This window comes from Erythrolamprus reginae, unplaced genomic scaffold (assembly GCF_031021105.1).
Source record: "Erythrolamprus reginae isolate rEryReg1 unplaced genomic scaffold, rEryReg1.hap1 H_1, whole genome shotgun sequence".
In the NCBI taxonomy this organism is placed as follows: domain Eukaryota; kingdom Metazoa; phylum Chordata; class Lepidosauria; order Squamata; family Dipsadidae; genus Erythrolamprus; species Erythrolamprus reginae.
Genome location: NW_027248462.1, coordinates 2,681,941 through 2,741,992, shown reverse-complemented (window position 1 = coordinate 2,741,992; position 60,052 = coordinate 2,681,941). Strand labels below are relative to the sequence as shown.

General features: G+C 37.3%; 4 protein-coding genes across 4 annotated transcripts in view; 2 read left to right on the top strand and 2 right to left on the bottom strand.

Moving 5' to 3' along the window:
- Nucleotides 1-4,861: 4,861 nt before the first annotated feature.
- LOC139155313 (vomeronasal type-2 receptor 26-like) lies at nucleotides 4,862-19,814 on the bottom strand. The gene is made up of 6 exons (XM_070730432.1): nucleotides 19,540-19,814; nucleotides 14,829-15,120; nucleotides 13,432-14,289; nucleotides 11,712-11,939; nucleotides 10,722-10,848; nucleotides 4,862-5,763 (listed from the first exon to the last, which is right to left on the bottom strand). The coding sequence occupies exons 1-6, from the start codon at nucleotides 19,812-19,814 to the stop codon at nucleotides 4,862-4,864; spliced, it is 2,682 nt and encodes an 893-aa protein (XP_070586533.1).
- A 6,197-nt stretch (nucleotides 19,815-26,011) lies between these two features.
- On the bottom strand, nucleotides 26,012-31,268 carry LOC139155255 (vomeronasal type-2 receptor 26-like). The gene is made up of 4 exons (XM_070730367.1): nucleotides 30,489-31,268; nucleotides 29,555-29,773; nucleotides 28,513-28,639; nucleotides 26,012-26,847 (listed from the first exon to the last, which is right to left on the bottom strand). The coding sequence occupies exons 1-4, from the start codon at nucleotides 31,266-31,268 to the stop codon at nucleotides 26,012-26,014; spliced, it is 1,962 nt and encodes a 653-aa protein (XP_070586468.1).
- A 14,253-nt stretch (nucleotides 31,269-45,521) lies between these two features.
- LOC139155312 (vomeronasal type-2 receptor 26-like) lies at nucleotides 45,522-57,517 on the top strand. Its single transcript, XM_070730431.1, has 6 exons — nucleotides 45,522-45,664; nucleotides 47,052-47,343; nucleotides 49,173-50,015; nucleotides 50,774-51,001; nucleotides 55,704-55,830; nucleotides 56,616-57,517. Exons 1-6 carry the CDS (start codon nucleotides 45,522-45,524, stop codon nucleotides 57,515-57,517), a joined length of 2,535 nt encoding a protein of 844 aa, XP_070586532.1.
- A 161-nt stretch (nucleotides 57,518-57,678) lies between these two features.
- LOC139155311 (vomeronasal type-2 receptor 26-like) overlaps nucleotides 57,679-60,052 on the top strand; it is a 15,454-nt gene continuing 13,080 nt past the window's right edge. The window contains exons 1-2 of the mRNA XM_070730430.1: nucleotides 57,679-57,741; nucleotides 59,819-59,943. Of these exons, the coding sequence (XP_070586531.1) occupies nucleotides 57,679-57,741; nucleotides 59,819-59,943 (188 nt within the window). The remainder of the gene's footprint in view (nucleotides 57,742-59,818; nucleotides 59,944-60,052) is intronic.

The following is a 60,052-nucleotide window of genomic DNA, read 5'->3' as shown; positions in this document are numbered from 1 at the left end:
TATATCTTTAAACTTTGATGTTGCAGCTCTTGAGGACTTGTTTAGGGGGAAGAATAGGGGGTATGTGGATTATACTGGGCCAATAATTGCACTTATTTGGGTCAGCCTCCCCCTACTAATGGACCCTAATAGCAGGACTTATCAAAACAGAAAGACCTCGTTTAGAACTTTATTACTCTTCTTATTTATAGAAGAGAGGCAGGAGTGGATAATATTTTATATTGTTGGCCTTGCTTTTTTAGCTATTTGTTAATTAATTTTATTGTTAATTTAATTTTAAATAAATAAATAAATAAGGTGATCATTCTCAGATTTTATAATTATAATTTATAATAATTTTTTAAAATAATTTATTAGATTTGTATGCCACTTCTCTCCGAGGACTTGGAGTGACTCACAAAAAAATAACACAGTATAACAAATCTAATATTAAAAAACATTTAAAAAAACCCAACATTAAAACCATGCATAAACTGTATATGCCTGGGGGTATCTTAGTTCCCCCATGCCTGGCAACATAGGTGGGGCATTGCATGGATTTTACATGGACTCCATAGTGTTGGTGCCCAGAGGCACTTTCTTGGGTGGTCAGAGAGGCTCCTGAGAAGTGGCTTGCCCCCTGGACAGTGTAAGAAATGTTGGAAAATGGTGTGAGCGAAGGATAGTCCATGCACAGCTGGGTATGCTTAGTGACAGGAGGAACCACTTTGCAATGGGGCTATTTTGTTCCTCCGTATCTTGCACCAGCTAGTCCGTTGCCTTTTTCACTATTGCAGCCCCATAACATGGGGTTTTTCCTACCCACAACCACCCAGATGCCACCCAGATGCCCTCCCTTCTCCCAAGCATTTATTTGCCTTCTTGTGTGAAGGGAAAAAAGCATTTGCAGGACTAAGAAAAAAAATCCATTCAATCAATCTCCAACTTTGAGAGATATTTTTCTTTCATGAGAATAGCATTGGACCTACCTTATACACCCCTTCTCATAGGATGGAGCTAGCCTCCAAGTATAGCACTTTAAAATATGTATGTATGTATTTGTTTATTTGTTTATTTGTTTATTTGTTTATTTGCTTATTGGCTTATTGGCTTATTGGCTTATTGGCTTATTGGCTTATTGGCTTATTGGCTTATTTGCTTATTTGTTCCAATACAAAATAAGACACAATGAGGTAATAGAGGACACCTTTGATGAAATAGAATTAGAGAAAGAATGGAAGAGAGCATATAGAATAAAATAAATCAATAAGAGAATAGAAGAAAGATATAGGGATAGAAGTGATAGATACAGGGATAGAAGAGAAGATATATGGGATATATCCAGTTTTGTCAGGAGATGAAAAATGCAATTAATGGCTTTTCATGCCAAACTCTGAAGCTGGCCTGCTCATTACTATCTTATCTGCTCCCAAATAACAATAAGAATTTTTATTTGTTGTCCTCTTGGAACACAGGTTACAGCTGGAAGGAGAGGAATGTTGTTGCTGAAGAGCATAGCTTCTGTGGCAGTCACCTCAGGCAGCAGTCAGTAATTCTCTCTTTGTCAGTTGTTATTGAAGGCCAGTCCGACAGGCGTGGGGCTGTTGAGCAAGAAATTACCACCTGGATCCAGCCAAGATAGAAATGTTTTTGATTTTTATGTTTATATATTGTTTTTAATTGTTGTATGCTGACCACAGTCTGGAAGGAGTTAGGCAGCTTATAAATAAATAAATAAATAAATAAGTGAGTGAGTGAGTGAGTGAGTGAGTGAGTGAGTGAGTGAGTGAGTGAATGAATGAATGAATGAATGAATGAATAAATAAATAAATAAATAAACAAGTAAACAAGTAAACAAGTAAACAAGTAAACAAGTAAACAAGTAAATAAGTAAATAAGTAAACAAACAAACAAATAAGAATGAATGAATGAATGAATGAATGAATGAGAACTTGTCCAAACCAGATGAACACTATCTCTGATCTGTTGGGTAGGGATATTGGCTTTATTCTTGTACTTTAAGCAGCCTGAATAAATATATTTGGGAAGGCATGCTGACATCTCTACTCTTTCATTAAAACAGGTTCAACTTATTTTTATCCACAATAATTATTTCCTTGCAAAATTTAAGTTTTTTAAATTTTATTTTTTCTGCTTTTAAATAACAAAAAAAAGGAACAAAGCATAAAATCATTTTTTAGTATTGAATTAAAATGATAAAATTGTATTATTGAATAATGAAAAGTTACATACATTATCAATAAAAAAGTATAACAAGTGCTTTAAAACAGTCAAAATTCCAACAGAAAAAAATAAAAGGAAAGAATAATATAACAGTAAACAGTTTCAATTCAATATACAGTATACCTAATGCAAATATTATGAAAGCAAGTCTCTCTCTGTGTTTGTGTGTATATCTATCATGTTTTTCCCTCTTCCATTGTATTTTGTATAATAAATGAGTCCCATATTTTAAAATAGTTGTCCATACAAAGCCTTCATACAGTATTTGGCCAATCTGATCATCAATGGCATACAAGTGTACAAATCTTTGAGCCATTGATTAAATGGGGCCATACATTTATTATGTTGGTCTTCATTAACATTGGGTTTTTCCCAGGAATCAAGGATGCCTGCACTGGTATAGTATATATGCAGATCAGTATTATGTTGCTACCGGTACGGATAAGGATGGTGCACCGGTAGCAAAAGTTACACTGCATGTGAAGCTTCTGTTCTTCTGCATGCACATCCCAGCATGTTTTTGCTTCTATGCACAGGAAGCAAAATTTCATGAGGGGATCAGTGCGTGAGAGAGATTCTGGCAATTTTTTGCTTCTGCGCATGCTTGTCTGTCTTCCCAAGCAGTGCCTATGGTCCAAATGAGTGGCCCTGATTTGCCTGCCTGGGTAAGTAAGCCTGAGAATTATGGCCTAACTAGTTGCCCCCTGTTCCCACCTGACTTCCCTACTCCATTCCACAAAACCTGCAACCCCATCATGCTTCCCGGCCTTCCCTATGGCCTCCCTAGCAGTCCTTATAGCTAGGTCTGCTTACCTGCACTCTCTACTTCCTTACACATGGCCCGTGGCCATGCTATGCTTCCTTTCCCTCCCCACAGCCTTCACAACTGTCCCTATGGACAGACCTGTTTGTCTGCCTTCCCTTCTCCCTTCCATGTGGCCTGCAGTCTGCCATGCTTGCCTATTTTCACCTCAGCCTTCTCAATAGTGAGGCCCACTTCCACATGACCCACAACTCTATGCTTGCCTGCCTTCTTTGCGGGGAAGGGAAGCAGCTGGTCTGTTGTTGCCTTTCATTGGAGTGCATGGACTGAGATGGCACTCCCCCTGCCATCCCTTCTCTTCCCATTTCTCTTCCCTGTCCTCGGAGAGGGGCATAATATAAACCTAATAGTAATAGTAATAGTAAAAATAATAATAATAATAATAACAACAACAACAACAACAACAACAATAATATTCTCTTTGTGGGCAGTGGGTGGGGTTCCCACCTCACCCAGATGCCCCCAATAAATTCCCCAAGCATTTCTTTGCCTACCATATTTCCAACTTCATCATTGTTCTTACCATTGTGTGCAGGGAAACAAAAGCTTGTATGGAGATTAAAAAAATGTTCAATCAATCAATTCCAACATTTTCCAAAAGAAAACAATCTTATGAAGTTGGAATTGATTGAGTGAAGAATTTTTAGACTCACACAAATTTTAATTTCCCTGCACATGATGGTGAGAAATGTGATGGAGTTGGACATTAGGTAGGCAAAGAAATTTGGGAGAAGCAAAGGCATCTGGGCAGTGGTGTTGGTGGGGAATCTCTGTGGCATGGCTTCATTTCCCACAATTCCCATGCTATCTGAGAGGCAAGTCACTTGTCTGTGCCGCTTCTGAAAGGTTTCTGCACTTCCTGCTGCTTCCTATGCTGCCTGGGAGGCAGGCTGCTAACTGCACTTACCAGAGCTTCCTGCTTACCTCTGAATGCTGGATGAATGCTTTCCATCTTGCCAATGGCTTTCTGACACTTCTTCTCCTTGTAGCACTGAGCTTTATTTAATCTATTTATTTATTTAATCTATTTTGTATGCCGCCCAACTCCTGAATGACTCTTGGTTGGTTTTAGAAAGCCAATGCTACTTCTCCAGCTGCTGAACTGGAGCACTTTTGAAATCCAAGAGTTCTGGACTTCAAAATACAAGGAGCTCAGTTCTACAAGGAGAAAAAGCACCAGGAACCCATCAGCAAGTATCGTAGGGCATTGCTGGAACTTCTAAACTGTGTGGTCTAGGTGGAAAATAATGACAGCACTGCATCCTGAAATGCTCTAATTGCCCCAATCCTGGCTAGTAAAACAGAATATAATGACCAGTAGTACAAGCAACTCTTATTTTCATATATTAATCTTGAACTAATATATAACATTGCCAGGTTATTGGTGGTGGCATACAGAATTAGACAAAGAATAATTAAGAGCCATAGAACTTATTTCAATAGAAATTCAGTATTCCCCACTAGTCATTTTTTATGTCAGATACTGTACTGTATCTTCCTCACATTTGTTAGGAACTCTATAATTAATCATTTTGGTTTAGTTTTAACTAATAGGAATGAAACCTTTTGGCATATTTTTCTATATATCATTCCTCATTACTTATTTTTTGATTATCTGTATATTCAAAAACTATTTTCCTTTCTTCTTTTTTCTGCTTATTAATGATCACAATAAAGTTATTTAAATTTAATAAAAACAAATTTCAGGAATAATCTAATGAAGTTTTTATTAAATTTCAATTCAAAAAGACTTAATGAAATGGAATGAGCTAAAGTACTTAAATAATTATGCATTACCGTGAAACACAGAAATACTTATTTTTCTTTCCTTATTAAATGTTCCTTATTATTCATCTCGGGTCTCAATAAAATGATGTAGCATTTGGGGGAAAATATACACCCCAGTAAACCAGCACTGGAAGATAAGATAGAGAAGATTTCCACAGCTACCATGTATTTCCCTTTGGTGCTCAGGTAGGTTGGAACAAATGTCAGCCAAACACTGCAAAACACCAACATGCTGAAAGTGATGAACTTAGCCTCATTGAAACTGCTGGGAAGCTTCCTGGCCTGGAAAGCAATATTAAAGCTGACACTAGCCAGGAAGCCCATGTAACTCAAGACAGAGTAAAACATGATCACAGAGCCTTCATTGCATTCCATTATGATTTCTCCCTTTAGTGAGTGCAGATCTGTATCTAGATAAGGTGGAGAGATACTCAACCAAACAATGCAAATTCCCAATTGGATGAACGAACCCAAAAATACAATAGAATTGGCCAATCTTTTCCCTACCCATTTTCTTATTCCAGAGCCTGGTTTAGTTGCCATAAATGCTAGAATCACAGTCATGGTTTTTGCCAATATAGATGAAAGGGCCACTGAGAAGATAATGCCAAACGTTGCTTGCCGTAGAAGACAGATAATCTTTTTAGGTCTTCCTATGAATAGGAAGGAGCAGAGGAAGCAGAGAAAAAGAGAGACGAGGAGAATACAGGTGAGGTTCCAATTATTGGCTTTGACAATTGGAGTCCCTTGATGCATCCAAAAGACTCCAAGAATAAAGATTGTAATCAAAGAGAAAGCAACAGCTAATGTTGTAAATAGGATCCCCAAAGGTTCATTGTAAGAGAGATAGGTGAACACTTTGGGAATACATTGATTTTGGATACTATTGGGATACTGATTTTCTGGACAGTTCATGCAGATATCCATATCTGATAAAAGACAAAAGAATATATTCTTTTAAATATATCAAACTTTTTGTCAATTTACAATATAAATAGCACAATTGATGTTGATAGCAACTACATATTTTAAAAATACAAAGCAAAAGAAAGTATATTCTGTCCTATTAGGTTTTTTAAAACTGAAGTGATAGTTATTAATAGACTCTTTATGTAGTTTATTACTATCTCAATTTGGACTAAAAACAGGTATAGCTTAAGAGACATACATAGTATGTTTATAGAAATAAATATTATAAATACTTTAATTTAATATGGAAATATAAGGAATGGATGGAAAAATTGGAGAATCCAGGACTAAAGAATGTAAGACTATGTTGTAATTATTGGAAATGGAACAAGAGTAAAGTTTCATTGAAACACATTTTTTTCTTAAAACCTATATACAGTGGTACCTTTACTTTAGAACTTAATTCATTCTGTTACCATGTTCTAAGTAGAAAAGTTTGTAAGTAGAAGCAATTTTTCCCATAGGAATCAATGTAAAAGCAAATAATGAATGCAAACCCATTAGGAAAGAAATAATAGCTCGGAATTTGGGTGGGAGGAGGAGGAGGAGGAAGAAGAAGAATAATAGGAGGAGGACAGTCGCTGCTGAAGGAAGAAGGTGAGGTGAGGGTAATCAAAAAAATCCAAAACATTAAGGCTTAAAAAAAAAGAGGGACTCTGAGGTGGCGAGGAGGAGCGTGCACCTCTCATACACCCAGCGTTAGGCTATCTCCCATGCACTGCGCCAAAGAGAGACATCCGGGGGGAATAGCAGGTAACTGGCCAGGCCTTCATGCTCTCAAAATTCCTGGGAATTTTTTCTGGGCTCAGGTTCTTAAGTAGAAAATGGTTCTTCAGAAAACGCAAAAAAACCTTGAACATCCGGTTCTTATCTAGAAAAATTCTTAAGTAGAGGCGTTCTTAGGTAGAGGTTCCACTGTATTAATTTTACTTTGAGATCAAATTTCATATTTTTAATTTCAGTTATCTGTTGGAACTACATTACTATTAAATGTTAGTTAAATTATGGAAATAGATTCCCCATTGTTTACTTTTTGTTTGGGACAGAGATATGTTATTCAAAATTGGAAGGATAATTATATAATTTATTAGACTTCTATGCCACATTGAGTCTTCGGAGAGGGGCGGCATACAAGTCTAATATATTATTATTAGTAGTATGTCAATACAACACAGCAAACAAGAGCACTAGGCTGGATTTCGTATTTCATCACCAGTCGGGCGGTCCCCAAGCACCTAAGACTGAGTGATGTAGCAGAGAATTACGTTTGCCGATCCCAGTAAAGCAGCCTTTTGCAATTGACAGATGGAGATTTTGTCAATTCTGATGGTTTTCAAATGTCTGCTGAGATCTTTTGGCACTGCCCCAGCATGCCAAGTACCACTGGGATAACTTTCACTGGATAATGCCAGAGTCGTTGCAGCTCGATTTTTAGATCTTCGTATTTCACTAACTTCTCTAGCTGCTTCTCCTCAATTCTGCTGTCCCCTGGGATTGCAATGTCGATGATCCATACTTTCTTTTGCTTCACAATCAGGATGTCTGGTGTGTTATGCTTCAGAATTCGGTCAGTCTGAAGTCAAAAGTCCCACAGTAGTTTTGCTTGCTCATTTTTGACCACTTTTTCGGGCTTATGATCCCACCAGTTCTTTGCCACTGGGAAATGGTAGTTCCAGCAAAGTTCCAGTGGATCATCTGTGCCATAGCATCATGTCTATGCTTGTAGTCAGTCTGTGTGATCTTTTTGCAGCAGCTGAGTATGGGACTGATTGTTTCATCTCTTTCTTTACAGAGTCTGCACTTTGGATCGTCTGTTGATTTTTCAATTCTGGCTTTGACAGCATTTGTTCTAATGGCCTGTTCTTGTGCCGCCAGTATCAGTCCTTTAAGTGTTCCATTTGTAAGCCATGACCAGGCCTTTTCTTTATCCACTTTGCCTTCAATCTTCTCCAAGAGCTGGCCATGGAATGCTTTGTTCCGCCAACTGTCCATATGACATTGAGTTACAGTTTTTCTATACTGGTCCTTAGTTTGCTTCATCTTGAGAAGCTTCCTATAGTTGACCTCCATCAATGCTGACTCTTTGCTCTCCTTCACATAGTCAGCTAATGCATGCTTCTCTTCTTCCACTGTCTGCTTCACTTGCAAAAGTCCTCTGCCACCTATTTTCCTTGGTAAATACAGCCTGTCAACATCACTGTGGGGGGTGTAGTGCATGTTGGTTTGTCATTAATTTTCTGGTTTTCCTGTCCAAGTTGTCCAGTTCTGCTTGAGTCCAGTTCACTATGCCAGCTGTGTATCTAATGACAGGTATGGCCCAAGTATTTATAGCCTTGATAGTGTTGCCACCATTCAGTTTGCTCTTCAAAATTTTTCTGGTCCTCTGGATGTACTCTTTGCTGATCACAGTTTTCACATGGCCATGATATTATTCAGTTGCATGATGCCCAAGTATCTGTACGCTTCTGGCTGGTGGCACTTGATGCTTTGAACATTTGGCATTTTCCCCTTTTTCAGTACCACTGTGCCACTGTGGCACATTTATCCAGGCCAAACTCCATGCTGATGTCATTGCTGAAGATTCACACAGTGTTGATTACTGACTGTATCTCACTTTCTGATTTTCCATACAACTTCAGGTCATCCATATACAACAGGTGTGAATTTTTTGGTGAATTCCTAGCAGTTTGATAGCCTAGGTTTGTTTTCTGTAGTGACAGTGGGATTATAGCAATGGTGAATAGCAATGGTGAATAGCAATGTAGTGACAGTGGGATTATAGCAGTGGTGAATAGCAATGGTGAATAGCAATGGGGACAAAGAGTCCCTCTGGAAGATACCCCTTCTGATGTTGATCAGTCCATAGCTTTCATTCCCAACAAAAAGCTCAGTCTTCCAATATTTCATTGCCTTTTCTATGAATTTCCTGATGTTTTCATTGACTCCAATGACTTCCAGGCATTTTATGATCCAGCTGTGTGGCAATGAGTCAAAGGCTTTCTTGTAGTCAATGCAGGTCATTATTATTATTATTATTATTATTATTATTATTATTATTATTATTATTATTATTAATGAATCTATGGCCCAGATTATTCAATTCATTTAAAATTAGATATTGCCTTTAAATATCTTTAAAATTAGTTTATGCCCTGCATTACTCTTACTACTATGAGGATCACCCATAAAGTAATGCACCACAGTTTTTTCTCAGCCTACAGTAATGGTAAAAATGCAAAACTTTAGATATACATTATTTGAATTGTCAGGAGTGCATGTGTAAATTTTGCATCTCTTCAGACAGATAGCATAGCTGCAGCAGTGTTTTGAAATGGCATCTGTAGGTAATGTACATTACAAGCAGTGTGTCATCATTGAATTTCTCACTGCAGAGAAAAAAGCTGTTGGGAACATTCCCAAACCTTTGCTTAGAGTTTATAAAGAATCTGCAATTGAAATAAATATGGTTAGTCGCTGGGCAGAGAGGGAGAGGCCATTAGAAGACGATTTGGCAGAGCTCCAAGATTTGCTGCATTCAGGGCAGCCAGATGCAGTTTGCTGATGTGCTCATTCATGAGGACTGACACATAATGACTTGGCAGATGATGATGAAGTTATCAATCAGCAAAATAAGCATGGATGCAATCATCCGTGCTCTTGATTACTCAAAAATGTGTGTATGATGGGTTCCACACTGTCTTACAAATCTTTCAGAAAAAAACATTTCTTCTAAGCTGCTGAAACATTTTGAAGCTGAGGGGGGCGTATTCTTGTCCAGGATTCTGACAGGTGATGAAACCAGGATTCACCATTTTGAACCCGAAACAAAATGGCAGTTAATGGAATGGCATCATCCTCAATCTCCACAGAAGAAAAAATTTAAAGCAAATGCTTCCGCCGATAAGGTCATGATCACTGTGTTTTATCATACTCATTGGCAAGATGCCAAGAGGTAGCACCATTAATTCTGAAGCTTATGTGAAGACATTAACCAAACTCAAGAAGCACTGCCAGTGACTTCGGCACCATAAAAAAACAGGTGAATGCTTGATTCAACATGATAATACTCGGCCTCACACAAGTTTGAAGACTTTGGAACACCTCACTAAACAGGATTGGACAGTGTTACCCCATCCACCCTACAGCCCTAGCTTCCTCAGACTTTCTTTGTTTGCGCCATTAAAGGATGCCATTTGCGGAAGACATTTTGAGGATGATGAAGAAGTGATTCTGACTTTGTGACCAGATCAAGGAGTGTTACTGACAGGGCATACAAACCCTGGAGGAAAGCCAGAGAATGGGATGGAGATTACATGGAAAAGTAGGGAATGTAGAAGAAAAATCATTCTTTCTTGTGTGTAAGTTTCATTGTGTTCAATAAATAATTGTTAAAGAAAAAAAAATGTGGTGCATTACTTTCTGGGCGATCCTAGTAGTTTTTCTCATTATTCCTATCACCCTTCTCCTCCCACTTATGACTATGTGACTGTAACTTGTTGCTTGTATTTATATTTATACAATTTATATTAATATCAATTCTTTCCTGATTGCTTATTTGACCCCTATGACAATCATTAAGTGTTGTACCTCATGATTCTTGACAAATGTATATTTTATTTTATGAACAATAAGAGCATGTACACCACAGACAAGTGTCAAATCACACTTGTCCAATAAAGAATTCTACTCTACTCTACTCTATTCTATTCACATAGAATATATGATCTTAAGTGACTTTGGTTCAAAATGTTATATGTACAGTGCATGAGAATCAGATAGATGCATGGGAGAGTAAGAAAAACTTTGTAAGAATAAGAATACTGATTATATCTTCCTGTTTCTGTACTTAAAAAACAAGACCCTTTGGCTGAAACTTTGCTGGTCAGTTAGCCATTGTCTTAACCTCTTTTTGTCCTACCTATTTTGTCAGAGATCTTCCCTTCTGGACAAGGTGCACAATCATAGCAGCAAAATTTCTCTCCTTCCTTCTTCTTCTTGCTTGAGCCTAGATCACAGTGGTCATTACACAGAGAAACAGGTACCACCTTATCAGAAATACATATGAGAGAATCAAGAAAAGAACACCTGCATTAATAGAATTTTATCAAACAACTCACACTTGCGATGAAGAAGAAAATGAAAATTGAAAATCTTCAATTAATGGGAAGGAATTGGCAAAAAATTTTTTTCCACAAAGTTAGATTTTCACAGGATCTGAAAGCTTTTTTAAATTATTCCTCATGCTGTTTCGGAAGATGAGAAAATGCCAACACAAATGTCAAGATTCTATTTTTGCCAGAATTTTTCAATAAGTAGCTTAAATAAGGCATTACAGATGTGTTGATTTATGACTAGTCATTTCAGTCATAAGTCAAGGTATATGTGATTTGATTTTACACCTGGTTTTATAATAATTGTAATTTGAATCACTATGGGTATGCAATAAATCACATGGTTCATATTTGATTTATATAGTCAATAAGCAAATCAATAGTGCTAAATGTACAGTGATGAACATGGAACTGTTGATCTCTGCAATTGGTTATAAAAGTGAATTGATTTGCCAAATGCCTGATCACATGGCTGTAGAGGAACTAGACATGGTAACTTGAGTGATAAATAACTTGTTCATTCTGTTTTAAACTGAAAAAATTAATAAATGATTGAGGCAATAACTATCTGTACCTAACTTCACAATATTTCTTTCCCAGGCAAAATTGTACGCAGTTCTCCTAAGACATGTCATGGACACACCAGTGTTCAAAAGTACATGTAGAAAATGCCATCACTATGGAAAGCTCCAAAACATCAAAACATCACATTCTTCAAGTATTTTCATGCATTTGACAATTGCTCTAAAGAAGGATTTACTTTTGTTATTATTTGATAATCTGCAACTTTTTCTCACCTGGTTAAAACTCCTATGCCATACTATTTCATTGTCATTAAGAGTTAATTCTCTGCCTGATGGAGCCCGAGGTTCTAATGTTCCAACTTTGACTCGTGAAAAGGAATTATTGGGCAAAATAACCCAGTTTACGACATAAAAATCTGTAATCAATTCTTTGTTTTCATCAAAACTAATAGTGTCGCCCATACTGTTGTTGAATACAATGCTTTCCAAGGTGGGATGAAACTATTTTATATGAAAAAGAAAGTAATTTAAATCACAACAGGAGAAAAAACTATCAAATTGGACATCGTGCTTTGAAAAATACAAATGAGGATTCAGGATGTCATTGATGATGTTTATATTTTTGCTTATGCATATGTTTGCATATGGCAAATTCATGTGCATACATTCAAATCAATGTTCATTCCTGATGACCGCATGAAGAAATTCCTGCAGGTTTCTCAAAAATACTTGATAATTTTCTAATTGCTTTCTTTCTAGGGCTGAGAGACAGCAATTGGTCCAAGATTCCTAGCTAACTTTGAACCTTAATGACTACACCATTTGAACCTTAATGACTAAAGACTCTTCATAGATTAGCCACATTTCACAAATACAGCCATTTCTTTCAACACATAGACATTGCATTCATTACAGATTTAGAGTGTAGGTTTAATCTACTATTGATTGGTACTAACATTTAACCCATTTTTCAAAACACTATATTATTATTTATTATTATCTTCAAGAAGGAGAAACATCCTAGACAAATTATTGTAAGTGTTATTTAGAAATAGTGCAAGAGAAGTGGAAAGTGTGCAGAGAAGAAAACAAACAAATATAAACAAATAATACAAGATAAGAAAATAATACAAGTCACGGTGCTGCAATGACTAGAGTGCAGTACTGAAGGCTGCTTCTGCTGATCACCAGCTACCAGTGATTTGGCAGATCAAATCTCAACAAGTTCAAGGTTGATTCATCCTTCCATCCTTCTGAGGTCGGTAAAAGGAGGACCCAGATTGTTGGGGAAAATATGATGACTCTGTAAATCACTTAGAAAGGGCTATAAAGCACTATGAATTGGTATGTAAGTTTAAGTGCTATTGCGATAAACAAATAAGAATTATTTGTAAGAATTATTAAGAGCATTAGGAAAATTCATTCACTGAGTTTGGCCTAGTTAGCTTACATTCAGATTGTTTGCTATGTAGAATCTGAATGCAGTATACATGGGGCACTCAAACAGAGCTGTCCAAATTCCATTACAAAGTGACAAGTCGTCATGATACAAAGGTATCATCTACTATTACTAATTCAACCTGACCTTTAGAAGACATGGCTTTTTTCTGTATTCTAAAATTCCAAATGAGCACATAACGTTAACAAATTCCTGTATGTCTTTCAAAGTAACTACAGATTTTTTGAAACTAATAAGGACTATGGGCCCAATGAATTTTTTGGAATAAATGGCCCAATGAATTTTTCAGAATAAATGATCAATTTTTTCAACAATGAAAAGCTTTTAAAATGGTGCTTGCATTTTTTTTACTAGAGAGTACAATAACTAACTAAAATGTTTTTCTTTCATAGAAGAAGACATGTTCCTTTCTATAGCATTCATTGGGGCCATAGTGCTATGAAACATCATTCCTATAGCATTGCTAGGGATTAGGGAAACATGATAGACCAACTACATACACAGCATTTCTCTATTTAAAATAAAATAAAGTACCTGCCATGGTTTTAAATTGTGAAATATTAATTGTTCTCTTTCTATTAAATGTTTATATCTGGATCTGAAATTGAGTAAAACATGCAAAGAATGAGACAAAATATAGACTGCATTATAAATGTTGTAACTGTTACCACTCATGTTCATATCAAATAATATATTTGGTAAATTCTCTAATTTTTCATCCCCGGTGCACCTTAATTTGTTATTTTCATTCACACTTGAAATTAATAATGGGCAGTCAAATGCCTGCTCCCAAAATTTATGAACAAAATTGTCTTCTTTTGCCCAGGATGGCCTTACAGTGTGAAGAAATTCTTGGAATCCAGAGGGTTCTTTTGAATGAATTGCAAATGATAGAGTTCCATGGAAACTTTGCATATCCCAAAGTCTCTGAAATGACAGTGAGTCATAATTCCAATGAGATGTAACAATCCACACTTTACCCAAAGGTGGCCATGAAGTCAAAGATGCTATAAGGATAATCATCCTCATATTTTGCATGGATGGTGGTGCTCCATAGATTAAACAAACTTTGACTTTATCTTCCATAAAAAGTTGGTCATATCTTAAGTCTATTGAAATCAAGTTTACATATTCCTCCAGATATGTCTTCTTTGGTGTTTTAAGTATGAAAGCATAACAAATATTGTTTTGGGAAAGCAATGGTCCAATTTTTTGAAAAAACATGTCTCCATGGTCATCATCCACAGCCATGATCCCAATCCAATTCCATCCAAAATGCTGAAGTAATTGAATAATACCAGTGTACTGATACATTTCATTTGGGACCATCTGGTATAAGAATGAAAATGTATTTTTGTAACCATGGATTGGTGTAAATGCTCCATAAGCCAGCTGAAAGTAATGTAACAAATAATCAGAACCATTAATAATCATATACCCGCAATATTACATCAGTTAAAAGGGTTTCCTATATGTTTCTGATCCAAATTTAACTGAATGTGAAAATATAGCACAAAATCAAAATCCAGGTATTTATGATCTGCAAATGTCTTCTTGCCTGATCACAGGAAGGGAGGCAAGCAGCATGTAGCCAAGACAGAATATTTTCTATATTGGTCCACCCCACTTTGAAACTCAATACCACACAAGTAGCAAGTAGAAAATATTATTTTTAATAGTGGCATCACCAGGTGAAGTTCAATGCCAATAGGTGTTTCGCAATCTGCAATATTTGGAAGAAATTGCAAAAAGTACCCAGTTTATAAATGCATTTCTCCCATTTATACATATAAATAAGAATTGAAAGTAAAATTGCATGTTCTTTTAGATACACTCCTGTGAAGTCAACTTTGACAAATATCCTAAGAATTTTTAAGAATCCAAGAATATAAAAAATGTGGGATTTACAGGGAGCCATTTCAAGGGCCTACCTGTGCAATTTTATAGTTGGCAAGAATATTGGCCATAATGGATGTGGTCCCCGTCAAACGACCCCCAATGGCAGCAATAAATCTTTTTGTTAAATCACAGGTGTAGTTGGGAATCAATTTCTGCTGGGTAGAAAGTAGGTTCAAAGTTGCCTTATAGCTTATCCTCTCAGTAAAGTAGTTGTTCATAATGTAGAAACCCAAAGTGACATTCGGTAAGAGTTGAGGGTTCCTATTGATCTCCTTGATAGCAAATACCAAAGCAAGGATGTACTGATATGACTTAGTTGAAGAACTGCAAAAACCAACCAAACAAACAAAAACACACAAAGAAAAACAACCCTGAAAAGCATCTATTTTGAGACTGTCAGAAAGTAGTGATTTCTGACAGTGTCAAAATGGGTGAACAGTGCAGTCAGGCAGTAGGGAAAGCGAATAGAATGCTTGGCTGCATAGCTAGAGATATAACAAGCAGGAAGAGGGAGATTGTGATCCCACAGTATAGAGCGCTTGTGAGACCACATTTGGAATACTGTGTTCAGTTCTGGAGACAAAAAGATATTGATAAAATTGAACGGGTCCAAAGATGGGCTACAAGAATGGTGGAAGGTCTTAAGCATAAAATCTATCAGGAAAGACTTAATGAACTCAATTTGTATAGTGTGGAGGACAGAAGGGAAAGGGAGGACATGATCGAAACTTTTAAATAGTTAAAGGGATAATAAGGTTCAGGAGAGAAGTGGTTTTTAATAGGAAAGTAAACACAAGAACAAGGGGGCACAATCTGAGGTTAGTTGGGGGAAAGATGAGAAGTAATGTGGGAAAATATTATTTTTCTGAAAGAGTAGTAGATGCTTGGAACAAAATTCCAGCAGACCTGGATGGTAAATCCACAGTAAATGAATTAAAACATGCCTGGAATAAACATATATCCATCCTAAGATAAAATATAGGAAATAGTATAAGGGCAGACTAGATGGATCATGAGGTATTTTTCTGCCACCAGTCTTCTATTTTTCTGTGTTTCTATCTTAAAGGTCTTCTAGTCTAACACCCCTGCTCAAACAGGAGATCCTATTCCATTCTGGAGATATGGCTGTCCACTGTCTTCTTGCAAAGCCTATAGTGATTGAGTATCTATAACAACTAGCATCAATCAATTAATTTTTCTCATTCACAAGCAATTTAACCGTAGTTCTAGGTTGCATCTTCCTTGGATAATTTTACATCTGTTACTTCTTATACTGTCTTAGGTGCTCTGGAAAATACTTTGACTCATCTCTTCTCTTTGACAGCCCCTCAAATATTGTTTTCATGTCTTCCTTACTCCTTAGATTATTTCCTTTTATTGTTCATGGTATGTTTTAACCTTCAGTTCCCTAATAATTTTTATTCCTCTGTTCTGTGCTGAATTCTGAATGTTTTAGGAGAATTGTATATTGATTTGGTGCAATGTGTGAAGCCATATGGACTTTTCTACTTAGTAGACAATTTCTTTTTAACAGAATTAACAGAAAATTCCTAATGACATTATAGTTATGATTTCTTAAAAAGAAATTGCTACTTTATAATCCTGTTACTTAACTCTTCCCCCAACCAATAATTTTCCCCAATTCCTTCTAGTCTGAAGAGGAAAATAAAATAGATATTTTTACATCGCTTCATTGGTAGCCATCGGAGAGGGCTCTTCTGTGAAGGAAGGACTACTGTGAAAGACAAAGGCTTGAGAGATTATTCCCCCAATGATAAAATCTCCAGGCTGAGCAAAGTGATGGTATATAGGAAGTAGGTCATCAGGTATGCTACAATTGATAGCATATGATTTGTACATAGTACAGAACAGGAACACAAGAGGTAGTATTCTTGTCAGACTCATCCTATTATTAACAATTTCTATCCTGACAAAGATACATGTTCCTTAAACAGAAAAATATATCTATATCACAAGACAACTCTATATGCAGTATAACAAATGATATTTTGAAGATACCTAAGACATTTCTATTATTAGGCTGACTTTTGGAACATTGAATTTAATATAATTGTTAATATTAAAGACAATACCTGTAATTTTCACAATTCAGTATTATGCACATTTCTCCTGAGAAATGAGCTAGACCTGTTTATTTAGGGACTATAATATGCTCAGATTTTTGATGTCATGAAAGTGTCATTACCCTTGTCAATTACCATTGATTCTCATGAATATATTTTTGCAAATATATTGTGAACATATATTTTCACAATAATATGATTACAAGCTGTTCAAATCATCATTCAATAATGAGATTTATCTATATTTTATTCTTAATATCAAATGTTGTTCCCCTTTAGGTATTGGGCCTGACAATATGTTTCTCTTAAGAAAGTTAAATTTTTAGGATCTACAAAGAAAAACTATATGTTGTTTTAATCTAATTATGTCAAAGCATGGATTGTCATAAACAGAGATTAGACATAACAAATTACAGTCAACAGAAATATCTATTATACATATACTGATACTGGAGTTGCTCTAGTTATGGAAATGGGAGGCAGACCTAAAAAAAATTCTGCAACTACTTGAATGTACATTCATAGTTCACAGAATATTCACAGGTCACAATTTAGAATTATCAATGGGGCTAAGTTCCTATTAAATTGGAAAGTCTTTTTTTTATTTGAAAAAAAAAACAAATTATGATTTGATTAGGAATTCATATAGACATGGATTAAAATATTAGATAAATAAGTCTTTATGTAAAGAATTTATATCAGAAAAGTTAAAAAAGACTAATGAAGTGTAAATACATGGCTTTTAAAAAAAATTCTGATGAACCAAGTAAATAAGTAGTAGTAGTAGAAAGTGTGATCCAGGGGATGAAATCTATTATTAATAGGAAACAATATTTAAGCTCAGGATTGAATTACAGAGTTATTTTGCAGAGATTGTTTGATTTCTTGAAAATATTTCATTAACCAACTAGGTAGCATAATTTCAACTTGAGCATCCTAGATCTAGGTACAAAACATGCTAGACAATTCCTGTAAGCCTCAAACTCAGACAAATTTCCAGTTCTGGTGTTAGCAGAGAGAGGAATGAGGAGCAAACCCCATGGAGGACGACAGTGAATAACAACTATTAAGATCATGATAAGGCTTTTTGTCCAAAATTCAAACTGTGCCAGGGGTTCCCCGTTTTTCCTGGGGAGTCTGAGCTGGTGCAGTGTCTCAAAGAACAGAACTACATGGCTGTGTCTGTAACAACTGTGGAGGTGAGGAGAAGGTGGAGACGGAAGATGGAGGCCACGTGGGGGGAGAGACTGTTGGAGTGAAGTGAGCTGAACTGCCAAGCTGCCCTTTGATTAGATTAATAAATGATAATTTGATTATTAAACACCAGCTGGTGAGAGTTGCTGGAAGGGGGATAAAACCTTCTTCAGATATATTAGTGATAGGAAGAAGAAAAGCTGCAGCACCACGAAGCTTAGTACCGGGAATAATACATGCATTAATGGGAATAAGGAGATCGCTGGCCATTTCAATAGCTTCTTCTGTTCAGTTTTCTCAAAAGACACCTTACAAAATAATACTATAGAGGGATATAGCATTGCTTCCAGCTGTATGGATTCAGCTCTAGTAATCTTAGAAGCCGATGTCTTAGAAGAACTTGAACGATTAAAGATAAATAAGGCAATGGGTCCAGATGGCATCCACCCTAGAGTTTTTAAAGAACTCAGATCTGTCATTCCTACCCCCCTGACTTATTTGTTTAACCAATCCCTGTTCCTGAGGATTGGAGAATGGCCAGTGTTGTGCCTATCCACAAGAAGGACAGTAGAGAAGAGACTGGTAACTACAGGCCAGTTAGCTTGACATCAGTTATAGTTAAAATGATGGAGCCTCTACTCAAAAAGAGGATAAATCAGCATCTAAAAAACAATAACTTATTGGACCCAAATCAGCATGGCTTTACTGAAGGCAAATCATGTCAGACTAATCTCATTGATTTCTTTGACTATGTCACAAAGGTGTTGGATCAAGGTGGTGCCGTGGATATTGCGTCTCTGGACTTCAGCAAAGCGTTTGATACGGTTCCACATAAAGAGCTGATAGATAAATTATTGAAGATTGGACTTAATCCCTGGATAGTTCAATGGATTTTCAGCTGGCTGAAGTGTAGACATCAGAGAGTTATTGTTAATGGCGAGTATTCTGAGCAGAGACAGGTTACAAGCGGTGTGCCACAGGGGTCTATTCTGGGTCCTATTCTTTTTAATATGTTGGTGAGTGACATAGGGGAAGGTTTGGTAGGGAAGGTTTGACTATTTGCCGATGACTCTAAAGTGTGCAATAGGGTTGATATTCCTGGAGGCATCTGTAATATGATAAATGCCACAAAGAAGCTGCATCACCAAATCAACACGGAGAGCAGTTGGTGGAGGTAATGTTGGTGAGAGGCAGCGAGAGTGAAAGTGAGCTATATGGCAATGAGGGAAACAGAGGTGAGTGCCATTGCCAGTGCTGGCAGGTGCAAATGATTAGTCTCTAGTTACCTGGGTCAGTCTTTTTATCTTTTTTGTGGATGGGAACTACATCAACTTGTTTCCAGTCTTCCGGTAGATCTCGCGTAGTCCAGGATTTTTGCTAGATTAGGAGAATTAGTTCCACGATGGTGTCTGCCAGTTCTTTTAGGACTCTGGGGTGTGGTCCATCTGGTCCTGGCGATTTGTACTAGTTGAGCTCCCACAAGTAGTCCCTTATTGTGTTTTTATTTATGTTGAGTTCGGTTCCGGGGCTGTTTATTGCAGTTGAGTTGCAGGTTGGTTGGTTGGTGGTTCCTTTTTGTGTGAAGACTGATGCAAAATAGGGGTTGGGGAGCTGTGCTTTATCTCTGTTGTCTGTGATTTCTTTACCATCTTCATTTTTTAGTGTAGTGATTGTTTCCTTGATTTTCTTCTTGTTGTTTATGCTCTGGAATAAGCCTTTTTTGTTGTCACTGACTTTCATTGCTAGGTATTGTTCATGTGGGGCCTTTGCTGTTCTAAGTTTTTGTTTGCAGATTCTTGCTGTTTGTTGAAATTCTGCCTTGGTTATTTGTCTTTCTTTCCATTTTTTGTATTTGGCTTATTTTTTCTTTTAGGTTGTCTGTGAGGTCTTTGTTTAGCTATGCTGGTTTCTTTTTAGTTTTCCTGTTTTTCTTTTTCATAGGGATTATATTGTGTTGGGCATATATGATTGTGTTTTTGAGGGCCTCCCAGGCTTCCTCTGTGGATTTACCCTTTAGAACTTCTTTACAGGGGATATTTTCCAGGTTGTCTTTAAGCTTTTTGAAGTCCGCTTTTCTGAAGTCTGGGACTGTAGTGGTGTTGGGTTCAGCAGTTAGTGATTGTATTATACTGAATTTTAGAAGGAAGTGGTCACTCTCATCCAACATCCCTTCTACTTCGATTCTCTCTATCATTTCTTCCATGTTTGTTAGTATTAGGTCTAGTATTGCAGTCCCTCTGGTTCCTGTTTCCACTTTTTGGCCTAGAAAGTTATCTGTAAGACTGGTGAGAAATCTATTAGACTTTCCACTTGGTGCTTGTTGTGGTTCAGCCTGGGACCCCTCCGGGAATGGCGGACTTGCTGTCGGCTTCCAGCTCAGAGGGAGAGGCTGAGGACCAGGAGGTGCAGACTGACGAGGAAGAGGAATCCCAGGCTGCAGACGAAGGACAGCCAGAGTTCCACCAGGGGGAGCTCTCCCCAGCAAGCAGCCTGGATTCCCTGGGGGAAGATGCTCACGACATCATAGATATGCGACAAAGGAGAGCTAATCAGAGACGAACTCAATTGGCTAGGTATTTCCAGCATTAGAGGTCACAGCTGGGTTTGGGTGTGGTGCTCTTGGGAAAGGATAAAAGGCGGCCCCACCCTTCCTGGCTTGTGGAGTTTTATCTTGGAGATTCGTGAGACCTGTCTGTGAACTTTGGTGGCTACAATCCTGGTTTGTGCTTTGGACTATTGAAACCTTGGGGGGGTGTGCCAGCAAGAAGCTTGTGGAATTGACTGGACATCAGGACCCTGTTGTAACGTATTATAGCCTGTTTGCTGTGAAGACAGGTTTTCCTTTGTGCTTATTTTTTCCTGCTATAAAATACTGTTGGATTTTACCAGAGTGTCTGGCTGTTTTTTCAGTGGGTGTGGAGGTCTGGGAAAACCCAGACAGAACAGTGCTTAGTTGGTTTTCCAGTTGATGTCGGGGTCATTAAAGTCCCCCATTATTATTGTGTTATGCTTATTGCATATTTCTGTTAGTTGGCATGTAAAGAAGTTGTCAATTGTATCAGTTTGGTTTGGTGGCTTGTAGTATACTCCTATTGTAGTGTTGCACTTTTTTTCTTTTATGTTAACCCATATGCTTTCTAGGGAGTTATCTTCTTTGGTTGGATACAGTTCTGTTACAGTGTAGTGGTCTTTTATGTATAGTGCAACTCCACCTCCTTTCTTGTTTGACCTATTTTTATTGAAGAGATTGTAACATACTCGACTTAATGTTTCTCTCAGGACAGTGAAATTATAATTTGAATTTAAAGGGCTTATACATCTCAACCTTGTCATGGTAAGATCATTTCATACTATGGCTTGATTTCATGGCTCCAATCCTCCACCACAAGGTGGCATTTTTCATTTAAAATATCCATACAATGTGAAGAAATGCTAGGAATCCAGCTGGTTCTTTTGAGCAATCTGTGTATGATAGAGAACCATGAAAATTCTGCCTATTCAAAAGTCTTGAAAGGGCAGTGATTCATAATTCCAGTGAGATAAATTAGGTCATATTTTACCCAAAGGTGGCTATGTGGTGAAAGATGCTAGAAGTACTAATGCATGAGGGCCAATACGATCTAATTGGTATTACAGAAACATGGTGGGACGAATCACATGACTGGAACACACAGATAAAGGGCTATAATCTCTTCAAGAAAAACAGGTCAAACAAGAAAGGAGATGGAGTTGCACTATACATAAAAGACCACTACACCACCACTGAGCTATATCAATCCAAAGAAGATAACCCCCTTGAAACAATATGGGTTAACATAAAAGAAAAAAAGGAAAACATTACAATTGGAGTTTACTACAGGCCCCCAAACCAAACAGATACAATGAACAACCTCTTTACAACCCAACTATCAGCAATATGCAACAAGCACAGCACAATAACAATGGGGGACTTTAACTACCCTGACATTAACTGGAAAACAAACTCAGCACCCGATTTCTCACCAGCCTCGCTGATAACTTTCTAAGTCAAAAAGTGGAAACAGCAACCAGAGGGACTGCAATACTAGACCTAATTTTAACAAACAGGGAAGAAATGATTGAGGGAATAGAAGGAGAAGGGACGCTAGGTGAGAGTGATCATACCATCCTAAAATTCAACATTGCGCAATCACTAACTACAACACCCAATTCAAGTACAGTCCCAGACTTCAGAAAAGCGGACTTTAACAAGCTTAGAGTGAACCTGAAGAATAAACCCTGGAAGGAACTTCTAACGAGTAAATCCACACAGAATGCCTGGGAAGCCCTAAAAAACACTATCATTGAGGCCCAAAACAATTCAATCCCCACAAAAAAGAAAAGCAGAAAAACTAAAATGAAACCAGCATGGCTAAACAAGGACCTCACAGACAACATAAAAGAAAAAAAAAAGCCAAATACAAAAAATGGAAAGAAGGACTCCTAACCAAGATGGAATATCAGCAAACAGACAGAACCTGCAAGCCAAACATAAGAACAGCAAAAGCTCAACACGAACAGCTTGCAATGAAAATTAACAACAACAAAAAAAGCTTCTTCCACCACATAAACAAAAAAAAATCAAAGAAACAGTCACCATACTAAAAAACGAAGATGGTAACGAAATCACCGACAACAGAGACAAAGCACAGCTGCTCAATACCTACTTTACATCAGTCTTCACACATAAAGGAACCACCAACCAACCAACCTACAACCTAACTGCAAATAACAGCCCCGGAACCAAACTCAACACAGACAAAGCTACCATTAGAGACTACTTGAGGGAGCTTAACAAGTACAAATCACTGGGACCTGGCAGACTCCACCCCAGAGTCCTAAAAGAACTGGCAGACACCATAGCGGAACCTATTCTCCTCATCTACCAAAAATCTTGGGCCACTGGAGACCTACCAGAAGACTGGAAATGAGCAGACGTAGTTCCCATCCACAAAAAAGGGAAAAAGACAAATCCAAGCAACTACAGACCTATTAGCCTGACTTCAATACCTGGAAAAATACTGGAGAAAATAATAAAAAAACAGCTTTGCCACTACCTGGAAACAAAGAAGATAATATCCAACAGCCAACATGGGTTTATCAGAAACAAATCATGTCAAACCAATCTCATATCCTTTTTCAACACCATAACCAAATCAGTAGACCAGCGCAACCTGGTGGACCTCATATACTTAGACTCCAGCAAAGCTTTCGACAAAGTCGACCAATATCTCCTAATCAACAAATTAGAAAAAAGCGAAGTAGACTACACATGCAGATGGATCAATAGCTGGCTGACCAACCGCACCCAACGAGTTGTCCTCAGTGCGTAAGCAGTGGGGTACCACAGGGTTCAGTCCTGGGCCATGTGCTCTTCAACATTTTCATCAATGACTTGGACGAGGGAATAGAAAGGCAACTGATCAAATTCGCAGACGACATCAAGCTTGCAGGGGTAGCCAATACCCTAGAAGACAGGCTCAAATTACAGAAAGACCTCAACAGACTAACACAGTGGGCCCACACCAACAAAATGATGTTTAACATCGACAAGAGCAAAGTCCTTCACCTAGGCAGAAAAAACCCTGGACACACATACAACCTGGGAGAAACCCCTCTTAGCAGTGGTGACTGCGAAAGAGACCTCGGAGTCTTGGTGGACAATCAACTAAACATGAGCCAACAATGTGCAGCAGCAGCTAAATAAGCCAACACAATCCTAAGCTGCATCAACAGTGGAATACACTCCAAGACCAGGGAAGTCTTAATACCACTCTTCTACGCCCTGGTCCGACCACACTTGGAGTACTGTATTCAGTTCTGGTCACCACACTTCAAAAGAGACATTGAAATTCTGGAGAAGGTGCAAAAAAGAGCAACCAAGATGATTACAGGATTGGAAACCAAGACTTACAAAGAGAGACTGAGGGAACTGGGCATGGATAGCCTAGAGAAAAGGAGGGCCAGAGTGGACATGATAGCAGTCTACAAGTATACGAGGGGATGTCACAGAGAGGAGGGATCACTTTATTCTTCAGGGCACCAGAGGGCCGGACAAGGAACAACGGCTGGAAGCTGACCAAGCAGAGATTCAACATGGAGATAAGGAGGAACTTCCTGACGGTCAGAGCGATCAACCAATGGAACAACCTACCAGCGGACGTTGTGAACTCCAACACTCTGGACATTTTAAAGAGAAGATTGAACTGCCACTTGACTGGTGTCCTATAGGGTTCCTGCTTGGGTAGGGGGTTGAACTTGATGGCCTTCATGGTCCCTTTCAACTCACTCAATAAATAAGTAAGTAAGTAAGTAAGTAAGTAAGTAAGTAAGTAAGTAAGTAAGTAAGTAAGTAAGTAAATAAGAATGAATGGATGAATGAATGAATGAATAACAACTTGTCCAAACCAGATGAATACTATCTCTGATCTGTGGGTAGGGATATTGGCTTTATTCTTGTACTTTAAGCAGCCTGAATAAATATATTTGGGAAGGCATGCTGACATCTCTACTCCTTCATTAAAACAGATTCAACTTATTTTTATCCACAATAATTATTTCCTTGCAAAATTTAAGTTTTTTTCTGCTTTTAAATAACAAAAATTAGGAACAAAACATAAAATCATTTTTTAGTATTGAATTAAAATGATAAAATTGTATTATTGAATAATGAAAAGTTACATACATTATCAATAAAAAAGCATAACAAGTGCTTTAAAACTGTCAAAAATACAACAGAAAAAAATAAAAGGAAAGAATAATATAACAGTAGACAGTTTCAATTCAATATATACCTAATGCAAATATTATGAAAGCAAGTCTCTGTGTGTTTGTGTGTATATCTATCATGGTTTTCCCTCTTCCATTGTATTTTGTATAATAAATGAGTCCCATATTTTAAAATAGTTGTCCATACAAAGCCTTCATACAGTATTTGGCCAATCTGATCATCAATGGCATACAAGTGTACAAGTCTTTGAGCCATTGATTAAATGGGGCCATACATTTATTATGAATTTATCATTATAATATAAACAGCATATAAAATTACAGCTTTGTTTGGTGTTGGTCTTCATTAACATTGGGTTTTTCCCAGGAATCAAGGATGTCTGCGCTGGTATAGTATATATGCAGATCAGTATTATGTTGCTACTGGTATGGATAAGGATGGTGCACCGGTAGCAAAAGTTACACTGCATGTGAAGCTTCTGTTCTTCTGCATGCACGTCCCAGCATGTTTTTGCTTCTATGCACAGGAAGCAAAATTTCATGAGGGGATCAGTGCGTGAGAGAGATTCTGGCAATTTTTTGCTTCTGTGCATGCATGGAAGCAAAAATATTGCTGAAATTCCTCTCTCATGTACATCCCCTCTTAAGATTTTGCTTCCTGCGCATGCACAGAAGCAAAAACATGATGTGAAGCATGCACACGCACACAGGAGAAGTGAATCTGCAGGCGCAGCACACTAGTAGCAACAAAAATGTGAATCCGTCCTCATGCTGATCCAAGCAGTGCGACTTATGCAAACAATTTTAATTTTAATTTTGTAATTGATAATCATTTGTGATCATTTTACATGGGGTTTTTTTAGGACAAGAAACCTTTAACATAATTAAAACAATTTAAAAGTTCATTGTCCAACAAAAAATTAATAAAGTTTCTGGCAAAGATTTGAGTCAACCCCAATGTTTAAAGACACGTTAGAAATATTTTCAATCCATTAATTCAATTAACAGAAATAAAGATTTTCCAAATAGAATCAACATAATGAAAAGAAAATGTAATTGATAGCTCTTTATATAGAATTTTGATAAAAAATATGTTGATAAATAATAAAAATAGGAAATGTGAATGCTATTTCTTTCTAATCAGCAGATCCTTGCTGTTCAATATAGGCTGAAACAGAATTATATAGCATTTAGGGGAAAAAAATACAGCCCAATAATCCAGCACTAGATGCCAAGATGGAAAAGACTTCCACAGCCACCATGTATTTTCCCTTGGTGCTCAAGTAAGAGGGAATAAAAGAAAACCACACACTGCAAAATACCAACATGCTGAAGGTGATAAATTTGGCTTCATTGAAAATGTCAGGCAGTTTCTTAGCAAAATATGCAACAGTAAAGCTAACAAGGGCTAGAAAACTCAAGTAACCCAGAACACAATAAAACATAACATCTAATCCTTGCTTGCATTCCACCACAATTTCTTCAGCCAGAGCATGAAAGTCAAAATTTAGAATAGGAGGAAATATCCATAACCATACAATACAAATCCCAACTTGAATCAAGGAGCAGCCAAGAAGAATGAAGTTGGCCAGTTTTTTTCCTATCCATTTTTTCAATTTGGATCCTGGCTTTGTGGCCATAAAAGCAAGTACCACAGTAGCAGTTTTGGCCAATATGCAAGAAATAGCTATTGAAAAAATGATGGGAAAAGTGGCTTGTTGCAAATAGCAGGTGAGGGTCTGTGGTTTGCCAATGAACAAGAATGAGGACTGGAAACCCAGCAGAAGGGATATAAGCAGATAGTAGGTTAGATCCCGATTGTTGGCTTTTACAATGGGAGTGTTCCGATGTATTGTGAATATCCAAAGAACCCAAACTGTGATTACAGATAACATCACAGCCAAAAAGACTAATGTGATCCCCAAAGGTTCAGTGAAAGAGAGGAAGTTAATTCTTTTAGGAAGGCATTGATCTCTGTTTTTGTTCGAATAGTGATCTTCTGGGCATTGGAAACAATCATTCATGTCTGAAAGATAGGATATGTATTGTGTTAATATCTAGAGAAAAACATATATTGCCCTAATATTGCCACAAAATATGTGCTTGAGAAGACAAGTTTAATCATTTTTTATCTTAAAATTTTTCCTAAACTTAATATAAAATGCATGTGTGGGAATATCTCTGAATTTGATCTGAGCCTGAATTTCAGGAAAAAAAGATGTGAAACTAATTTTTGACTCAGGTTTAAGTGAGAGTGAGTTAAGACTGAGTGGCTGTGGATATCCTATTTTTGTACTTAGGTGGAATGACACTTTTCTCTTTGCATCTCCCTCTTCAAAGTTGGTAAATAATCTGGCAATCTTCTTGGATGGGTAGTTTTGAGCTGTAACCAGGAATGTCTTTGTATAACTTCATCCAGTATGCCCATTGGCCTCTTTCCTAGACTGGGTGCTCTTGGAATGCCCACTTATGCTCTAGCGACCTTATGGCTGAAGTCTGCAAGGTGCTGTACATGAGAGTGCTCTTGAAGACCACCTGAAAGCTTCCATTGGTCCAGAATGAAATAGTGCAAATGGTAGTAGTGATGCACATATACGCTTCTGCTTCATGGGCTGCAGTAGCTATCATGCAATTCAAAGGTGTTTTTTTTAATTGATAAACCCCTATATAGCATATGGAGTTGATTATTTGAGGTCACTTTCTCCCACAACATCTGGCCAACCAATTCAATCTTGCAGATACTTTAGGTTTTTTTAATTAAAAAAATCCAGGGTCTATTAAGGATCTTAGAAGCAGTATATACCTCCAGAATGGAATCCTGCCTGAAGTTGAAAGACCCCACTCTGCTATTGTTTAGAAGAGCCAGAGCAGTGTTGGAATTCACCTTTTTTTACTACCGGTTCTGTCAGGGTGGCTTGGTGGGCATGGCTTGGTGGGCATGGCATTGCAAGGATGCTGTAAAATGTCCATTCCCTCCCCACCCCAGAAGAAGGTTAATGCAAAATCCCCATTTCCTCCCGATCAGCTGAGACTTGGAAAGCAGAGAATAGATAGGGATGGGGCCAGTCAGAGATGGTATTTACCAGTTCTCCAAACTGCTCAAAATTTCTACTACCGATTTTCCAGAACTGTTCAGAATCTGCTGAATCCCATTTCTGGCCATAAGATCCTGACATCTCACCCAGGTCTTAAGTGAAGATTATAACTTTATCATATTTGGCATTTTTATCCTTCATGTTTTATTGATTTCATTGTAATTATTTTGATTGTTTTGAGTGACCTGGAGACAATGAGATTTATGTAAATGATTACCTAGTAATCTTGTTACTAACAGAAAGAATAGTAAGCTATTCTTAATTACATATAACTCATATCTGATTTTTTAAAAATTGGTGATCATCTCAGACCATAATTAGTTAATTATCCACAGCCAGTTTCACATAATAAAACACCTATAATGATTTTTTTGATAAATTGGGTAGATATTCCAAGGGGGAAATTTTCTGGCTTAATTTAATTGTAAACCTCCCCCCTCCCAAGCTATTCATGTAGAGATACACATTTCTATCGTATTCCGTTTCTCTAAATATTCTGGATTCATATTAATAAATATACAATGCCACAAAAGAGGGGAGGGTATCTCTTTGAGGATGATTAAATTGTAAGCTGTTAGCATTATATCTTATCCTACCCATCTGATCTGAAATTTTTCCATCTGCACATGGGACACAATCATAGCAGCAAAATGGCTTCCCCTCTTTTTTTCTTCTGTAATAACCCTGATGGCAGTTCTTATTGCAGAGAGAAAGTGGTTGTACCTGCCCATAAAGCAAAAGAATATAGATCATGCTCCTATTTTGATAAGCACTATGTCATTAACACTGTAATTTTATCTAATGTCATCTGAGATCATGCCTGAACATTAGATATGTGTGCTTCCTTGAAATACAAGAATAATTAAAATAAAGATAATAAATAATATTATATAAATAAAACAACAGTTAAAATAACCTCAAGATTGGCTCCCACCTTCTAAAGAACCTGAAGACCTGGCTCTACCAATTGGCTTTGGGCCTGATGGAGGAATTTCATATTGAAGAGAGACAATTGACTAGCAGTACTTCCCAAACACCACTGTATATTCTTCTTTCTTCTCCCCATTTTCACTTATAATTGATGCTTTATTAAAATTTTATTGTGCTTTTTCTTATTTATTCATATATTTATGGTTACATTTTAATATTTAAGCTGTGCAAAGTCACCTTGTGGTTAGATTGACTAACTCACTAACTCACTCACTAACTAACCAACTAACCAACTAACCATCTAACCAACTAACCAACTAACCAACTAACCAACTAACCAACTAACCAACTAACTAACTAACTAACTAACTAACTAACTAACTAACTAAATATTTTAAAATGAAGAAATTGGACACAAACAGATTAAATATATATTGGCAGATAAAAAGGGAACATAAGGTCTGGAACATTTTCAAAACAGGTAGATAACTTTTCAAATGATCACCTGGGAATAAAATTATTTTCGTGTGATGTGTTTTAGAGGTGGTAAAGTAAACAGATTGAGATCTGTTAATGTCAGTGATAAATAAATATCAGTGAGAAGATATTGGCTGAAATTATTCAAATTAAACACGAAAAATTGTCAAAGACCATTGTAAGATAATTTCTCAACTAACTTGGCATTTCTGAAGTCAAACTGCATCTTACCTGATTAAATGAACTATGCCATGTGATAGTATCTGTTTTAATAATTAGCTCTTTGTCTTGTGTATCCATCTTTCCTACTCTCACTTTTACAAAGGATTGGTTTGGAAAAACAACCCAGTTTAGAATATCATATCCAGCTTTTAATTCACCATTTTCATTGAAAGATACAATATCCCCAGCACTATTATTAAAAGTGATGCTCCTCAAGAAGGGGTGAATCTATAAAGATAAAGGCACATTTGTTAAATAACTATTATTACATTATTCTTGTTTTTATCTCAGTTTAGGGGTTTATTCATGCAAGTTTAATATCTTTAGCTTTGAAGTCCTTGCCTGGGAAAGCAGAGGTAACTGCACACACAGTCAATACTGTCATCTCTACTACCCCATATACAATAGATAATCAATTAAGAAATAGAATATTAATTTTATACAGGTCTTTACTATTGTAGTCTGAAGATAGTTTGCTCCTGAATGTATATAGGCTAAGCTGAACATCAAAAATATTTCCCATCAAAATTATTTCAACATGCATTCTGAATATAAATTACTTGAAGCAGATTTATCTCTTTATTTAACAGTAGGAATAGTCTGTTCAAAGATATCAGATCAGGAATCCATTCTTTTTAAAGGAAAGGGATATTCTATTATGTTATGATTTTTTTCAAATGTTAAATTAAGGGATGGATACAGAAGGGATATATTCAAGAAACTATTCAATAGCAATAAATAGAGGTTGCAAATAGAAATTGATATGTCTTGGTACAAAAATATATTAACATGTGCTTTTGGTAACAAATATGATAAAATGTGTCATGCAACTCTGAAACAAATACTGGAGATTTTTTTTAAATTCAGCAAAAATGCTCCATCTATAAAGCCATTAGTGCTTTTTGTCCACTATATCAAAACCGAAATAACTAAAATACCTTACCTGCCAAGATTTATATTCCAGATTATGTCTATTAAATATAGCTCTTTTTTGTGGCCTGGGTTTGTAGATGTCATGCAAAGCATATGCTAAGACAAAAATAGCATTGTAAATTCTGTAGCTCTGGGAAGTCATGCTCATTTCAAAAAGAACTCCTGGCAAATGGTCCAGTTTCTCTTGGCCAGTACATTCTTTTCCATTATGACCAGAAAATGAACAATTAAATGCCTGTTGCCAGAAAACCTGGATAAATCGATCATTGTTATCTGAATGAGGATCTAATCCCTGCAGAAAATGGGTGAATCCCAGAAGTTCATTAGTATGAATTGCAAAAGATAAGGCACCGTGGAAGAACATCATATCAAATGTTTTATGCAATATGTCTGATGAGAAATCCCAATGGGCTGTCATAATCCAGATTTTATGTACTGATTTAGTGTCATTGTCTTCCAGGAGCTTATACATGTACATCAACCATTTAATACATGTTATAGTTCTATGATTTGCATGTAGCACAAACACATTAACTTCAGATGAGGTTAATAACATGGATTCCGGTGATATTTGCATCAATAAGTCATAGTAGTTTAAATAATGAGATAATGTTGGTATATTTACAATGATGGCTGGGCAGATGCCATGCTGAGAGAGCAGTGGTGTTAAGGTCTGTACAAACTTTTCTCCATCGTCATCATCTGTTGCAATGATCCCAACCCAAGTCCACTGAAAATGCAAAAGAAGTTGTACGATTCCTGAATATTGGACCATATCACTTGGCATCATTCGATACAAAAAAGGGAGAAATTTGCGAGCATTCACCACTGGAGCAAATACAGAATAAGCAATCTGTCAAGAAAAAAAAAAGGCAAATATGATTTTTTTCAAATACTTGTCATGATTTTATGTTTTTTGGGGGGATGATTATTGTAACATGATTAGGCACTCCACATAATAAATCATTTGGCATAAACTCTTTGAAAATCCTTCATCTTCTTATAGTGGAGATAGTCATGATATTTCAAAGATACAGCATGTCAATTTCTCAAAGTTTTTTTTTTCAATATTCTCACGAGTTAGCCAATCTTTGCTCTCTGGCAAAAATATAGCATATGGTAAAATGATCAAATATCTTAAATACATTCATATTTAATGACATTGCAAAGAATACTGTTTTTGAGACCACACACACCTTTTTTCATTCAAATATTGAGGCAGTAATATTTGAGACGAAAATAGAAAAGTAACAATTAAAGGATACAAGGATGCATGTGATCCTTAAGACCAGCTAGGAAAATGTTATGTTTATTGTGGCTGATTTGAACATTCTTTAAATGTATAAGTATATCATCACAATCATTGTATTTAACATATTTGATTTAAATGTAAAATATATAAATGAAAATTTTAGCTTTATCCTAGCTTTACTAAGAAGTAGAGTGCATCAACCAATGGTCAAATACAGCCATTGATCTGAAAACCCTCTTCCACAAATAAAAAGACATAATATGGAAAAACTTTATAAAGCAGTCGTTGTGTCTACCTGAGGAATTTTATAGATGCCTGTAAGGGTAGCCATGTAGAAGGAGGTGGAAGAGTCTAAACCTCCGATCAGGGATATCATTTTTTTTGCATTATCACAGCTATAATTAGGAATGGTTCTTTTCCAAGTAGAAAGAAGCTTCAAAGTATTGTAATAAGTCATCCTTGGACTGGAATAACTGTCATAGATGTGGAACCCCAGGGTAAGATTTGGTAAGGTTTGGGAATTCTCGTTGATCTCCTTCACTGCAAATGCCATGGTCAGGACATGTTGGTAGTTCTTCAACTTCAAACTAAAAGCAGAGTTACATTATGAAAAAATACAATCATTGTTTATAGAACAATTTGTTTGGCTTGATGTCAGTTTATATAGAGAAAACCATAGTCCATATGGATAAGGAAAGATTGACATTTGAACTTTAGCAAGATCTAGAACACCACTTATATGGATAAGTTATTCATACGTTCTTCCTTATTTACTAAAAGGTCAATTTATATGTCTCCCCTCTCCTCTCCTCTTCTCAAAGCCTAATTTTGTTTTAATAACACTGAATATAAAGAAACAACTGCAAATCTCTTTCTTTTCTAAAATATGATTATTTTGTATAATAACTAATTCACATTATCCATGGCCTATAACTCAATTTCTCCAAAGTGTAAATCTGTAAAGATTGCAATTACATTTACTTTTTATATTGTTAATGAATTTCCTTTACATAACATAAATGAGTGTGTTCACGAAGATTCATATACATTTTGAAATTGGAAATGAGTTAAATTTTCAGGTGTCAAAAAATCTCTTTTCACTTCAATAAAATCACATGGGAATTCCAGTTAAGGTGTGCATATAAATCCACAGTGTAAACAAGATAAAGAATAAAATAGATTAAAAGGACTGCTGGGTATGTGAAAGATAAAAAAGAATAAAGTATAAAGCTATGAATAATTGAACAATAAAAAATGCAGATTAGTTGCTAGAAAGAGCCAGGACAATACCAGGTGAAATTTGAAACACATGGTAAAAAATGAGTCTGATTAACAGGACAAAATAGAAAGAAATAAATGGGTATAAAGAGAAAATATATTGTACTAAAAGAAACTCTGAGTAGATTTTGTAGCAGATCTCAACTTACAGACCAAACTTAAAATTCATTGACTCAAATCATAACATAGAACAAGACTGAATGCCAAATATTCCATTGCAAGTTGCAAAAATATTTCATTTTTTTCTATTTGTGTTTTGAATTTTTTAAAAAGAAAAAAATATCCGTACACAAGATCACATAAAGGCTTCATTTTGAAACTTTCATTGAAAGATGGTATGTCAAATACACAATTATACTGAGTTGTAATTGCTCCTATGATTAAATCCTCTGTCTGACAATATTCATTCAGTATCTGGATGGGCTCAATAATCATACATAAAGCACTCAGAGTTTTGTATTCAGCTGAATGCTGCTGCAACCACAGAATGAGCAGAAGCAACAGAAATATTTTTGCCATCCCAATCAAAAAGTAGTTCAGATTTCATACATCAATAGTGCCATCCATCGTTATTTTGGTTATACCACATTGTCTCGACTGGCTTCAGATACTTTTCAAAAAAGTAAATTTCTAGAGATGGTTTGAAAAGCTTCAAGAATATCTCAGACCAAATTGGGACCACCCAGAGATACAGTAGTCAATATAAGCTTCCACAAAGTGGTAATGTTGTATGTATGACTTGAGAAAAGTATCATGTGGTTTGCCAAGATGGAGATAATTGTTAGGTTATAGTACATGGCACTCTGTGTTACACAAGGGAAAAATAAACAATTGTTCAAACTCTGTCTAATTTAAGATATATGTGGGATGATAAACAATAGGATCTCGGTACAAATAAGAACATTACTATGCTTATGTCAGGATGAATTGGATTCTTGCAGAAAAGGGTGTGAATAAGTGGTATTACAGGTCACTAAAATTGTCCCTTTCTTATCATACCTGAAGATATCTTAAATAATTTAATAATCAAGTATGATAAACATAGGATTTGGAGTAATGTTTTACAGTCAGGTATGGATTCCTAATCCTATTTCAGAACCTTAAAGATATTGTGTTTTCTTCCTGGTACATAGTATATTAAAGGCAGGCAGGGGTTGCTACTACTGCCGCTACCAGTGCACTGTGTGCACAGCTTTGGGTTTCTGGTATGCGTGCACATCCCAGCAAGATTTTGCTTCTGCACATGTGCAGGAAACAAAATTTCACAAGGGGACATGTGCATGAGAGAGATTTTGGTGATTTTTTTGCTTCTGCACATGCACGGAAGCAAAACATCACTGAAATCTTTTGTGTGCATGCATTCCCTCATAAGATTTTGCTTCCTGCATATGCGCAAAAGCAAAATCTGGCTGGGAAATGTGCATCTGTGGCACAATTAGGACCCACAGAGTTGGCTTTCTCCGGGTCCCATTGACTAAGCAATGCCATCTGGCGGGACCCAGGGGAAGAGCCTTCTCTGTGGCAGCCCTGGCCCTCTGGAATCAACTCCCCCCCAGAGATTAGAACTGCCCCCATCCTTCTCGCCTTTTGCAAGTAGTTGAAAACCCACCTATGTCGCCAGGCATGGGGAAATTGATATATCCCCTAGCTATTACGGTTTATGTATGGTTGATTGGGTTTTGTGACTATTTTAATGACAAGGTTCTTAAATTGTTTTCTAAGTATTGGATCTATATACTGTTTATTACTGTTGTGAGCTGCTCCGAGTCTCCGGAGAGGGGCGGCATACAAATCTAATAAATGTATTATTATTGTTGTTGTTGTTGTTGTTGTTGTTGTTGTTATTGTTATTGTTATTGTTATTGTTATTGTTATTGTTATTGTTATTGTTATTGTTATTGTTGTTGTTATTGTTATTGTTATTGTTATTGTTATTGTTATTGTTATTGTTATTGTTATTGTTATTGTTATTTTTATTGTTATTTTTATTGTTATTGTTATTGTTATTGTTATTGTTATTGTTATTGTTATTGTTATTGTTATTGTATCATTACAACTCAGCAAACGAGATCACTATGCTGGATTTCATATTTCATCACCAGTCGGGCGCTTCCCAAGCACCTAGGACTGCATGATGTAGTGGCGAATTATGTTTGCCAATCCCAGTAAAGCGGCCTTTTGCAATTGACAGATGGAGATTTTGTCAATTCTGATGGTTTTCAAATGTCCGCTGAGATCTTTTGGCACTGCCCCAGCGTGCCAAGTACCACTGGGATAACTTTCACTGGCTTATGCCAGAGTCATTGCAGCTCGATTTTTAGATCTTCGTATTTCACTAATTTCTCTAGCTGCTTCTCCTCAATTCTGCCGTCCCCTGGGATTGCAATGCTGATGATCCATACTTTCTTTTTCTCCACAATCAGGATGTCTGGTGTGTTATGCTTCAGAATTTGGTCAGTCTGAAGTCGGAAGTCCCACAGTAGTTTTGCTTGCTCATTTTTGACCACTTTTTCGGGCTTATGATCTCACCAGTTCTTTGCCACTGGTAAATGGTAGTTCCGGCACAAGTTCCAGTGGATCATCTGTGCCACAGCATCATGTCTATGCTTGTAGTAAGTCTGTGCGACCTTTTTGCAGCAGCTGAGTATGTGATCAATTGTTTAATCTGTTTCTTTACAGAGTCTGCATTTGGATCATCTGTTGATTTTTCAATTCTGGCTTTGACAGCATTTGTTCTAATGGCCTGTTCTTGTGCCACCAGTACTAGTCGTTCTGTCTCCTTTTTGAGTGTTCCATTTGTAATCCATGATCAGGTCTTTTCTTTGTCCACTTTGCCTTCAATCTTCTCCAAGGACTGGCCATGCAATGCTTTGTTCCACCAACTGTCCATACAGCATTGAGTTACAGTTTTTCTGTACTGGTCCTTAGTTTGCTTCACCTTGAGAAGCTTCCTATTGTTGACCTCCATCAACGCTGACTCTTTGCTCTCCTTCACATAGTCAGCTAATGCATGCTTCTCTTCTTCCACTGTCTGCTTCACTTGCAAAAGTCCTCTGCCACCTATTTTCCTTGGTAAATACAGCCTGTCAACATCACTGCGGGGGTGTAGTGCATGATGGATCGTCATTAATTTTCTGCTTTTCCTGTCCAGGTTGTCCAGTTCTGCTTGAGTCCAGTTCACTATGCCAGCTGTGTATCTAATGACAGGTATGGCCCACATATTTATAGCCTTGATAGAGTTGCCACCATTCAATTTGCTCTTCAAAATTTTTCTGGTCCTCTGGATGTACTCTTTGCTGATCACAATTTTCACATTATCCAGTTGCAAGATGCCCAAGTATCTGTAGGCTTCTGGCTGGTGGCACTTGATGGTTTGACCATTTGGCATTTCAATGCCCTCACTTTCAGTGACTTTCAGTGATTTCCCCCTTTTTCAGTGCCACTGTGGCACATTTATCCAGGCCCTAACTCCATGGCGATGGAGGAAGAGTAAGTCTGAATCTGACTGAACACTTGTAAGAGATTTTATTAAGACCTACAAATGAGTCAGTCGAGGTGACTAGGGCTAAATGTCTTTGTCCATCAGTCTGGGAGGAGTTTGACTTGGTGACACCTGATGAATTGGACAAGGCCACTGGAGCTGTGAGTTCCGCCACCTGTCTACTGGATCCGTGTCCCTCTTGGTTGGTTTCGGCCGGCCGAGAGGTGACACGGAGCTGGGCCCAGGAGATTGTCAATGTCTCCTTAGGGAGGGGGTATTTTCCAGCCCTTTATAAGGAGACACTTGTGCACCCCCTCCTCAAGAAGCCTTCCCTGGACCCAGCCGTGTTTAATAACTACCATCCAGTCTCCAACCTTCCCTTTATGGGGAAGGTTGTTGAGAAGGTGGTGGCGCTCCAACTCCAGCAGTCCTTGGAAGAAGCCGATTATTTAGGTCCTCAGCAGTCTGGATTCAGGCCGGGTTACAGCATGGACACTGCTTTGGTCACGTTGATGGGCGATCTCTGGCGGGCCTGGGACAGGGGCTTGTCCTCTGTCCTGGTGCTTCTTGACCTCTCAGTGGCTTTTGATACCATCGACCATGGTATCCTTCTGTGTCGGCTGGAGGGGTTGGGAGTGGGAAGCACTGTTCTCCAGCAGTTCTCCTCCTACCTCTCCGGTCGGTCACAGTCAGTTAGTTGTGGGGTGCCTCAGGGGTCAGTTCCCTCTCCCCTGCTATTAAATATCTACATGAAACCTCTGGGTGAGATCATTCAAGGGCACAGGGTATCATCAATACGCCAATGATACCCAGTTATACATCTCCACCCAATGTCCAGTCAACGAAGCAGTGGAAGTGATATGCCGGTGCCTGGAGGCTGTTGGGGCCTGGATGGGTGTCAAGAAACTCAAACTCAACCCAGACAAGATGGAGTGGCTGTGGGTCTTGTCTCCCAAAGACAATTCCATCTGTCTGTTCATTACCCTGGGGGGGGGGAACTACTGACCCCCTCAGAGAGGGTTCACAACTTGGGAGCCCTCCTCGATCCACAGCTGACATTGGAACACCATCTTTCGGCTGTGGCAAGGGGGGCGTTTGCCCAGGTTCGCCTGGTGCACCAGTTGCAGCCCTATCTGGACAGGAAGTCATTCCTCACAGTCGCTCATGCCCTCATCACCTCGATGTTCAATTACTGCAACGCTCTCTACATGGGTCTACCTTTGAAAAGTGTTCAGAAACTTCAGATTGTGCAGAACGCAGCCGCGAGAGCCATTGTGGGGCTTCCAAGATTCGCCCATATTTATTCAACACTCCGTGGCTTGCATTGGCTGCTGATCGGTTTCTGGTCACAATTCAAAGTGTTGGTCATGACCTTTAAAGCCATGCATGGCATTGGATCAGAGTACCTCCGGAACCGCCTGCTACCGCACAAATCCCAGCGACCGATAAGGTCCCAGAGAGTTGGCCTTCTCCGTGTCCTGTCGACTAAACAATGTTGTTTGGCGGACCCCAGGGGAAGAGCCTTCTTTGTGGTGGCCCTGGTCCTCTGGAAGCAACTCCCCCCAGAGATTAGAACTGCCCCCAACCTCCTTGTCTTTCGTAAACTACTCAAGACTCACTTATACCGCCAGGCATGGGGGAGTTGAGACACCTTTCCCCCAGGCTTTTTTATATTTTGTTTTATGTTTGGTATGAATGTGCTGTTTGGTTTTTTAAATAATGATAGGGTTTTATATGTTTTTTAATATTAGATTTGTTCCACTACTATATTGTTTTTATTACTGTTATGAGCTGCCCCGAGTCTTCGGAGAGGGGCAGCATACAAATCTAATAAATAATAATAATAATAATATTGATGTCATTGCTGAAGATTTGCACAGTTTTGGTTAGTGACTGTATCTCAATTCCTGATTTGCCGTATAGCTTCAGGTCATCCTTATACAGCAGGTGTGAAATTTTTGGGGAATTCTTAGCAGTTTGTTAGCCTAGGTTTGTTTTCTGTAGGATAAGTGACAGTGGGATTATAGCAATGGTGAATAGCAATGGGGACAAAGAGTCCCTCTGGAAGATACCCCTTCTGATGTTGATCAGTCCATAGCTTTCATTTCCAACAAAAAGCTCAGTCTTCCAATATTTCATCGCCTTTTTGAATTTTCTGATGTTTTCATTGACTCCAATGACTTCCAGGCATTTTATCATCCAGCTGTGTGGCAATGAGTCAAAGGCTTTCTTGTAGTCAATCCAGATCATGTATAAGTTTATTTTCCTGTTCTTACAGTTCTCCGAAATCATTTTATTAATTAGGAGCTGGTCTTTTGTACCTCTGCTTCATCTTTTATTGCCCTTTTGCTCCACCGGCATGATGTCATTTTCTTCTAGGTAGTCCTGAATTCTGTCAGCTATGATACCTGTCAGCAGTTTGAGCATGGTCGGCAAACATGTTATTGGCCTGTAGTTTCCTGGTATGGCTCCTTTCGCTGCGTCTTTCTATATTAAATAAGTTCTGCCAGTTGTAAGCCATTCACTGATATTTCCTGTCTGCAGCATTTTGTTGAACAATTCGGCCATTTTTGCATGCAGGCTGGTCAGGTATTTCAGCCAAAAACCATGCACCTGATCAGTGCCAGGGGATGTCCAGTTCTTTACTTTCTTCACTCTTTTTGCAATCATTTCAGGTATTATTTCCAACTGCTGCATATTGCTCTTTGAGAATTTTTTCTCAAATTCCTTTATCCATCCAGCATTTTTGTTATAGTCCTTTTTGACCTCCCAGAGATCTTTGCAGAACTTTGTTGTTATATTCATCTCTGGCTTTTCAATTTTCTTATCTGTTTGCTGATGCAGGTTCTGGTAGAACTGCCTCTGGTTGGATTGAAATGTTTGATTCTGCATGTACTGGGTGATCCTAGCTTCATATCGCTCAATTTTCCTGGCTGTTGCTGTTATCTGCTGCTTTACAATTTCCAGAGCTTCCTCGATCTTTCTTGTACCAAGCCATTACTTTTTTGACAAATAGTCTTTGATGTTCTGATTGTTCAGTTTCTGCTCCTTAATGTTCTTCAAGTTACTTGCATCTGTTCTCAAGCTTGTGATTTTCAGTTCTAGTCGGATTTTCCATTTTGGTTTTCCAGTTGGTTTTCCAATTGGTTTCTGTTGCAGTAACCCTAGTTCTTCAGTTACTGTCACAGCTGTACTCTAGGCAAGCTGATTCAATTCTTCAATTGAAGTTACATTGAGAGTTGCAAGTGCAGAGTTAATATCTTCCATCAGTAGGACAAGTCGTTTCTTGCTTATGTTTTTTAAGGCTGGTAGTCTTTTTCACTCTGCATTGGACCCTGGATGAGCAAGTATTTGGTCCTTAAGTTCTTGCTGAATTTGAGTCATAGTGTCAAGTGTCCCATCTGCAGCTTCTTGCTATCTTTCCAAGTTTTCATCAGGTTCCAGTTGTGCAATGACTCCAGATCTTATTGGAGCTTCTACTGGTGCCAGATCAGATTTTGGTGTTTCTATTTTGCAAATTTTCTATAATTCTTCTAATTCGACTTCACTGGTTCCTGATTATGAGTCGTCACTGATCAGCCAGTCGAAGTTCTGTTAATTTTGAGTCAGCATATTCTTGTTTCCATAATTGATATGTCCCTCTTTGATATCCACATTTCTCAGGTTCCGAGTTGTAATAACACTTTATGATTGTGCGATTCTCTGACATTGAGAATTTCTGCCACTTTTTGATTTGTAAGCTTTGTTTGTTTTGTTCCTGTAGCTCATTTGTCGATGGCTGCCCAGGTTCCACAACAGCCACCGCGGTCCTTTTTATCCTGGGCAACGACCGAGCCAGTATGGACTTCTTTTTTTTTGTCTCTCCATTAGTTTAAATGGGTTAGGTACGTTTAGCCTGGCTTCTCTGCTTTGAGCACTCCGGCAAGGTTAGACCTACCAGTAGTTTACACTATTATAGTTTACACTGTTATAATTACTGTTATAACTATTACTATCAACTTAATTTAAGTTACTATAATATTATAAGTTAATTCAATTTAATTCAAGTTAATATTAATATAGTATGTGATATAGTATTGAAATAGTATTGATATAGTATTGATATTACAAATCTATATGTATTTTCCCCCTTGAATTTCTTTTTCTTCATATAGACTCCATATAGCATTTAGATTTGTATACTACTTCGTAGTTCTTTCCACCATATTGCCCCCAACCATCTGGGTCCTGAATCTACTGCCCTCAGAAGAATGGTAGGCTGAGCAAGTGAGAACATGGAGGCATGGGGCATGGGGGAATTGAGATATTCCCTTCCCCTAGGCTTATAAAAAAATTATGCATGGTATGTCTGGATGTATGATTGGTCTCTTAAATTGGGGTTCTTTTTAAATTAACTTAAATATTAGATTTGTTTATATTGTTTTATTACTGTTGTTAGCCACTCTGAGTCTGCAAATTTGATAAATAAATAAATACCGTATATACTCGAGTATAAGCCGACCCGAGTATAAGCCGAGGCACCAATTTTTGCCACAAAAACTGGGAAAACGTATTGACCCGAGTATAAGCCGAGGTTAGAAAATGCAGTGGCTACTGGTAACTTATAAAAATGGAAAACAATAAAATTACATTAATTGAGACATGTTTTAGAATATTTATTTTAAAGAAAACCATTAAACTAGCTCTGTAAATTTAAAAGAGGGTAAACAAATTAACAATATTAACAATAAATTAAAAAGTAAAAAAAGTAGCTTGATCAGGAACAAAGCTAAAACCTAAGAGTTAAAATCCTTCAAAACTGGACTCCTTCTCATCATTAATTGGATTTACATTATTGTTCTGTTTTTATATATGCTGTGAGCCACCCTGAGTCCTTGGAGAGGGATTGCATACAAATCCAATTAAATAAATAAACAAACAAACAAACAAATAAATAAGTGTATCCAAAGAAGAGCTTCAGCATTAGATAGATAGATAGATAGATAGATATAGATAGAAGGATAGATAGACAGAGACAGATAGAAAAATAGATAGATAGATAGATAGATAGATAGATAGATAGATAGAAATAGATACAGATAGATAGATAGATAGAAAGAAAAATAGATAGATAGAAAAATAGATAGATAGAAAGATAGAAAAATAGATAGATAGAAATAGATACAGATAGATAGATAGATAGATAGAAAAATAGATAGATAGAAAAATAGATAGATAGAAATAGATACAGATAGATAGATGATAGATAGATAGATAGACAGATAGATATAGATAGAAAGATAGATAGACAGACAGACAGATAGAAAAATAGATAGATAGATAGATAGAAATAGATACAGATAGATAGATAGATAGAAAAATAGATAGATAGAAAAATAGATAGATAGAAAGATAGAAAAATAGATAGATAGAAATAGATACAGATAGATAGATAGATGATAGATAGATAGATAGACAGATAGATAGATATAGATAGAAAGATAGATAGACAGACAGACAGATAGAAAAATAGATAGATAGATAGAAATAGATACAGATAGATAGATAGATAGAAAAATAGATAGATAGAAAAATAGATAGATAGAAAGATAGACAGATAGAAAAAGAATTCCTGTCTAGCTCTGCCTCATAACACATTATTAGATCCTATCCAAGCAAGGACAGCAACTACCACAAAATACCATTTTTTAAACAGTTTAAATCCTTTCAAAGGAGGGGGAGGAGAATCTGACAGCAGGGGCCCTTTTTAATCCGACTAATGCAGAGAGAGCAAGGAACTCACCATTGCTTCCCCCCCCCTCTCGGTTGGAGCAAATGGCTGCCTCTTTTGCTTGAGGCAGGGAGAGGAACTACAGCGTGCGAGAGGAGACAAAAGCTGGTGCCTCCTCGCTCTGGCTCAAGCAATGGCGCCCTCGTGTGGTGACTTTGTCAATGACCCGAGTATAAGCCGAGGTTGTGTTTTTCAGCCCATTTTTTGGGCTGAAAAACTCGGCTTATACTCGAGTATATACGGTAAATAAATAAACAAACAAACAAACAAACAAACAAATAAATAAATAAATGAATGAATAAATAAATAAATAAATAAACAAACTGTACTGCTGGTAGTTGGCAGAATTAGCCTGCAATACTGTATTTTAACCATGCCTCACAATACTTGACACATTGGCTTTAATCGTCAGAATTACATTGGGGATGCATTCTTGGGTGCCAAACAAGTTCCTGGGAGAATTTGTTTGAATAGCTTCATAAGCCTTCCTGTTTATATATGGCCTGACTTGCATAATTAAATGTCTTTTATGTGAATGGATTTCCAGACAAATTGCAAACTACAAGAACCATTTGTGCTATGGCTTCAGTTGTATGCCATGTAATAGTTGGACAACTATTTCTGCTGTAAATAATTTAACAAGAGTAGGATGTATTGTTGCCTATGCAATTTAATTATTATTTGAGAGCTCTTTTCAATAGTAGAAAAGACATATAGGTAATCCTCGACTTACAACAGTTCATTTAGTGACAATTTAAAGTTACAATGGCACTGAAAAAAATGATTTATGACAATTTTTCATAAATGTGACTGTTCCAGCATGCCCACGGTCATGTGATCAGAATTCATACACTTGGCAACTAGCACATATTTGTGACAGTTGCAGTAGTCCTGGATCATATGATCTCCTTTGACCTTCTGATGAGCAAAATCAATAGGGGAGCCAAATTCATTTAACCACCATGTGATTAACTTAACAACTTATGTATTTTTCTGTGTATAAGATGCACCTTTTTACTTTTAAAAAGTGCATCAAAAACTGGGTGCGTCTTATACACTCAATGTTGCCAAGGCCACCCGGGATGCCCCTGAAAGTGGGAGATTGGAGTGGGGGCTGATGGAGGTGAGCCACCTCTCACGGGACTATCAGCACCACACCATGGGCCTCCTCAGCCGGCTGGAAGCACCAAGAGGATTTCTCCTTGTGAGTGGCTCCCGGAGGCTCCCAGCAGCAAAGCGTCACATTCCAGGTGGCTGCAGGGGCCTCCAGGTGGCAGGAACAAGGGAATCATGCTACTGAGTTAGCCAGCCATGGTGGAGACAGTGGCGACAGCATCAGGGGCCTGGGGCATGGATGTGACAGTCCCACCATTGCTGCTCCTTGTCCACACCCCAGGGCTCTGCCGCCACTGCTGCCACTGTCTCCGCCAGGATTGGCTAACTCAGCAGAATGATCCCCTTATTCCCACCACCTGGGAGTTGCTCCCGAGGAGAATTCCCCTTGGCGCATCCAGCTGACAGAGGAGGCCCATGATGTGGCACTGATCATCCCATGGGAGGGGGCTCAGCTCAATCAGCCCCCATTCTAATCTTCTGCCTTTGGAGGCATCCTCAGGGCCGAGTCACTGGCCTCCTGCCAAGGGCTGCCAGGCGGCCTCGGCAACGTTCCTCCAAAATCCTAAGCATTCCTATCAAACAACAAGTTGTTAAAATAGGGAACATCATATCTAATTTGTACTGGTTAACATTGCCGTACCCAAGGCAGAGTACTTGTGTCAACACTCTATATACTCCATATAAATGACCTTTGCAATCAAATTACAAGCAACTGCATTTGCCTCGCCAATGGTGTAAAACTTTTCAGCACCACTAATAACGTATCTACTCTCCAAAAAGATCTTGATTTTGTGTCTGAATGGTCAAACATCTGGCAACTCCAAATCTCAACCAAAAAATGTTCTGCCTACACATTGGCAAAAAGAATCAGAACACTAAATACAAGCTGAACAAACAAGACCTTACAGGCAATCCTCACTCCATAAAAGACCTTGGAATACTCATATCAAATGACTTAAGTGCCAAAGCCACTGCAACAACATCACCAAAAAGGCTCCAAGAGTTGTTAACCTAATTCTACATAGCTTCTGCTCTGGTAATCTCACACTACTAACCAGATCATACAAAACTTTTGCCAGATCAATCCTTGAATACAGCTCATCTGCCTGGAACCCACACCGCATTTCGGACATAAACATGCTAGATAATGTCCAGAGGTACTTTACTAGAAGAGCCCTTCACTCCTCCACTCGCAACAGAATACCTGATTCCTAAGAGGTCAGCATGCCTACCATCCCCTATCCTAATGTTTTTCTCTTATTGTTTATGTATATAAACATTGTTATATATTTGCATACCACCAATAAAATACATGACAAAACAAAAATAAAATAAAAATAAATAAAACCCTGATTTATAAATATTCTCCAAATATTTTGTAAACTCTTCAGCTACACGATTCTTACACCATTCCCCATGGACAAGTCTTTGAACATTGTAATTATGTTAGATTATAATGGTTTATTCTTCCTCTGCCAAACCCAGATACATTTTCTCAAGCAAGTGATCTCCTTCAGTAACAACATATGAAAGTTAATATAAAATATTATGGTGCATTTGGCACTAAAAAGTTAGTTTTGAAGATAGGCAGGGTCCAATCAGTCTAATGTTTCACTTTATCAGAAGTGAATAAAGTGAAGAATCATATATTGTTATATGTGATGACCTTCAGAATTTGTTTGGATCAAAACATTTGTAATTAATTAATCTAAGTTATCCTTCTCAGCCCAATATATCGAGAACAAACTGCTTATTTGGATTATATATTCTGATTTATTGCATTTCTGCACTTAAAATGTACTACAAATTTTAAAAAGAATGAATGAAGAGAAAAAATGCATTTGGGAAAATAAATCTAAAACATATATTTTATTGTAGCTCATATATTCATGGAGAAATCCAAAGAAAAATCCAAGCTTATTAAAATTTTGGGTTGATTGAAATATGATTTTATTATCCATTTAAAATTTATAGTGTCATATAGACTGAATATTGACAAAACAAGTAGACTCAAAAAATAGGCAGTACTAGACAGTGTCTTAAAGCAATGCATGCCATGGAAAGGGTTGTTTTGCTACAGCCTTTCCTTTGGCAATTGCCTCGTTTGATCCTAACCAATTTCAAGGCACATTATAACATTTGCATTATGAGTGACCCCTTCCAGTTCCCGTATGAGTATTCCAAACCAGGGGACATAATAATTGGAGGGATTGCTGCACAATTTGATTCCCTGCTGGAAATAAGCAACTTTGAGGAACATCCTGAAACAAAGGTGGTAAAAGAACCTATGTAAGGAAATTTCATCTTGAGGTAGCAGGAACTGAATGTAGGAAGTATTCTGGGTGTGATCTAATTCATTAAAAAGTATTTTTGAAATGCTTGTTATTGTTAGTTTTACAGAAATAAATTTTAATTCACTTGGTTCTACATTCTATTTCTATATGATGTCATGTCAAGTTTTGCTTTTTTCTATCCCTTTATAGTTCTTATCCTTCAAGGTAGCATCTGTGTTTATTGCTACTACTTTCTGATTTCATCTTCTTCCTGTAAAACAATTCTAATATTTCTATGTTTGTTTTTCAGGTCTTTTAATTCACTTTTATTTTTTAAATGAATCACAGCCTCATATTTTATTATTAACACACACACACACAAGCTATATCTGTCTGTCTGTCTGTCTATCTACTATCTATCTTCTATCTATCTATCTATCTATCTATCTATCTATCTATCTACCTACCTACTATCTATCTATCTATCTATCTATCATCTATCTATCTATCTATCTATCTATCTATCCAGATACACAGTATATTTAAGTATTCATAAAAATCTCTTCATCTCTCTCAAGAGAGAGAGAGAGAGAGAGAGAGAGAGAGAGAGAGAGAGAGAGAGAGAGAGAGAGAGAGAGAGAGAGAGAGAGAAATTGTATCTATACCTGTTTTATTCTGCAAGAAAAACCCAGCAAGGCATTAGGTCTGTTGAAAGTTTGATCATTATATTAATAGAAATATATTTTTGCCCCTTAATTTAAAAAAATAAAAATAAAATAAAGATCTAGATATAACTTGTTTTTGTGGCTGCAATATCCCAAGCACATACTATCATTGTTGCATTTTAAAAGTTTTCTTTGCACTTTCAGACAATAATCCATACTTTTCATTACTATTGAATAAAACATCTATATATGAAATAAATTAACTTTGACTGTTGGTTTTACAGTTGACATTTAACCACTTATTTATCCTTAAATGATTGTAATGACTAAGGATTTTCAGGCTTGCTTATTACTAGGAATGGATTCTGTAGGGCTTCTGGATTGGATTGTGGATTAGACTTTAAGTAGGGAAAAATCACTGATGGCAGAAACATGTTTGTTCCATAAAGCTTGAAAAAAAGCCAGATTTGTATCCTTGAAAACACTGAGACAAGATCAATTTTAGAGCAGCATTTTTCTTTATCCAGCGTGGTTTGGAAAAAGTTATAGCCTAAAATTAAGACTGAAAAACAAAAAAGTTGTTATTTGTCAAACAGTGCTCAAAATATGCCTATGAAAATTCATTTCAATGTAAGCTTCTTTGTGACTTTTCAAACATTTAAATTTGTTTCTAGATGCAGTAATATGCATACAAAATAATGTGGTAGTTATTTCATACGTTATGTACATTTTCCTTAGGGTAGTATTAAAGAATTACCAGCATGTACTTTCATTAATGTTTGCTGTGAAGCAGATTAATGAGAATCTTAAAATATTGCCAAATATCAGCATAGGGCTCCACATTTATGACAGCTACAATAATGCAAAGATGTCTTATCAAAACACACTGAAACTTCTGTCTTCCTGGAAGAAGATTATTCCAAATTACAAATGCAAGATGCAAACTAATTTGATAGCTGTCATTGGAGGTCTTGATGCCAAAGTCTCTCTTCATATGGCTACTGTTTTAAGCATCTATAAGATTCCACAGGTATGTGCAAGCAAGCAAAGAAATTTACAATGCAATTCGGCGTGTTCTGTTAATACAAACTGAAAATAAATTTCTATGTGAATTAAATAAAGGCATGATGATTATGGTCAAGAAATATGGGATAAAAATAATGAGAAAAGGGGGAGGGGGAACTAGTGTTCTTTGGTAAATCTTTAAGTAATAATCACATTAAGAGTTTAAATAAACCAGGAACAATGTCAAAAAAGACAAAACGATAGTGGTGCACATGCAGTGCTGGAAACTCAGCTTATGTGCATGTGCAGAAGAAAAAATTTTTTAAAGTCAATTTAAATATAATAAAATTTATAAAAAGACCAAACGGTTCCATGATGTCAACAGCAGTTTGCTACTGGTTCAACTGAACTGGTCCAAACTGGGAGGAACCCACTCTGAAACCAGGAATGTAATTTAAGGATAGTCTTATAGAAGGCAATTTTATATTTCCCCTCTAGCTTTATATTTCCCCAATAAGCATTATTTTTTTCAGTTCATTTCCATTATTGTAATGATCAGGGATGTTCAAACTAGTAAACCTACACCATATTTAGTAAAATTGTACGCAGTTTGCAGGCTAAACTATCTATAAATTGGAAAAAAAATCACAAAAATGGGGGAGGCTCTTTTGAGCAAAATAAAAAAATAAGCATTAATTTTTTCATTTCAATTTTCAGTTCATTGTGTGCATAAATGTTCAAACTAGTTTCCCAGTGAAAAACGTTTTCAAGAAGACCAAATTTAAGTACCTAAAATAAACCATTTTTTGTCCGGGTCATATTGACCTGGGATCAGTACAAGTGTGAGGTTTTTTGCCCAGCAAAAACTAAGCCCCCCCCCCCAAAAAAAATTCTCATAGAAAGAACCCATAACATGATGCAAACTCATGAAATTTCAAGTTTCAGATATGCAGGGAAATTTTCTTACAGGGTCTCAAACTTCGATTCGGGTAACAGAGACCCGAACAGAACAGCAGGGTTTTTAAGAGAACTTAATAGAATTACACCCTCATGTGGATTCCCATTCTTTTCTTACTTTGTACTCCTTTCTGGAAGAAGGAGGAGATTTCAGGGATTACAGGAGAATATAACTTTAGTTCAGTCATGAAAAAGAGAAATTATTTTGTTTCAACAAATGTAAAACATTGTGGGATGATCACATTTGAAAATAGTCACAAAAGCAAAAAAGAAAATAGTCGTATTTGAAAATAGTCACTAAAGCAAAATTCCTGCTTTTGATGGTGGTTTTCCAAAAAGTATTATTTCTTGCCTCAAAATGTTTTATCAGGGCAGCTTATTCAGAATTATATATACCCATTGTATGGAAAAAATATGCTTTACAATATTAAAACCAATCATTTGGTTTAGCAAAATTTAGTATCATTTAGTAAAATTTCTTCAGATATGTGTTTACTGCACAGGAAATAATTGTGGTAAATTATGGTCATTTATTATAATTATTTATTTATTTGTTTGTTTGTTTGTTGATTGATTGATTGATTGATTTGATTTTTTTTATGCCACCCTTCTCCTTAGACTCAGGGTGGCTTACAACATGTTAGCAATAGCACTTTTTAACAGAGCTAGCATATTGCCCTCACAATCTGGGTCCTCATTTTACCCACCTCAGAAGGATGGAAGTTTGAGTCAACCTTGAGCCGGTGATGAGATTTGAACTGCTGATCTGCAGATCTAGCAGTCTGTTTAAGTGGCCTACAGTACTGCACTCTACCCACTGCGCCACCTCGGCTCTATTTAAATTCTACCTGTCATTCTTTTTTTAAACAACTTTTTGTTTCTTTTGCTTTTATTTAGATTGCTTGCTCTGTGTTTGCTCCAGTGACGAACATTAAAACACAGCTCCCTTTTTTCTACCGGATGATCCCTAGTGAAACAAATCAATATATGGGACTTATTCAGTTGCTCCTTTTTTTTCAATGGAAATGGATTGGAATTATTTCACCAGATGATGATCAAGGAGAAAAATTTGTGCAGGCCTTGTTACCCATGCTTTTCCAGCATGCAATCTGTGCAGCAATCATTGAAAGAACGCTAACCCTTTCTGGTGTTTTAGAAAATTTTGAGTCCTTTCAACCTGTTTTTGAAATGGCTGAGTCATTATCCAAATCCAATGTAAAAGTCTATATTGTAAATGCAGAACCGCAAACTGTCTCATGCTTGAAATGGCTAGTATATATTTATAGTAGCATACAAAAGTCAGTGCAACTAATCAGAGGCAAAGTGTGGCTTATGACAGCCCAGTGGGATTTCTCATCAGAGACATTTCACCGAGATTTTGATATACATTTTTTTCATGGTGCCTTGTCTTTGGCAAGTCACTCAAAACAAGTGCTGGGATTTACAGAATTTCTGCATTCTCTACAACCTACCTGGTCTAAGGAAGATGGGTTTATCAGAATCTTCTGGGAACAAGCATTCAACTGCCTTTTTCCTAATTCTAATGAGGACAATAATAATAATAATTCTTGCACTGGAAAGGAGAACTTAAAAAATCTTCCTGGAACTCTCTTTGAAATAACAATGACCAGTCAAAGCTATAGCATCTATAATGCAGTCCATGCTATTGCATATGCTTTACATAAGATGTTCTTATATTCCACCTCTAGGCTAGATCCCTCAGATCTGTTACATTGGCAGGTAAGGCTTTTCAAAATGTAATTCTCTTTATTATTATTTAGCAGGTACATATTGCTTCTGAAAGGTTATCAAAGTCTATTTTTCTTTACAATATTCTATTTTCAAATTTTGTATCTTGTTTGTGATGAAATATATTTCTTCCCCAGCCATCACAGGCCACATAGAAGCAATGAAACTGCTTCTAGTTTATGGGACCAATTCAATAATTCTTTCCCTTTTCCTATTCTTATCTATCTATCTGTCTGTCTGTCTGTCCGTCCGTCCGTCCGTCCATCCATCCATCCATCCATCTAGCTAGTACCTACCTGCCTACCTACCTACCTACCTACCTATTTGTTGGTCTGTCTATTTAATTTTCTGTCTGTCTATCTCCCATGGAGCATGGTATACAGCATATATGCAATGAAGATGATGGTGATGATGATTATGATGATGATGATGTTCGTCTATCATGTTTGAAGAGGATCTTGACATCTAATGGGTTGTGGGCTTTACTCAAGGTGTCTGCAGGTGGCTTGTGAGGCCTATACAGGCACAGAATGTTCTGTCACATGTTGGGCAGACATGTGTTGGCACCATTGTCGCAGCCATTATTAAAATGAAGGTGGCAGGACATGAATTTCTTCTTTGCTTTAATGACTATCTTAATATATTAATATAAATATATTAATATTATATTAATAATATAATCCAAAACAAGGATTTCTCTACTAATTGAAGTTTTAATGTTTTAAAGTTGTTTTTCTCTTTCATTTTAGCTTCACCATTTTCTGAAGACCATGACATTTAATCATAATGCTGGAGAAACCATATCTTTTGATGAAAATGGTGAACTGGTAGCTGGGTTTGATGTTATCAACTGGGTCACTTTCCCAAACAAATCTCTTCTTCGTTTGAAAGTGGGATGGCTGGATCCACAAGCTTTAAGTAGTTCTCAATTAACTCTTCACAAAGAGACAATCACATGGCACAGTTCATTTAATCAGGTAAACTACAAATAAAATTTCAAATATAGAAAGCTAAATGAGAAAGTGTTTGTAATTTAGAAATGATTTCTGGCCAGTAGAGTTTAGAAGAAAACCAGTGAATATTTTCTTATACTAATATGCTATTTTAAAAAATCTTTTAACTCTTTGTTGTTGTTGTTGTTGTTGTTAGTTGCAAAGTCATGTCTGACCCATCACAACCTCTTGGACAACATTCCTCCAGGCCTTCCTGTTCTCCACCATCCCCTAGAGTCCATTTAAGTTCACATCTACTGCTTCAGTGTCTCCAGCCAGCCACCTCATTCTCTGTCATCCCCCTTCTTTTGCTTGCAATGTTTCCCAGCATTAGGCTCTTCTCCTTCCTTCTCATTAGATAGTCAAAATATTTGAGTTTCATCTTCAGGATCTGGCCTTTTAAAGAGCAGTCAGGGTTGATCTCCTCTAGGACTGACTGGTTTGATCACCTTGCAGTCCAAGGGACTCGCAAAAGTTTTCTCAAGCACTAGTTCAAAGGCTTCAATTCTTTTAACTGAATGAAAATTAAAAAAATATGTCAGGTGCCAAGAAAATCAGGAGATCCCCACAGTTCAAATTAGTATAAAGATTTATTATACAATTAAGCGTTCTATAAAAATCTGAACTACTAGTGGCCAAGGGAAATTAGTAAGAGTTAAGAGTGAATTAGTAAGAGTTAAGAGTGAATAAGTAAGAGTTAAGAGTGAATTAGTAAGAGTTAAGAAGGAATTCAAGGTGAACTGAATTTAAATCTCTAGTGGGAGGGAAGAGGCTCATGATTTATGATACAATTGACCCTTTCCTCAGGTTCAGTCTGGTAAACTTCTACAAATTATTCTTTTGATTTGTTCCCCCCATCCTATTTTAATACATAAAAATGTTTTAAAATATATAGAATGTACTGCTTTATCATTTTCTTTTATATACGATATAAAATCAGATTCATTTGATGTTCAACTTGTTGATGCCCAAAAGCTCTTTATAAAATTATTATATTCTAATCTAGCAGGCAATTCAAATATTAACAAGGTTGGCAATGGCCAAAAGCAGGAAAATTTGAGAAACAAGGATGCTAATTCTGCCTGCATAAGACCAAGCTTTAAGAACAAATGCATACAAAGCCAGCATTGAGAAGATCCAAAAGATGCAGGCAGTTTGCAAAAGCCATTTCTACAAAGAAGCTGAAGAAATAATGAACTATCTAGTTAGTTGCTGCCATCTTACATAGAGTAACTACAAACAATGACAAAGTAGCAATAATGGTGCATTGGAAGAAGTACTATTGGCCTGCAAGTGGAAACTTGAGGTGGGGGGGTGTATAAAAGAAAATCGTAGAAAATGATGAAACTATATTGCTCTGGGACTTTAGAATTCAAACAAACAGGCACTTGCCACAAAAGACTCCACACTTAATAATTGCTGATAAAAAAAGGCAAAAGAGTCTGGATAGTGGATGTGGCAGCATCTGAAGACAGCAGAATATAACAGAAAGAACTGGGAATACAAAGACCAGAAAACAGGAATAGAAGAACTCTGATAAAAGAAAGCAAAGGTAGCACCAATGGATGAAAGCATCACTTGAATACCATTGACAAAATCAACCTAAATCAACTGCAAAAAGTGCTTTATTTGGAACAACTGATGACGATACAAACACCATCAAACATCAACATCTGCCGATGCCCAATCATTCAGAAGGACTTGATAGATGAATGGATTTTTTATATTTTGCTGGCTGTTTGAGAAAGCATAAGAATAAACTTATAATATTTAGTGTGGAGACTGAGGATTACATTATTTATTTATTCATTCATTCATTCATTCATTTATTTATTTATTTATTTATTTGTTTGTTTGTTTGTTTGTTTGTTTATTTATTTATTTATATTTGTATGCCGCCCCTCTCCGAAGACTCTGGGCGGCTCACAGCAATAATAATACAATGTAAACAAATCTAATATTTAAGTTAATTCAAAAAAAACCTCAATTTAGAAACCAATCATAAATACTAGCATACCATGCATAAATTTTATAAGCCTAGGGGGAGGGAAAGTGTCAATTCCCCCATGCCTGACAACAGAGGTGGGTTTTAAGGAGCTTACGAAAGTCTAGGAGGGTGGAGGCAACTCTGATATCTGGGGGGAGTTGGTTCCAAAGGGTTGGGGCCACCACAGAGAAGGCTGTTCCCCTGGGTCCCGCCAAACGACATTGCTTAGTTAATGTGAGCTGTGGATCGAGGAGGATGCCCAAGTTGTGGACCCTCTCTGAGGGGGTCAATAATTCCCCCCCCCAGGGTTATGGACAGACAGATGGAATTATCCCTGGGAGGCAAAACCCACAGCCACTCCGTCTTATCAGGGTTGAGTTTGAGTCTGTTGACACCCATCCAGGCCCCAACAGCCTCCAGGCACTGACACATCACTTCCACTGCTTCGTTGACTGGACATATGTATTTGCACATATGGCATATACAGTATACATAGAATTAAGTAGTATATTTTGGATGTTCAATAATAGTAAATAGGGAAATTGTATCTCTTTTAGGCAAGGAAAGGCCAGGCATCCTACCCCAATCCAAACCCTTGACGTGAGTGACGTCAAGTTGGCCACCTTTAAGCCAATCACATGACCTTTAAGCCACCCTGATCACATGATTGTCAAGCCATTCACACCTGGTCACATGGCTAGAAAGCTACACCCACAAAATTAGCCACATGCACAGCATGGTTTTAAACTTTTTTACAGTCCTTCATTGGCAGTGAGAGTACCACAAGGTTCTGTCTTAAGCTTGGTATTCTTTAATATCTTCATAAATGACCTAGATGAGGGAATAGAGGAGAAGCTAACCAAATCTGCAGATGATACTAGGCTGCCAGGAATAGCTAACAAAGGGATAGGCAAAGTTGGCTCTTCTATGATTTGTGGACTCCAACTCCCAGAAATCCTGAGCCAATCATGCTAGCTCAGGAATTCTGGGAGTTGAAGTCCACATGTCATAGAAGAACCAATTTTGCCTACCCCTGCTCTAGAGGATAAGCTCAAGATACAAATGTATCTTGACAAATTTGAACATTGGGCCCTATCTAACAAAATGAGATTCAATGCAGAAAAAAGTAAAGTCCTAGATAAGAAAAACCAAAAATATACATATAAACTGGGTGAAATCAGACTCAAAGGCAGTGACTATGAGAGAGATCTTGGACTCTTAGTGGACAAGCTAAACATAAGCGAACAGTGTGCAGAGGCTGCTAAAAAAGCTAATACAATCCCAAACTGCATTAATAGAGGGATACAATTTAGATCTAGATACTAATATCCAGGGGTGAGTAGCAGGCAGGAGGGGGTGGAATGCAGTTCCACCTGCAGAAATCAAGCTGAATGCATAGCTCCAGTTGACCGGTGGCAATCACTTCCTGGATTACAGGTCTTGGCTCGGCTCTCCTTTTTTTCCTCCTCCTCCTGCTGCTGCATGCTCCTCACTTTTTTCCTCTTTCCTCCTTCTTGGCCTCAGATCAGCTTCCCTTTCTCCTGCCCAGCTCCCCTCCAGCCTCACATGGCCACCTCCCAAGGCCAGGAAGGAGGAAAGAGGAAAAAAGCAAGGAGTGCACAGCAGTAGCAGCAGCAGCAGCAGTGGAAAAAAAAGGAGAGCTGAGTTGCGCCACAGCAGTCTAGGCTGCGGTCTATTTCCCCTCTGCCTGCAGCTGAGATGAAAAGTTATCATGCAGCAATAATAACCTTGTGACTCTCCCTTGGTTTTCTGATATTTTTAAATTCCCCTTTCCCATCTCTTCCTCTTTGGAAAGCGGCAGGGAGACCAACACCAATAGGATTTGTGGGGGGTCCTTTTCCTCCCCCATCTTTTCTCAACAGCTGATTGGCACCTATTCATCTAGCTACCCAGTCTGTGGCAGAGGGCAACCCATGAAAGAGAGCATGGGAAATGTGAAGCAAATTGTCACCCAGCGAATGACACTGGTGATGTTGTAAGTCGAGGACTTAACAGTTCACTTGAATGATGATGATTGTTCAAGCCACTCCCATCTGGTCACATGGATGGCAAGCCACTCCTACCCAGTCACATGATCATCAAGCCACACCCACAAAATAAGCCACACCCACAGTGTGGCAGTAAAAATTTTGGCTGCCCATTACTGCTAATTCCACTCTATAAAGCCTTAGTTAGACCACACCTAGAGTACTGTATCCAGTTTTGGTCATGACACTACAAAAAAGAAGACTTTGGAAAATGTAAAGAGGAGAGCAATGATTAGGGGACTGGAAACTAAAACATTTGAAGAATGGTTGCAAGAATTTGGCATGGCTAATCTAGCAAATAGAAGGACCAGGGGAGACTTGAAAGTATTGTTCCAATATTTTAGACTTGCCACAGAAAGGAGGGGGTAAAGCTATTTTCTAAAGCACCAGAAGAGATTCAACATGGTAATAAAGAGAAACTTTCTGACAGTGAGAACAATCAATCAGTGAAACAGCTTGCCTTCAGAGGTTGTGATGGTCCAGCACTTGAGACTTTCAAGAAGAAATTGAACTGCCATTTGTCATAAACAGTGTAGGATCTCTTGCTTGAGCAGCAGGTTAGATTAGATGATCTACAAGGTCCATTCCAACTCTCTTAATCTGTTAATCTGACTACTATCTGAAACTATTTATTTATTTGTTCTGTTTATAGATTTTGCCTGTTGCTCTATGTAATGAGAAATGTCATCCAGGTTATAGACGAAAAAAGAAGGAAGGACAACCATTCTGCTGCTATGATTGTGTTCCCTGTTCAAATGGGAAGATTTCAGACCAGAAGGGTAGGAAACATAACAATTAATATTACAAATTATAAATTGAATATACACAGGAAAAAGAAAACACAAAAATTTGTTTACTGGTACTAAGGTCAACAGAATAACTTTGAATGTTAAAAGTCTCACACCAACAATGTCTAAAACATTGCTTCATTCTCCAGAATCTGAAAAAAGCAAAATATTTATAGAGTATTTTGTATCACTGTCACATGGACGTTTGATAATATGTATTCTGGAGACAGAGAAAGACACAGAAGATAAATGATAGATAGATAGATAGACAGACAGACAGACAGACAGACAGACAGACAGACAGACAGACAGACAGATAGTTGTTAATAGACGAATAGATATCCCAGGACAAAAAAAGAGCTTTCCCTCTCTCCTACAATATTCTTTTTTTTTTTATTTAGAGTTTGGGTCAAAACAATAAATTGTTACAAACTGTAATTAGAAAACATTAATTACACTAGGTTTAGAACACAAAATGCTTATTAGGTATTAGGTGTGAAGAATAATCTCTCAAAGTAATACATATTCAGTCAGCTTTGTAAAATAAATATACAACTTTCTTAGAAATGTATATATTTATAAAGAAGCAGATTTCAAAAATTTGCTCTTGATTTCAGAGTAAAATGTCCTGAATACAATTAAGAGAAAAAAATCAGCTGTAGTTAATATTCTGATACTTCAAACTTAATTTCTGTTGTCAAAAGTTTTTATATAAAACCTGGCAGAAATGGCCATTTAGTTCATTGCATTATATATCTGCTTACATTTATTTTTAGACATGGACAACTGTTTTCAGTGCCCAGAAGAACAATTTCCAAATGAGAACAAAAACCAATGTATTGCCAAGAGATTACATTTTCTCTCTTTCTTGGATCCTTTGGGAATTATTTTAGCATGTTTAGCTTTCTTTTTTGTTCTGCTCACAATTCTGATACTAGGAGTTTTCATCAAGAACCAGAATACTCCCATTGTCAAAGCCAACAACCGGGACCTCACCTACTGCCTGCTCATCTCTTTATTGCTTTGTTTTCTCTGCTCCTTGTTATTTATTGGCCAGCCACAGATAGTGACTTGCTATTTACGACAAATTACTTTTGGTATCATCTTCACAGTGGCTGTTGCTTGTATATTAGCTAAAACAATAACTGTAGTTCTAGCTTTTATGGCCACCAAGCCAGGATCTAGGATAAGGAAATTGATTGGGAGAAGATTGATCATTCTCATCATATTTGTTTGTTCCTTCATTCAGGTTAATATTTGTTCTGTATGGCTATGCACAGCTCCTCCTTTCCCAGAGTTTGATATGTATTCCTTTCCTGGAGAAATTATAGTGCAGTGCAATGAAGGATTGCTTGGTATGTTTTATTATGTCTTGGGCTATTTGGGATTTTTGGCTATAGTTAGCTTCACTGTGGCTTTCCTAGCCAGGAAGTTGCCAGATACTTTCAATGAAGCCAAGTTCATCACTTTCAGCATGCTGCTCTTCTGCAGTGTGTGGCTGTCCTTCATTCCGTCATATCAGGGCACTAATGGAGAATATATGGTGGCTGTGGAAATCTTCTCTATCTTGGCATCTGGTGCTGGATTATTAATCTGTATCTTTTTCCCTAAGTGTTACATCATTATCCTAAAACCTGAATTGAACAACAAGGAACAGTTGATAACGAAAAGCACTTAAGCAGAAATTCTAATGTGTATTAGTTAATGTATATTAAATTACTCAAATATTTCATTACTGATACATTTACCATTTTTTCAAGTTTTGAGGCCTGTTGTTGAGATCTGTAAATTATAAAAATTTGCAAATAAGGTAACAATGACTTGGTAAACGTTTGAGTAATGGTTGAAGAGGTGAAAATAACAACAAAGTTCTGGAAAGATCTCTTGGAGGTCACTGATCAGGTGCATGGTTTTTGGCTGAAATAACTGACCAGCCTGCATGCAAAAATGGTCAAATTGTTCAACAAAATGCTGCAGACAGGAAATATTAGTTAATGGCTTACAACTGGCAGAACAGATGTCTGGTAGGCGGGAGGTATCATCCCGCTTGTTCATATTTTGGGGATGATCGAGATAGAAAAACATCCCCAAAATATGAACAAGCGGGATGATACCTCCCGCCTACCAGACATCTGGAAACCAGCCCTGAAACATATCCCAGCCATAGAAACCAGACTCAGAACACACATTGCAAAACAATCAAGTAGCCTGCAAGCTCCAACTACTCAGGATATCACGCCTAATCTACAACCATTAACTAATCAGCATACCTCAGCTACATCAACGACCCCAGGCATTACTCCACTGATTCACCAGGAAGTTTCTACACAGCAGGCAATTGCTGAGCCATCAAGCCACACCCAGCCACCAGTATTTATAGAAGGAGGGCAGCTCAGGTCTCGCAGTGTTTGCCCTAGAAGAAGGACAGAAACACCAGCCTGAAGATGACGAGTGGGACCTCGTTGAAACGTCGCCAGAAATTTCCAAATCCTACACGGGAAGAAACCCGAATATACCAAGACCATCATATATAGTTTATCTTTTCTCTGCCAAACTCAGGTACATTTCCTCAAGCCAGTTAACTCTTTCAGTAACAGCATATTAAAATTTATTTAGAATATTGTAGTGCATTTGAAACTAAAAACTAAGATCAACAAGATAGACAGGCCCAATCAGTCTGATGCTTCACTTCATCAGAAAAATAAGTAATGGTAATTAGTCCAGGAAGACACACACCACATGATAAAAGGAAAACCCAAAGGTTTTTATAAACAGAAAAACAGAAACAGCTCCCTTTTTAAATGTCAAAGGGATTTTCTGGTACACACAAGGCACAGGTTAAATGCAATCCAATTCTCACCCAATAACTGGGAAATTGAGTCCAATTCTAAAGTCCAGAGAGTCCACACACAATCTTGAAGAGCACAAAAACTACAATTTTGATGAAACAATGAATCAGATAAACTGCCATGAGGCTAAAACAGCAGCCTCACCCAACCATAGGTGGCCTCATTTTCTCTTGTAATAATCCTTCAGTTGTTGTCTCCTATGCATCACTCTACGCATGCGGGGATGTGTCATTCATTCTTGTTCAGAATCCAGGGATGATACAGATGATTGATCTCCTCCTGGGCTGTCTGCCAAACTCCCTTGCTCCCTGTCACTCACATCTCCTTGGTCAGAGGAGACTTTGTCAGCAGATTCCACTGGGAGCAAAACAGGCCTGCAGCATGTGGATGTCTCCCCCACATCCCCCTCCACATTCCTTGGGGCAGGAGCTGGGCAGGAGCTAACCACAACAGTAATTAAGGATCTTCTGAACTTGTTTGGAATTAAAATTTAGTAATGAACTAATCTAGGTTATTTTTCTCAGCCTAATATATTGAGAATAAGCTACTTATTTAAAGCTTGCACTCTGATTTTATGATGCAGTGATACACTGAAATAATATTGCAAATTTCAAAAGGAAAGAATGAAGTGAATATATATAGGGTATCTGCATACATTCAGAGAGATATCCAAAGAAAAACCTAATCTTATTAAAATTATGGGTTGATTGAAATATGGTTTTATTATCCTTTTTAATTGTACAGCACAATATAGACTGGCAAAATATGTGTTACATATTGAGAATGCCTGGTTACAACCAGGTCCTTCATTTGAGTGGAAGAATGGAAACCGCTGATTGGTCCAGCCATCTGACAGCTCCCTATAAAAGGGCTAGCTGTCAGACTGGCTCTTTGCTGGAGTCTGCACATAGTTGAATAAAGAGCTAGTTGTCTGAAGCCTGTCTCCAGTATCTTCACTCACCAGATCTAACAATATGTAAAGTTGATGAATAGACTGCACTGAAACTAAAGCAATGCATGCTAAGACAAGGATATTTTTGCTGCAGCTTTTCCTTTGGCAACTGCCCCCCCTGGTCCTAACTAATTTCAAGGCACATGATAACATCTGTTCTATGATTGATCCCTTCCAGTTCCCATATGAGTATTCCAAACCGGGGGACATAATAATCGGAGGGATTGCTGCACAATTTGATTCCCTGCTAGAAATAAGCAACTTTGAGGAACATCCCGAAACAAAGGTGGTAGAAGAACTCATGTAAGGAAATATCATCTGGAGATTGGAAATAGGAACTAATATCTCCAAGTCAAAAAATAGGACTATTCTGAATTATCTAGTTTATTAAAGAACTTGGAAAACGAGTTTT

Excerpts from the sequence above, each read along its gene's own strand:
- LOC139155313 (XM_070730432.1), bottom strand. The coding sequence starts at position 19,814 with ATGAAAGTCAGTGACAACAAAAAAGGCTTATTCCAGAGCATAAACAAC. Across the intron at positions 15,121-19,539 it reads TACTTGTGGGAGCTCAACTA|TTCTTCAACTAAGTCATATC; the intron begins GTACAAATCGCC and ends TGGTTTTTGCAG. Across the intron at positions 5,764-10,721 it reads GAAGATCTCTGACAAAATAG|ATATGGATATCTGCATGAAC; the intron begins GTAGGACAAAAA and ends GTCTTTTATCAG.
- LOC139155255 (XM_070730367.1), bottom strand. The coding sequence starts at position 31,268 with ATGATGCCAAGTGATATGGTCCAATATTCAGGAATCGTACAACTTCTT. Across the intron at positions 29,774-30,488 it reads TGGAATATAAATCTTGGCAG|ATTCACCCCTTCTTGAGGAG; the intron begins GTAAGGTATTTT and ends TTATCTTTATAG. Across the intron at positions 26,848-28,512 it reads AAAAATTTCAGATCAGATGG|ACATGAATGATTGTTTCCAA; the intron begins GTAGGATAAGAT and ends CCTATCTTTCAG.
- LOC139155312 (XM_070730431.1), top strand. The coding sequence starts at position 45,522 with ATGAGTGACCCCTTCCAGTTCCCGTATGAGTATTCCAAACCAGGGGAC. Across the intron at positions 51,002-55,703 it reads GGCACAGTTCATTTAATCAG|ATTTTGCCTGTTGCTCTATG; the intron begins GTAAACTACAAA and ends TTCTGTTTATAG. Across the intron at positions 55,831-56,615 it reads GAAGATTTCAGACCAGAAGG|ACATGGACAACTGTTTTCAG; the intron begins GTAGGAAACATA and ends ATTTATTTTTAG.